General features: G+C 42.7%; 1 protein-coding gene across 1 annotated transcript; it reads right to left on the bottom strand.

Annotated features, from left to right (window-relative positions):
* Window positions 1-34,402: 34,402 nt before the first annotated feature.
* SINHCAF (SIN3-HDAC complex associated factor) lies at window positions 34,403-69,441 on the bottom strand. The gene is made up of 6 exons (XM_036299319.1): window positions 69,265-69,441; window positions 55,459-55,606; window positions 53,483-53,582; window positions 51,651-51,777; window positions 40,396-40,546; window positions 34,403-36,521 (listed from the first exon to the last, which is right to left on the bottom strand). The coding sequence occupies exons 2-6, from the start codon at window positions 55,584-55,586 to the stop codon at window positions 36,362-36,364; spliced, it is 666 nt and encodes a 221-aa protein (XP_036155212.1). The 5' UTR covers window positions 55,587-55,606; window positions 69,265-69,441; the 3' UTR covers window positions 34,403-36,361.
* Window positions 69,442-69,697: the final 256 nt, after the last annotated feature.

Genomic DNA, 69,697 nt, shown 5'->3' with positions numbered 1-69,697 from the left:
GCACATTTCCCATCCTATCGGTGAGCAATCATCCTCAGCCTCTTATCATCTCTCCCCAAAGCATCCACGGCCCCAGCAGCAGCCAGCTCATTCCAAACGTCTTACATGATTAGTGTCTCCCCAAACTCTCAACCACTGAGATGCTGCACCTGCCATGCCTTGCCTGCCATCAGTATACCATCCCGGTTAGCCGCCTGTGGAAGTTTTGTGGGATTTTTTAATATATTTTATTGATTTTTACAGAGAGGAAGGGAGAGGGATAGAGAGTTAGAAACATCGATGAGAGAGAAACATCGATCAGCTGCCTCCTGCACACCTCCTACTGGGGATGTGCCCGCAACCAAGGTATATGCCCTTGACCGGAATCGAACCTGGGACCCTTGAGTCCGCAGGCTGACGCTCTATCCACTGAGCCAAACCGGTTAGGGCTCTGTGGAAGTTTTGACAGCAGCTCTGGCCCGGCCTGCCTGGGGCTACTCGTGTTCCCTACCACCAGCCGCAGGGGCTGCTTCCCATCAGCCAGGACCAGCAACAAAAGCCCATTTTAGCTGTGTCTAAAGTGGGAGAACTTCTGTGCTGAAGACACCCTTCTGGGGCAAGACTTGCTTCAGTGGGGCTTTGGTGCTCACTGAGTCTGCTCCCTGAGTGCATCCCTTATGGATCTGAGGAGTTGCAGTCTGGATGGACCCCCTCTGACCACTGGGTACAGTGGCTCCTGGTTCTAAGGAGGTGCTAGTTCAGCCTCTGCCTGAGGCCACACAGCAGGAGCCACGAAGAGGCTCAGCTGTGAAGCAATGCAAGCCGCTGCGGGGCCTTGGGCCTTCTCTTGGAAGTTCCAGGTCTGCCTGGTTCGGCTGCAGTTAGGTACATTCACATGCAAAAGCCTCTGCGGCAGCCTGGGTGGGGCGGGGTCTCAGGGAGTCAGAGGGCGGAGAAAGCAGCCATGGCCGATTCTCCGCCCGGAGTCGCGCGTCTCAGTGTTCCGGTAACGGCTGCAAGCACCTCTGAGGGAAAGCCGCCCTCAAGTTCGCTCGCTGCCGGATAGACCAGCCTCTCCCCGTATGAGTCCTGGGTCCCCAGAGACTTCCCGGAACCGGAGTTCAGAGCAGTCGGGAGTTTGTGACTCAAAAAGTCAGCCGCGTCCTCAGGTGCTACCCCCTTTCCTCGCGCGCGCGCGCGCGCGCGCGCGCGCGCGCCCGCGCGCCGCCATACCTCTGCACTTCACCTCCGCAGCGCCTCTGGCTCTCAGCGTGCTTTTCTTTCCTTCTAGTTGTGGAATTTACACTCAGCCAGCCTTCCTGTTGTTCTGGATGATGTTTGCTCAGTCCTTTGCAGTAATGTTCAATTGTTGTGTGAGGCGATAATTTCCCGGTGTTTACCTATGCCGCCATCTTAGTTGCTCCTCAAAAGCCCATTTTAGAGATAGGTCCTCGGGCGCCTGCAGGACCCGCTGTCGTCACCCGCGGTCACCAGGAAACAGGCCCTGAGACAGGGAGGTTTCCGTGCAGAGGTTACTTCCGTGCAAGCAAAAGGAGAACCTGTGAGTGGTGAAGGCAGAGACGGGGTGAGAAGACAAGTGCAGGTGCAGGTCTCGGAGGGTGGCTTGGGGAGCTCTGGACCTGGGATGCCCCTCCGAGATACCCCAGGTTGAGCCTTTGTGCCTCAGATGAAGCAGAGCTTGGCTACGCACTGTCCTGGGAAGGGAACACAGCCTTGAGCGAGGTTCTTCCTTTGGTGGAGGACAATTCCGCGGAGCACGCAGCTGAGGCGTCAGCCAACAACTGCCCTGGAGCTAGAGGAATAGGGAGCGCCTCAGTCCTGAGGGGGCCGGCGGCCCACCACAGCGCCCACATGCTCTCAGCTCTGGGCACCTCACTTACTCTGCTGACACTGTTCCCTGACCTGCAACATAAGGGAATAACACCTACCTCCTGGGATACCCAAAAGAGCAAAGGAAAAAACAACACAAACGAGTGTGAGCAGTGTGTGAACTGTGAACAAGGTTATTCATTTCGGCCTGAATTCTGGAGCAACCTCAGCACCATCTTTCTCTTGTGCCCCACACCCACTTCTCAAGGACAGTCAGTACTTTACTTTTCTACCAAAATCTATCTTTAAATTTCATTTTATTGTGTCTCCAAAGTGTTGCAATGATGGTGTTGAGACAGGGCTAATTTGTGTCTGATTTTTTTTTTTAATATATTTTTATTTATTTCAGAGAGGAAGGGAGAGGAAGAGAGAGGTAGAAACATCAGTGATGAGGGAGAATCATTGATTGGCTGCCTCCTGCATGTCCCACACTGGGGACCGAGCTCAAAACCCGGGCAAGTGCCCCGGTTCGTAGGTTGATGCTCAACCACTGAGGCATGCTGGCTGGACTCTTTGAATTGTTTTTAATCATAAATTAATTTCTAAAATAAGCCCAGTAAAAAAATCCATCAGTCTCTAATCAGGGGCTCTGTAAAAAATAAAATTCAAAGGTTTGTGGTTTTAAAATTAAAAATTGTTCTCAAAAATTTGTACCAGGTCAGTTGCAGGCTCTATCCCCAGTGGGGGGCGTGCAGGAAGCAGCTGATAATGATTCTCTCTCATCATTGATCTCTCTCTCTCTCTCTCTCTCTCTCTCTCTGCCTCTCTGAAATCAATAATATATATACGTATAAATTTTTTTACCAGTTCAAAGGAGATTCAGAGGAGAACCAAGATGGTGGCATAGGTTAACGCTGGAGTTTGCTGCCTTGAACAACTACTTCAAAAGTGAAACTAAAAAATGGGACGGACATCACCCAGTACCACAGGAACGCTGGCTGAGTGGAAGTCCTACAACTAGGAGGAAAGAGAAACGCATACGGACACTCAGAGGAGGCGCAGTGCTGAAGTCAAATTCTGAGGTGCGGAGTGCGCGGAGCAGGCTGGCAGCAGACGGCGCGGTTGGTGTTTTCAATTGGGAGGGAGTCGCAGACTCTGAGCTCCAGATACAGGCGAGTCTTTAGGGACCCAGACTCAAACGGGAGAAGCGGGACTGTCTGGCTTCGGTCAGAGCGAGTGCAGCTTTCTCTCCGAGGTTTGCAGCGGGTGCTGGGACTCAGAGAGGCAGAGCCCCTGGGGACAGGACTGAGAGCCGCCATAACTGCTCTCTCCGGCCCACCCTGTTGATCCTGTGCGACCCGCCCCGCCCAAGCCCTGCACAGAGGCATTTGCCGGATAGCCTCAGGCAAACGCCAGATTAGCACCTCCCTAGAGGACAGAAGTTCTCTCACTGCAGACACAGCTGATTCTCATAGCCACTTGGCCTGGAGGTCAAACCCTCCCTGGTATTAGGTACAACAATCAAGGTTTAACTATAAGACTGTGCACAAAGACCACTAGGGGGGTGCACCAAGGAAGCATAACAAAATGCGGAGACAAAGAAACAGGACAAAATTGTCAATGGAAGATATAGAGTTCAGAACCACACTTTTAAGGTCTCTCAAGAACTGTTTAGAAGCCGCCGATAAACTTAATGAGATCTACAAGAAAACTAATGAGACCCTCGATCTTATATTGGGGAACCAACTAGAAATTAAGTATACACGGAATGAAATAACGAATATTATACAGACTCCCGACAGCAGACCAGAGGAGCACAAGAATCAAGTCAATGATTTGAAATGCGAGGAAGCAAAAACACCCAACCGGAAAAGCAAAATGAAAAAAGAATCCAAAAATGCGAGGATAGTGTAAGGAGCCTCTGGGACAGCTTCAAGCGTACCAACATCAGAATTATAGGGGTGCCAGAAGATGAGAGAGAGCAAGATATTGAAAACCTATTTGAAGAAATAATGACAGAAAACTTCCCCCACCTGGTGAAAGAAATGGACTTACAGGTCCAAGAAGTGCGGAGAACCCCAAACAAAAGGAATCCAAAGAGGACCACACCAAGACACATCATAATTAAAATGCCAAGAGCAAAAGATAAAGAGAGAATCTTAAAAACAGCAAGAGAAAGAAACTCAGTTACCTACAAGGGAATACCCATTCGACTGTCAGCTGATTTCTCAACAGAAACTTTTCAGGCCAGAAGGAAGTGGCAAGAAATATTCAAAGTGATGAATACCAAGAACCTACAACCAAGATTACTTTATCCAGCAAAGCTATCATTCAGAATTGAAGGTCAGATAAAGAGCTTCACAGATAAGGAAAAGCTAAAGGAGTTCATCACCACCAAACCAGGATTATATGAAATGCTGAAAGGTATCCTTTAAGAAGAGGAAGAGGAAGAAAAAGGTAAAGATACAAATTATGAACAATAAATATGCATCTATCAACAAGTGAATCTAAGAATCAAGTGAATAAATAATCTGATGAACAGAATGAACTGGTGATTATAATAGAATCAGGGACATAGAAAGGGAATGGACTGACTATTCTTGGGGGGGGGGGGGGGAGGGGTGTGGGAGATGCGGGAAGAGACTGGACAAAAATCGTGCACCTATGGATGAGGACAGTGGGTGGGGAGTGAGGGCGGAGGGTGGGGCGGGAACTGGGAGGAGGGGAGTTATGGGGGGAAAAAAGAGGAACAAATGTAATAATCTGAACAATAAAGATTTAATTAAAAAAAAAAAGGAGATTCAGAAATGAACCATGCAATTTTAAATAATTTTCACTAGAGGGAGCTAGTTACAAATAAATACTTTTACACGGCCTCAGACACTGTGTATACTAATTGTGTCTAAATCTGGTCGATATGAGCATATTTTTTAAACTCAGAAATACTTTCAATAGACAATTAGACAAACAAAACCTAAAGTGAGCTTAAGAATATCTTTCTTACCTCTTTCCAAATATTTTCACATATATACATATATATATTGATTTTTAGAGAGAGAGGAAGGGAAAGGGAAAGAGAAAGAGAAACGTCTATGTGAGAGTGAAATATCAATTGACTGCCTCCTGCATGCCCCCCACCAGGGACGGAACCCACAACTCGAACATGTGCCCTGATTGAGAATCCAACTGGCAACATTTTCATGCACAGGACAACACCCAACCAACTGAGCCACACTGGCCAGGGCTAATCAAATAATATTAAATGCAGACAAAACTTGATGCATGAAGATATTCATCCAGATAATATTAATAATAGTAACACTTTGGAAACACAATATCCAGCTGCCGGGAGCCGGTCCATCCTTGCTGTTTCAAGGGACCTGGCACATATGGCATACTGTTCTTAATATGTTTGCTCACCTTCTTGGCACTGTGTGTTTTAACCAAGGTCTCCTCTCTGAGAAAGGTTGTTTCCCCAGGTAGGGATTTTCCCCTGAAGTTACGGAGGGAATAAAACCCCTCAACTAAGTGCCAGGTGGGTAATTAATCACTTTAACTACGAACAATCATGCTTAAGCTACATAATCTTTACTCCCTGGAATGGAGATAAGAAACACCCTAACCTTTGGAATAGAGATTGATAGGATTGGAATCAACTGGTATAAATACAGATGTAACAAGACAACAGAACACAGAACCTAGACACAGAACCTACACAGAACCTAGAGACAAAAGAACTTCGCTGGAGAGAACATGGCAAAAGATCCTGGACAGAAACTGGCCACAGAACCTGGAGACAGAACCTAGCGAGAGAACCTGGCTGAAGAACCTAGAGACAGAACCTGGCTATAGAACCTGGATAGAACATGGCAAGAGAACCTGACTAGAACCTGGTGACTGAACCTGGCTGGAGAACCTGGCTGGAGAACCTAGCGAGGGAACATGGCTATAGAACCTGGCTAGAGGAACCTGGCTATGATGATCACCTGAACGCTGCCTCTGTGTCATTCCTTCTTCACTGACTCCATCCACACCTATGGGGAACCCCTGGACCTGTTGGGGCTGGACCACAACATCTGGCGCCCAACCTAGACAGAACTTCGCTGGAGATCCTGACCAGAACTTGGCTAGAGATCCTGGCTAGGCTGCTGATCAACTGAATGCTGGCTCTGTGTCATTCCTTCTTCGCTGACTCCGTCTACACCTTTGGGGACCCCTGGACCTGCTGGGGTTGGACCCCAACATCCAGCAATGGAGCTGGTAAAGTATTATGGCATAGCTATACAATGGAATGTCCTTCATTGTGCTCAATTTTTCTGGTCATATGTTCATTAAGTGTTTTATATTATTTTGGAAATGCTTATGCCCTGGTGTTATGTGATAAGTAAAAATTGTTTATAATTATAATATTGAACATTTATAATGCACTAGGAAATGTTCCAAGTGCTTTATAATTATTAACTAACTTAATCCACAAAATAACCCTATAAAGTAGATCACTAATATTACTCCATACTACAGCTAAGGGAACTGAGCTACGGAGATGGGAAGCACATTGCCCAGGTTACCACAATCAGGAAGTGGAGGAGCCAGGATTCAAACCTAGATTATCTGACATTGTTAAACACTATGCCATATGGCCTCTTACATGTTGTATCACAGTATCATGTGAAACATACATAATTTTCATATTTGTGTATATATTTATATGTATGGAAAAGATGAGAATAAAGCACACTAAAATATTAATGATTAGCTACCTCTGGATAATGGGTTATGTATATATGTAGCACATCAGAAATGATCCTCTCCCCTAGCCAGTGTGGCTCAGTTGTTTGGAGCATTGTTCCACGCACCAGAAGGTGACAGGTTCGATACCCAGTCATGGCACACACCCAGATTTCAGGTTCAAGCCCCGATAGGGGCATCTGTGGGAGGAAACTGATCCATGTTTCTCTCTCACATAAATGTTTCTCTCTCCCCCTCTCCCTCCCCTCCCTTCCTCTCTCTTTAAAAAAAGGAAGGAAGGAAGGAAGGAAGGAAGGAAGGAAGGAAGGAAGGAAGGAAGGAAGGAAGGAAGGAAGGAAGGAAGGGAGGGAAGGAAGGGAAGGGAAGGGAAGGGAAGGGAAGGGAAGGGAAGGGAAGGGAAGGGAAGGGAAGGGAAGAAATAAGCCTCTCAAGGAACTATTGGGACATGCTTCAATTCTAGTGGCAAGAAAGAACAACATAAGAACTCATTGATCTTGGAAGAACATTATCAAAATTACTCCCTTTCAGTCTAAACACACTGCAAAATTATTTTGTGGAAGGTAGATTAAACTAGCCTGGTGCATGCATTGTATGCACAGTATAACAAGAATGACAAGAAATATTTTTAGTGTTTTGTTGAGTTTACAAATCTCATTCACATAGTTATTCACTTAATAAGCCAGCATATTTCTGCAATTAGCACCCTTCCCAGCTATTTATATCACTCTTGAGATTTCTGAAAAATGCCCTTTGTTAACTGGAACTGAACACAGACAAATCCTTCCCGGACGTGTGGTTGTACAACATTCACTGAGGAAAGCGACCAACTGTGTGTGTGTGTGTGTGTGTGTGTGTGTGAGTGTGTGTGTGTGTGTGTGTGTGTGAGTGTGTGTGTGTGTGTGTGTGTGTGTGTGTGTGTGTGTGTGTGTGTGTGTGTGAGTGTGTGTGTGTGTGTGTGTGTGTGTGTGTGTGTGTGTGTGTGTGAGTGTGTGTGTGTGTGTGTGTGTGTGAGTGTGTGTGTGTGTGTGTGTGTGAGTGTGTGTGTGTGTGTGTGTGTACAGAATGTGTTTAACAGAACTGAAATGTTTGAGTTGACTCTTTTCTCTCACTGGTAGTTATTTAAACTGGGTTCTTTTCAAGCTTTATTACACAGCCATGACAAAACTGCTGATGGGAAGCAAGCAATCGCAGATTCTGTAAAGGTGCAGTCACCTTCCCAGGTCCACAGGGCCACATTGCAAGGTCCCGTGGTTTGTGCACAGGACAATGAGAACGTTTGTGGATGAATTTGCCTCGCTAAGTATCTTAGCTACTCAGCTGTCCTCCTCAGACCTTCGTTAAAGGATATATATTTTCATTATTTCTTTTTTTTTAAGTTACTTAATGTCATTTTTAAGATGTTTTTATTGATTTTTTTTAAAGAGAGGGGAAAGGAGAGGGATAGAAACATTGATCAGCTGCCTCCTGCACGCCCCCTACTGGGGATCGAGCCTGCAACCCGGGCATGTGCCCTGACAGGGAATCAAACTGGTTCCTGGGTCCATGCTTAACCACTCAGGCACACCAGTGAGCTAAAATACCCAGGATTTAAAAAAAAAAATTATTGTATTTCAGAGAGGAAGGGAGAGGGAGAGATAGAAACATCAATGATGAGAGAGAATCATTGATCGGCTGCCCCCTGCATGCTCCCCACCGGGGATCGAGCCTGCAACCCAGGCATGTGCCCCTGACTGAAATCGAACCTGGGACCCTTCAGTCCGCAGGCCAACGCTCTATCCACCAACCCAAACCAGCTAGGGCTATTTTCATTATTTCTTGCCAAAATTTGCCCTAGCCGGTTTGGCTCAATGGATAGAGCATCAGCCTGGGTTCGATTCCGGTCAAGGGCACGTACCTTGGTTGCAGGCTCCTCCCTGGCCTGGGCCCTGGTCAGGGCTCCTGCAGGAGGCAACCAGTCAACCAGCAGATGTTTCTCTCACATCGATGTTTCTCTCTATCTTTCCTTCTCTCTTCTACTCTCCCTAAAAAAAAAAAAAAAAAAAAAAAAAAAAAAAAAAAAAAAATCAATGGAAAAATATCCTTGGGTGAGGATTAACAAACAAAACAAAACAAAACAAATTTAAAGCAAGCACATTGTATTGCGAAAAAGTAATTTTCCCATGGGGTGGGGGAATGACTACCATCGCAACTATTATATGTCTTCCATTTACTTATTTAAGAAAAGATGAAAAGGCATTGCCAGGTGAGTAGAATGTTTTATTTTGAATCTCAATGACAAAGTAATCTTTTAGAGGGTGCATAATCCAAAAAAAGAAGGAAATATGGGTATTTTTCCAAGGGTTGAAGACATGGCTATGTGCCTAGGGAAAAAGGAAAGAGGCAGTAATTTAAATTGCAGATCTAATGTCTTGAAAACAAAGAGCACAGTTGCGGAGGTGTCTGGTTGATGTAATGGGAAAATTAATAACCCGGGTTTCAAAGGAGTTTTTTGTTTGTTTGTTTTTTATGCTTGAGTTATCCGGATTGCCTGATTTAACTCTAAATCACCATCTTTCCCCTTTATGTTAAAAAGTGGCCAAGGATCATAGTATGATGGAGAAAGCCTCCTGTGACCCAGAATGCTTTGCTGCAACTTTCATCAACGTGTGGAGTCTCTTTCCCCACCTGTTGGACCTGGACTGGCCTTGTGACTTACTTTGGATAACGGGACATGAGCAAATGTGACACAAGCAGAATCACGAAAAGCATTTATGCAGTGGGTCTTCTCTTGCTGCTTTTGGAAGAAAGCTGTTGAATTGGGCTGAGATTTCCCTCCCATTGTGCTCAATCTTTCTGGTCAAAAAATTGGTTAACTAAAATGTTTTCTTAAAGCCCTGGCCGGCATGGCTGTTGGCTGAGCGTCATCCCATGCTCCCAGAGGTCACCAGTTTGATTCCAGTCTGTCAAGGCACATGCCCGGGTTGCAGGCTCAATCCAGTGGGAGGCATGCCGGAGGCAACCGATGAATGCTTCTCTCCCTCTCCCTTCTTCTCTCTCTAAAATCAATAAAAACATTTTAAAAGTTTTTTTTATAGAAGATATTTATATTTATTTGACAAGGAACTATGCAAGGAGATTGGTGAAAGTCATGACAATGAATACATTCCTGTTTATGTCCTGGAGGAAATAAAGTAAGTCAAAAAGAAATAAGGCAACAGCCTTAAATATTTACAAAAAGGTTCCAACTAACAAATAGTTTGTATTGTAACAGTTACTTGCAAGTCAGTTGTCTGAATCTTAGAATATGTATCCATGCACCTTCCAGTGACTGGCACATGGCTGGTGCTCAGGAAATAGTTCTGAAATGAATGAATGATGAATGAATGGATGGATGAATGAATGATGAATGAATGGACGGATGGAAAGTATAGATGGCTATTATATTCCCTGACCTACAGCTAGTAAGAAACTGGATGTGCTTTGTGTTGGTTAGTTTTATATGTCAAATTGGCTAGGCCATAATCTAGGTGAAGGTATTTTTTTAGATATGGTTAACATTTACAATCAATTGGCTTTAAGTAAAGGAGATTATCCTTGAGAATCTGGGTGGACCTTGTCCAATCAGTTGAATGGTTTTAAGAGCAAAACTAAGAGGGCTGAATGGAGGGGGGCAAAATGGAGGGGGCGGGGGAATGGGGGACATCTGTAATACTGTCAACAAATTTTTTTAAAAACAGCAAGAGAGAGAGAGCAAAATGTCACCAATTGGTGAATCAGTATGAAGGGTATATAGAAGTTTATTGCACTATTATTGCAACGTTTTGATGGTGTAAAATTTTTTTCAAAATAAAAAAAAATTTAAGTCAGGAGAAAGGTAAATGAAGTAAAATTGTTCAAAGTCCTCACACAATCCAGGAAGTGAGAAAAGTACTTATTCATATTAAAATTTTAATCAAGGAATCATGTTAAAAGTCTTGGGTGACCTTGGAAAAGAATAGTAAACAAAGCTAAGGGATGGGGGGAGCAATGAAATAATAAAAAATGATTAATCCAAAAGAAAGCAAGAAAAGCTAGAAAAAAAGAACAGAACACATGGGATAAAATAGAAGACGCTAGATTTAAATTAAATGCAAATACATTGGTGATGACATTAATTGTAAACAGATTAACTAAAAGAAAATGATTGTGATACCAAATTTTTGGAATGGAACCCAGATTCTTTGTCCTCCAGAATCGAAGAATGAATCCATGGACAGAAAGTGGTAGAGCAAAGATGGAGATTTATTGAAGAACAAGTACAGATTCCCACGTAGGGAGGGGAAAGAGTCCCACAGAACGGACTCCCATGTAGGGAGGGGGAAGAGTCCCACTGAGTTTCTTTTCCCTTTGGCTTATAAAGGCTGCAGATCCTGTGTCCTGATATCCCCTCTGATTGGTCAATATTCCCCTTCGAATTGGTTACTATAGTGATTCCTAAGGCCCTCCTCCCTCCTAGTCCATCCATTCCTCTGGGCTTCTTTTCCATCTGAATGAAGGGCTTCCTTCTCTTTATTATAGACCTTTCCTGGCTACTTCCAGTTCCCTTGTCTTATGGAAATGCAACTGTTGCTGCTCCCTTGTCTTATGGAGATACAACTGCACCTGGCTTCCTTGTGTTATGGAAATGTACCTTCTCCCAATCTATGGGCCTGTGTTTTTTCCATGGACCCCAATTCTTAAAAAATCCCTAAGCCTGCCTATATCCCCCTAAAATCCCTGCTTCAATTATCAGAGTGGATTAAAAATGATTGTTTTCATAATAAAAGACATTACTTGCCTTTTCACTCTGTTGACATTTGGACTGATGGTGGAAAAGCAATGGTGGGAAAACTGCTGGCACCTTAGACAAGTCCAGTCAGTGGCTCCACACTGTAGAGCAGTTACTGTACTCTACAGCCAGGCACCAGCCCAAAACGTCAGCTGCACTTACCAATGTCCTTGATGAAGCAGTAAAAGCTATTGATTTCACGAATCTAATTCTCAAGTACAGTTCTCTTGTAATACAAAAGGAATCTTAACAGTCTTTCCTCCCATCCTGTTTTCATATACAAATCCTCTTCAGGATTCTAATAAATTGGCTTAAATGCTACAAGAATTAGGGAATGTGTTCCTTAGAATAGAGTTTAATGGGAGAGCATCTATTTCTGATGTCATATTCCTGATGAGCCTCTTAGCCCCCCAGAGAACAGGTGCTCAGTCTGAGCAAAGCAAACGGTGCCCTCTCTGACCATGCTTGCTGCTGAAGCATTCCAGTCCTTAGAAAATGTTTGCTTAACGAAGTTGAAGATGAAGTATGGTAGCAACCATCTCAGGTAGAAACTGTAGTTTAACTCTAACCCTGTTGTTTGGCTTAACAATAGAAAAGTTATTTTGATTTTCTGAATTGTATAAATCATCCCATTCGATTGAATGACTATCCCATTGATTGTTATCTTACTGGTTTTAGAAAGTACATTCTTCTGTACCTGGGAAACAGGACAGCACAACTGTCCCAAGGTCAGAGGGCTCCAGTTAACGTGTCCCTGTTGACTCAGTGTTCCGGAGACCCAAAACAAAAACTGTAATTTAGATAACATGCTTAAGTCTGACCAGATTCCTCATTCCAGACCCGAGGGCTCTATCTAGATAATGTGTTCCTGGCAACTCAGTGGTCTCAAGACCCGAGGGCTCTCGATAATGTGTTCCTGGCAACTCTGTGATAACAGAGACCCAAAACTATAATTAACATGCTGCTTCTGCTTCTGTAAACTGCTTTTTTGCAAACCAGGTTCCTCATTCCAAACCTTGAGATGTAATCAATACCTTTGTGATCTTTGCCTATATAAGTCTGGTTTTGCCACCATCTTATCACTATGAGATTTGGGGAATGGCCCCTCATAGTCCCACATTGCAATAAATGTGACTCTTTAATTCGGCTTCTTGAGGCGTCCTTCTGTGCTTCGTGGGGTACATTACAACAAAGATTTCATGAAAGTTATAAACCCAATAATAGGGAAAGAGCCAGGAGATTACCATGTTGAAGATAATCAAATCCACATATTGTGGATGTGTACGTTTCGTTTAACCTTATAATAAACACATAAACCTGGCTGGTGTGGCTCAGTTGGTTGAGCGTCTTATTCACCTAAAGGTCGCTGGTTCAATTCCCAGCCTGGGTTGCAGGCTCTATCCCCAGTAGGAGGTGTGCAGGAGGCAGTTGATCTATGTTTCTCTCATATCTATGTTTCTCTCTCCCTCTCTCTTTCTTTCTCTCTAAAATCAACAAAAACATTTTTTAAAAATAAACATATAAAAATTAATAAACTACGATGGCTCACTCCACAGTTTACACACACACACACACACACACACACACATTTTAACACATCCCCTATATTTACTTTCAGAAACTATAATATGCACATCACTAATGCTAAGTATTGTGGAAAATAAGACTACATAAACAGTAACTGCCCTCAAGTAGAGCACTGTGCCTTTCCTATAGACCAGGGGTGGGCAAACTTTTTGATTTGAGGGCCACAATGGGTTCTTAAACTGGACCGGAGGGCCAGAACAAAAGCATGGATGGAGTGTTTGTGTGAACTAGTATAAATTCAAAGTAAACATCATTACATAAAAGGGTACGGTCTTTTTTTTTTTTAGTTTTATTCATTTCAAACGGGCCGTAGTTTGCCCACGGCTGCTATAGACTCATGGTCACTTTTACTCTGCCCATCACTGAGAAGTAAACTGACTTTCCTTTTCTGCCCAGAGACCATTGTGGCAAGGAAAAACCAGCATCTTATAGAAAAGAAAAAAAAAACAACCAAAAGCAGCCAAGAATAGAACACCTGATACTCTATTTAGATAGACTTGGTATTAGCCACAAAGACTCGAGGAGTCAAATTGTATCCAATGGTCCTGAGGGTTACATTTTTGGAGAGAATATTTCTGACAAAGTTGCATTTCTTACATTCCAACGAATACCAAGGATGTCCAAGGCAAAAACCTGCCTGACCAGCTTCCCTGGTGAATCTTAGTCATAGAGTGTGCCCCCACCTAAATGGGACATGTCCGGTGTTCACATTCATGGTAAACAAGCGGTGGATATTTGCATTGCTTATTTTGTGTTGCATTTACCAAAAAGCATAAAAGATTACTAAAATCTCTGCTGTCCAGCTGCACCCATCAATATCCAATAGGTGCTTCCAGGTAGGAAAATGATGGGAATCACATCACAGAAGGTATTTTTTAAATGACTTCAAATAAACAGCCAATAAGCTTGGGAATGACAGAAAAAGTCTAGCCAATCTAATCTCTTAAAAAACTATAAAAGCTGCCAGGCCAGTGTGGCTCACTGGTTGAGCATCGACCTATGAACCAGGAGGTCACAGTTTGATCCCCAGTCAGGGAATATGCCCAGCTTGCAGGTTCCATCCCCTGTGGTGGGCGTGCAGGAGGCAGCCTATCCATGATTCTCTCTCATCATTGATGTTTCTATCTCTCTCTCCCTCTCCCTTCCTCTCCGAAATCAATAAAAACGTATTAAAAAAAACAAAATCAGAGGTGGAAGCTAAAAGTGTTAACAGCCAAAGCACTGACTCCTTAGAGCTGAAACAGCAAGTCCGTTTCTTAAAGGGCGATCTTTGTGTTGTGCCTCACGGCTGCCACAGTGAAGAAGGTTTTATTGTGATCCCGTTTTTCATAAAGAAAACCAAAGCACGGAGGTTATGCAAATCTTCCAAAGTCATACAACTAGTCAAGGGCGAATAAATGTCTCCTAGTTTCCTTGTGGCTGATCGCAAACATTATTTTATAATTTACTGGAGTTTTTAGAAATGTTCAACTTCCATCAGTCATTTTAAAATGCTTTAAAAATGTTGTTTCATATTGTTTGTAAGCCGGCTAAATATACAAAAAGTTTTACTTTAAAATCAAAGTGTGGGAGAATATAAAATATTTAGCCTGTTTTCCTTTTCTCCCCAATCAAAAGGCGCTGTTGTTGTTAATGAAATCTCTGGGCTGCAGTCGGAGGTGCGAAGTTTCAGTGTGGAGGGAAGTTTTAAACATCTGAAAACTGGAATTGCAGGAAAGCGCTCGGAGACCCATAATTACAGTAGCATTCCCAGGTGCGGCCATAACAATTTTATTGTCAACCCGCTGGTCTCTTTGACTTCCTTCACTAGGGAGGTGTGACGGGCCCGAGGACATAGTCCAGCAGCAGGCAGTCTATCAGTTATAGGTACCGTTTGCCTAATGACATTTTTTTACATCGATTTCTTTATTACCTGGAGACCCTTCCCTTTCCCCTTCAATGTTCATGTTCTCCTGACTCTGAGGAAAATGCACCTTTGGCCAGCCAGTCAAAGAGGTGCAGGTCTGCAAAACTTCCAGACTCATCCACTGGCCAGTTCTTGCACACAACTTAGTTATGGGAAAGAGAAAAGGGAAGGGAGACCTGGGGAGGCAGATTTTAGAGCTAGAGTTAAAACCAACTTTGCCATGAAGAACACTCCTGTGGCTCTTGACCTTTGTTGTTAACATAACTTAAAAAAAATATAACGTAAGTTTATTGTGGAAAAATCAGAGAACAAGAGGAGGCAAAAAAAAAAACAACAAAAACTGGCCCCAGAACTATCTAAATTTTAGTGTATGCCCTTCCAGTCTCTCACTCTCTAGTGTATTTTGTTTATTAAAGAATGTTTTTATTGATTTTTAGAGAGAAAGGGAAAGAGAGAGAGAAACATCGATGTGAGAATGAAATATCAATCAGCTTCTGAGTGCCCCCTACCAGGGGCTGAACCCACAACCTGGGCATGTGCCCTGACTGGGAATTGAACTGGCCGCCTTTCGGTGCATGGGATGACTGATGCCCAGCCAACTGAGCCATACGGGCCAGGGCTGTTTTTGTTTTTGCTATAGTTTCCCAAATATAGGATCATTCCTTAAATATTATTTTATAATTGGTTTTTCTTTCTTTTTTTTTTTTTTTTAAATATATTTTATTGATTTTTTACAGAGAGGAAGGGAGAGAGATAGAGAGTTAGAAACATCGATGAGAGAGAAACATCGATTAGCTGCCTCCTGCACACCCCCCACTGGGATGTGCCCGCAACCCAGGTACATGCCCTTGACCGGAATCGAACCTGGGACCCTTCAGTCCGCAGGCCGACGCTCTATCCACTGAGCCAAACCGGTTTCGGCTATAATTGGTTTTTCTTTACTCAGTATCATAAACATCTTTTTAGATCAATAAATTAATTTCTACAAATTTGTACATATGGCTCTAGCACAATTCAAAGAGTAACCATCATTGAACACTTACATTTTTTCTTTTTTTTATATTAAAAATAGCAATTGAGCCCTAACCGGTTTGGCTCAGGGGATAGAGCATCAGTCCGCAGACTGAAGGGTCCCAGGTTCGATTCTGGTTAAGGGCATGTACCTTGGTTGCAGGCACATCCTCAGTAGGGGGTGTGCAGGAGGTAACTGATCGATGTTTCTCTCTCATTGATGTTTCTAACTCTCTATCTCTCTCCCTTTCTCTCTGTAAAAAAATCAATAAAATATAAAGAAATAGCAATTGATTGAGCAAACTTTGTAGCTAATTTTTTTGTCAATTTTTGAGAGAAAGTTTACAAAACAAAATTTATCACTTTAAGCATGTTAGAGTGTACAATTCAGAAGTTTTTAGTATTTCCACAAGGTTGTGTAACCATTGCCAGTATCTAATTCCAGAATAGTTCCATCACCCCAAAAAGAAACCCCATATTATTAGAAATCACTCCCAATTTCCTCCTATTGCCAATCCCCGAGAACCACTAATCTTCCTGTCTCTATGAATTTACCTATCCTGGACATTTTACATGAACGAAATTACACTACATGTGTCCTTTTATGTCTGGCTTTTTTCACTTAGCAAAATGTTTTCAAGATTCATCCATGTTGTGGCCTGTATCGGTACTTCATTCCTTTTTTTATGGCTGGAGAATATTCAATTACATAGATATACCACTTTTGCTTATCCATTCATCAACTGAGGACTCTTGGGTTCTTTCTCCTTTCTACTATTTCGAATAGTGATACTAGGAACATTTTTGTTCCCATTTTTGTGTGGGAATGTGTTTTTAATTCTCTTGGGTACAGTGTATACCTGGGAGTGGAATTGCTGGGTTATGTGGTAACGCTTTAACTTTATGAGGAACCACCAAACTGTTTTCACAGTGGTTGCACCATTTTACATTCCCACCAGCAATGTGTAAGGGTTCTAATTTCTCCATCCTCACCAACACTTGTTATTTTCCTTTTAAAAATGATTGTTATAGCTATCCTAGTAGGTGCCAAGTGGTATCTAATTGTGGTTTTGATTTACAATCTCCTAATGACTAATAAAGTTGAAGGTCTTTTCATGTGCTTACTGGTCATTTTTAGATCTTCTTCAAAGAAATGTCTCTTCAAATGCTTCACCCATTTTTAATTGGGCTGTCTGTCTTTTTACAGTCGGTTGTACAAGCTCTTTGTATATTCTGGATCCTATGCCCTTATCAGATATATTTTTGCAAATATTTCTCCCATTCTATATGCAGTGTTTTCACTTTCTCGACAGTGGCCTTTAATTTTTATGAAGTCCAATTTATCTATTATTTTCTTTCATTGCTTGTGCTTTTGGTGTCATATTTAAGAAACTGTTGCTAATCCAAGACCATGAAGATGTACACCTAGGCTTCCTTTTAAGAGTTTTAGCTCTTACATTTAGGTCTTTGATCTACTTTGAGATCATTTTTGTATATGACACTATTTGCTTCCTCCACTGCCTATTAATGGAAAGCCTCCTTTTCCATATAAAGTCCATTTAACAGTATACCTATAACAAAGATTTCTTAAACAGGACATAAAAAAAAACATCACCCATAAAGAAAAAAGGTGATAAATTAGTATGAGTGAGTTCAAGAACATCTTGCCAGGCTGGTGTGGCTCAGTGGTTGAGGTAGACCCATGAACCAGGAGGTCATGGTTAGATTCTCAGTCAGGGCACATGCCTGGATTATAGGCTCGATCCCCAGTAGGGGGTCTGCAGGAGGCAGCTAATCAATGATTCTCTCTCACTGATGTTTCTCTCTCTCTTTCTCCCTCTCCCTTCCTTGCTCTAAAATCAATTTTTTTAAAAAACACATTTAAAATCAAGAACACCTGTGTCAATTAACTTGATTAAGGAATCTTTTCATAATACATATAAGTATTATGTTTATCAAGCCATCACATTGTACACTTTAAATATTTTGTAATTTTATTTGTCAATTATCCTGTATAATAAAGAGCTAATATGCTCATTAGACCAAACAGCAGAACGACCTTTCAAGTGCCCTTCCGGACGAAGCTGGTGCTGCAAGGACCAGCTGGGACAGCCAGGGCTGCGAGGGCCGAGCCCTCTGCATGAATTTCATGCATCGGGCCTCTAGTCTATAATAATAAAAGTGTAATATGCTAATTAGACCGGATGTCCTTCCAGATGTCCTTTCAGATGACCTTCTGGATGAAGCCGGACTGTGAGGGAAGCCTGGGTCCCGGGTGCCTGCTGGCAGCCAGAGGGAAGCATGGGTCCCAGGTGCCAGAGGGAAGCCAGTGCCGGCAGCCAGGGAAGGAAGACCTACTCTTTTTTTTTTTTTTTAATTGTTTTATTGCTTAAAGTATTACAAAGAGTATTATATATGTCTCCTTTTTTTTCTCCCCTTGACCCTCCCCTAGCCTCCCATACCCCCTAGTGTCTTGTGTCCATTGGTTATGCTCATATGCATGCATACAAGTCCTTTGGTTGATCTCTTACCCCCCTCCCCAACCCTCCCTGGCCTTCTCGCTGTAGTTTGACAGTCTGTTCGATGTTGCTCTGCCTCTGTATCTATTTTTGCTCATCAGTTTATAATGGTCTTAATTATCCATAAATGAGTAAGATCATGTGGTATTTTTCTTTCATTGACTGGCTTATTTCACTTAGCATAATGCTCTCCAGTTCTATCCATGCTGTTGCAAATGGTAAGAATTCCTTCTTTTTTACAGCAGCATAGTATTCCATCATGTAGATGTACCACAGTTTTCTAACCCATTCATCTGCTGATGGGCACTTAGGCTGTTTCCAAATCTTAGCTATGGTGAATTGTGCTGCTATGAACATAGGGGTGCATATATCCTTTCTGATTGGTGCTTCTGGTTTCCTGGGATATATTCCTAGAAGTGGGATCACTGGGTGGAAGACCTACTCTTGCACGAATTTTGTGCATCAGGCCTCTAGTGTCAAATAAACCAAGAAAAAACAACATCAATCTCCACCCCAGGTATGTGTTTGAAAGTGTTTGGAATTATATGAAAACTCAGCAGTTCTCAGTTCCTCAAAACCTAGGGTTGACCAAGCCAGACACACCTCCCTACACACCAGCCAAAATTAAAATTAAGAAGATACTATTCAGAAGATACTATTAAGAAATCTAAAAGGCAACCTACAGAGTGGGGAAAAATATTTGCCATTTATACATGTACACACACGCACATCCCTCAAAGGACTCATAGCCAGAATACATATAAAACTCTTACAAATCAGTAAGACAATCTAATTATAATGGAATAATACGCTGCAGTAAAAAAGGAGTTCTTACCATTTGCAACACCATGGATGGAACTAGAGAGCATTATGCTAAGCGAAATAAGCCAGTCAGAGAAAGATAAATATCACATGATCTCACTCATATATGGAATATAATGAACAACATAAACTGATGAAGAAAAACAGATCCAGAGACAGAGAGCATCAATCAGACTGTCAAACCTTAGAAGGAAGGTAGGGGGGGGGGCGGGGGTCAGGGGAAGAGTGTAGAGGGCTGGGAAGGCACATGGGCATTTCTTTAATAAATTGTCAGCTGAATCTAGGGCGGTAGGCAGAGCCACGTCCTGGATACACATTTTGCCAAAAAGACAGAAGTGTTCTCAGCTTGACCTTCACTTTTGCCCAGGTGTCCGGGAGTGTGTTTTATTATGTAAATCCAGCCAAGCACCAGGAATGAATAGGACTCGGTCCCACCCAGAACTGACGTTACTTCCTGGTATCGGGGGTATAAAATAAACACTCGGTTTCGGTGCTTGGTCCCTGTCTCTCCATCAGAAGAGGAGGACAGTGGTCCCACCCGGTCCCAGCTTTTTTCTTCCATCTTCGTGTCTGTCTCTTTCTTTCATATTTCTCAAATTCCCAGCCGCCCCTACTCAAAGAACCGGACCACTCTCTTTCCATTCTGGAGGCATGGAAAAGAGAGACCCCCCCAGAAGAGATCAACCAAAGGACTTGTATGCATGCATATAAGCCTAACCAATGGACACAGACACCGGGGGTGAGGGCATGCGTGGGGGGGGGGGGGGGGGGCAATGGGCAATAAGGACACCTATGTAATACCTTAATCAATAAAGAAAAAATACATAAGAAAATAAAATAAAATGTAAAAAATAAATGAATAAATAAATAAACATGAAAAATTACTCAACCGATCAGTCATCAGGAATATTTGGATGAAAATTAAAATGTGGCCAGAATGGCTAAAATGAAGAGATGCAAAATACCACAAGCTAGCAAGGATGTGGCACAGTTGGACTCTCACTCACTGCTGGTAGAGTACGAAATGATACAGACACTTAGGAAAACCATTTCCCAATAACTCCTGAAACAGAACAAATGCATAGCCTATGATGCAATAAGTCCAGGAGGCAGATACCAAACAGAAATGCATCCATATGATCACCGAAAGACATGTGCTACTATGTTCATCGAAGCTACCCAAATATCTAAGAAAAAGGTATGGTACGTTCACATGATAAAATAACATACAGTAAGGAGAATGGTCTAAAACTACATGCCACAATATAGATGACTCTCACAAACAAGGGTTAGCAAAAAAAAGAAAGAAAAAAAAAAGGGCAGACAGAAAGAAGACATGCTGTACAATTACATATACATAAAGTATGAAGAGGCAAAATTCATCTATATTTTAATAATATTTTAAATTTTATTTATTGATTTATTTTAGAGAGAGAGGAACATTGTTGCTCCAGTTACTTACGATTCATTGGTTGATACTTATACGTGCCCTAACCGAGGACCAAACCCACAATCCACTGGCATATTGGGATGATGCTCTAACCAACTGAGCTACTGGGCCAGGGCGAATCTTTAAAAGTCAGGGGAAGGAACAGAGGGAGCCTTCTGGCAAACTGGTGATGTTCCATTTCTTAAAATGGAAGTTAAATGTGTGCCCAGTTATTAAAATTCACTGAACTGTACATTTATGATCGTGCCTTTCTCTTCATGTATTATACTCGGATAAAAGGTTTGAAAATCGATTGACCCAGGGAAGCTTACATTTTCAATGACTACATTGTTTCTTTTATCTATAAACTAGAGGCCCAGCGCACAATTAAATCGTGCGCGTGTAGAGTCCTAGCCTGTCATCAGGGTCTGTCCGCCGGCCCGCGACGCCTCACACGCTCCGTGGATGCTGCTGGCGCCCCACGAGGCCCCCAGCTCACGCTCTTCTCCCATGCACCGCCTCCCCCCGACACCGGCCCTGTGTACCCCCACCACTCCCCTGTGGCAGGAGCACCTCTGCTCGCCACCTGGGGACCCGCGCCACACTCCCCTCCCCCGCCCTCCCGGCACCTGCCTTGCTGAGCCCTCTTCGCTGCACGGCCCCCGCCCCCCGCCAGCCCCGTGCACCCCCACCAGCCCCCCCCCTCCACCAGTCCCACGCAGGCCCCGCCAGCCCCGCGTGAGCCACGAGTCCTGGCCCACAAGAAGTGCTCCATGCACCTCCTGGTGACCGGTTGTTTGGACGTGACGCCCTTACGGCATTATGACCGCAGGCCTTTTATGATATAGACACTCTTTAAATTAGTTTCTATTTTCTTAGATTTGTACTTACAGAGATTCTTGGTATTGGCATCAAAATTGTTTCTTACTAGTTGGCTTTTCTGGGCCTGTTTTCTCATCTGTAAAATGAGGACAACCTTAGAGTTCATTAAAAACTTTAGTTTTAAAGTAGAGTCATTTTGCCCAGCTGGCATGGCTCAGTGATTGAGCATCTTATGAACCAGGAGGTCACTGTTCAATTCCTGTCGGGACATGTGCCCGGGTTGCAGGCTCAATCCTGAGTATGAGGCGTGCAGGAGGCAGCAGACCAATGATTCTCTCATCATTAATGTTTGTCTCTCTCTCTCCCTCTCCCTTCCTCTCTGAAATCAATAAAAATATATTGAAAACAATAATAATAATAAAGTAGAATAGTTTTAAAAAGCCAATGTCATTTTTAAAGTGCTGAGCACAGAGCCTGGAACAAAAATACTCAGTAAATGTAACCTGGCATCTCCCCCTAAACCAGTGGGACTTGTTCAGAAGCGCTTCCCAGTGCTGACACCGCACCTGCACTCACCCCGCTGAGCACGTCCTACTGTGCGTTCCAAGACTGCAAGGCACCTGAGAGCAGGGGTAGTGTGCAGTCCACCTGGTGTGGAATAAGAATTCAATCTTTATTAAACAGGTGATTGAACAAATAAATAACTCTGCAACATACCGCCATATTATGGAATCATATTCCTTTTCCCTGAAACAAGTGTTCTCGGTTTCTACCACCCACTAGTAATTTTTCCCAAAATGTTCTGACTTGATTGATTCTGCTCCAGGAGAACCTCTTTCTACTATTTCCTCTTAGTCTTCGTCACCTATCCTGTTAGAGCAGTCATGTAGTTTCTTTCTTACAACAGCTAAATCTAAATAACTTAGCCTTCCTTCCTTACAAAGCCCTGCAAGCAATTTTATCTGTCCCCACCCATTTCAGCACACTCAATAGTTTGGTCAGTTTGAGCATTCCTACTTATTTTCTATGGAGTTTCAACATGATTAAGAAAATACGATTTGGGGCTGAGAATCGTGGGCATCCAACTGAATGGGAGAGGAAAGGAAGAACCTAGAAGTCCCCAGGTAACACCAGGGTGTCTTTTCTTTCCCATCAATGCCAAGGCACGCTGAATAACTTGACTCCCGAGGGAGGACAGCCCTTTCTGAAAAGCACACCACTCCACGCGATGAAGGGGAGAGGAAACATGACCCTGTGGGAGAGGAAGCAGCCGCTCGATAAGCATGTAATATAAGACAGTTCTGGCCGCTGTCATCCTCCTTCCCTTCGGACCGAGGAGGAGAGGTCCGGAGGCCCACTTTCTCTAATATTTCACCAAAATGAGCTCCTGAAAACAAACAGCCCCCACTACCAACCCTCCACGGCTCTCCGGTCTCTAGAGCAGCGATCTTCAGGTATTTTTAATGTAAGCTTCTCATTGACATGCTGTACACATACAGAGCAGGACACAACTGAGTATCAAAAATGAGTATCTACACTTAATTTTAAAAAATATATTATACACATATAGCACTATGCTAGTATTATTAAAACGTTAAAAATAAAAGAAAATAGGTCTTAAGAGTTTTCATCACAAGAAAAATATTTTTTGTAACTATGGTGACGAATGGTAACTAGATTTATTGTAGTCATGTTGCAATATATGCAAATATCAAATTATTGCTGTATACCCCAAACTAATATAACATTATGGGAATAGGGGAAAAAAAAGAAGAAAAATAAACAGAAATAGGAGTTTTAATTTTTACTTGCTAATCCTCCATGGACTAGCCTTGCTTACTACTTGGGAAACCACAGCGGCACAGATAGTAGCCACAGGCTACAGTCACAACCAGATCAATCAGGGTCTCTAGGAGAGGGAATGGAGTGGGTGCTTGGTAACTTCTGGCCTCAATTGTATGACATCAATTTAATCTCCAAAAACACAGAGGACAGACGTCCAGGCTGGCCCTAACCTTCAGGACTATGGCCACAGCATCTGTGATATCCAAGAACTGAGTCCCACAGAAGCATGTTTACCCACGATGGCAGTCTTCTGGAGTAAGGGCATTTCAAGGGGTACACCTGTATTTTCTTTCTGTTTTGTGATCATTTAAAATTAACTGTGGAAAGCAGTTAAGGGTTCGCTTTAAGTTTGTATTAAAAACTAAAATTATCTTGGTGAGCCCTAACCGGTTTGGCTCCGTGGATAGAGCATCAGCCTGCGGACTGAAAGGTCCCAGGTTCGATTCCGGTCAAGGGCATGTACCTCGGTTGTGGGCACACCCCCAGTAGTGGGTGTGCAGGAGGCAGCTGATCGATGTTTCTAACTCTCTATCCCTCTCCCTTCCTCTTTGTAAAAAAATCAATAAAATATATTTTTAAAAAATTATCTTGGTGAAAAGGAAATAGAAATGGATTCTCCAAACAATTTATTTATTTATTTATTTATTTATTTTTTAATATATTTTATTGATTTTTTACAGAGAGGAAGGGAGAGTGATAAAGAGTTAGAAACATCGATGAGAGAGAAACATCAATCAGCTGCCTCCTGCACATCTCCCACTGGGGATGTGCCGGCAACCCAGGTACATGCCCTTGACCGGAATTGAACCTGGGACCCCTCGGTCCGCAGGCCGACACTCTATCCACTGAGACAAACTGGTTTCAGCTCTCCAAACATTTTAAATGTTCCTAAGGCTTATACTTAAGTGAAAATAACTATTTAGCTGACTGTGGATAAAGCAATGGATTAACTTCAGTTTCAGCTCCACAACTAACTGGGTAGGTAAACTGAGGGTGCTAACCTGGAGGATCACAGTCTCAGAGTAGCATGTGTGAGTAGCGCCCCCTCGTGGACATTCATATCGTGATATGTATGTGTTAAGGGAAGCGACATAGAAAAGTTGATGTTTATTTAAATAATAGCAAAGGGCTTACTTAGTTCTTCTGACACTTTATATGGCAGCCTCCTCAATAATTCAGTTTACTGGGAACATATGAAATGGTTTTAGTTCAGAAGAAAATGGAAATTATGTTGAACTATAACAGATTTCTTCTTTTTAACAACTGACAGATTGGCATCCCCAGGAGGTTCTCTATACAGCCAGATATTTCTGCTGCATCCTCATCACTGGCTTATTGGGAAAAGAAAATGTTACAGAGACCTGAAATCTGTCTAATGGCGAGTTTAAAAAGCAGAGTCTCATCGCCCCCTGCAATTGTGCGCCCCAGCGGCACAGTCTTAGGCGCCAGCCTCAGTGGAGGACCGGGCAGCATTCCTGCTACAAAGGGACTGGTGCTCCCTTGGAGTTGATCCAGGAGGCTAGGCTGGCCGGGTTTAAACTCTCTGGAGATTGGGGCCTTGAAGCTAAGAGGTATGTTGGGCTATTTCAGCACGCTTTATGAATTGGCTTCACGGTACTGTGACAGCACAGCCCAATTTCACCCTTCAGAGATCAGCCTGAGAGCCTGCGTGGGCCACTCCCTGGATTTCTGCACACTTTTGTGTAGCTTAATTATACCTGGCATGACTTCATGCCCTCTCTCCAAGTTCCCATTCCTGGGATTCATGTGCTGCCAAAGCATAATAATTCTATAGTGAATACATTTTCTCCTTTAAACACTGATGCTTAAGAAAGCTTTAGGGTTGTTTTTTTTCCCCGAGGGGTTATGTATCTGATGTGAACTGTATGAGACCTCTCCTGTGTCCGCCATAACTATAGATAATAAAAAGTTTTCATTCCCACTATGCCAATTAGACCTCAATGCTAGATTAAAAGAACAAATGTAACACAAATGTATCACTGGGGGCACCCAGCACAGGCCAGGTCCTTTATGATACATTTTCTTGTTTTATTCTTACCACAACTCTATTAATTTCCCCCAGTTTACAGGGAAAGAAATGAGCTCAGAGAAAAGGTATCATCAGAGATCATAAAGCCACGAAGTACCAGAGCCAAGATCTGAACTCAAGTCTTCTGACTCAAATTCATTGTTATTTCCTCTATGCCTTGGTGATATTAACAAGCTCACATGCCCAACATAAACCCCTACCCCCCATTCACATCTTTACTTCTGAATGGAAGCCACAGGGAAATCAAGAAAGTGTAAGTCAAATGCAATGAAATGGCAAGAATAAGCACACAACCTTAGTGAGCTAGGATTCTCAAAGGACTTAAGGATTACAGTTCTCAAGTGTCAGGGACTATTTAGACACTTAGTAGGGCCTTGGACATAGGTGCTCAATGAATACTTGAATACAAGGTTATTTTAAAAGTCTCACAATATCACCCCACAGACTATTGATTTACATATACATACATATATATATGTACATATATATATGTGCCGGGAGCCGGTCCATCCTTGCTGTTTCAAGGGACCTGGCATATATGGCATACTGTTCTTAATATGTTTGCTCACCTTCTTGGCACTATGTGTTTTAACCAAGGTCACCTCTCTGAGAAAGGTTGTTTCCCCAGGTAGGGATTTTCCCCTGAAGTTAGGGAGGGAATAAAACCCCTCAACTAAGTGCCAGGCGGGTAATTAATCACTTTAACTACGAACAATCATGCTTAAGCTACATAATCTTTACTCCCTGGAATGGAGATAAGAAACACCCTAACCTTTGGAATAGAGATTGATAGGATTGGAATCAACTGGTATAAATACAGATGTAACAAGACAACAGGACACAGAACCTAGACAGAACCTAGACACAGAACCTACACAGAACCTAGAGACAGAATAACTTCGCTGGAGAGAACATGGCAAAAGATCCTGGACTGAACCTGACTACAGAAATTGGCAAGAGAACCTGACTAGAACTTGGTGACTGAACCTGGCTGGAGAACCTGGACAGAACTTGGCTGGAGAACCTAGCGAGGCAACATGGCTACAGAACCTGGCTGGAGATCCTAACCAGAACCTCGCTGGAGATCCTGACCAGAACTTTGCTAGAGATCCTGGCTAGGCTGCTGATCAACTGAACGCTGTCTCTGTGTCATTCCTTCTTCGCCGACTCTGTCCACACCTTTGGGGACCCCTGGACCTGCTGGGGTTGGACCCCAGCATATATGTACACTAATAAAAGGGTAATATGCAAATTGGTCACAACACCCTCACAGTCATGACCAGATATGCTAATTAGTCATGACCAGTATGCAAATTGACCATCACTCCAACACACAAGATGGCCGCCACAAGATGGCCTTCAGGGGAGGGCAATTGTGGGCGATCAGGCCAGCAGGGGAGGGCAGTTAGGGGTGACCAGGGCTGCAGAGGAGAGCAGTTGGGGGCAACTGGGTCAGCAGGGGAGCAGTTAGGCGTCAATCAGGCTGGCAGGGGAGTGGTTAGGGGGCAATCAGGTAGGCAGGCAGGCTGCAGTCCTGGATTGTGAGAGGGATGTCTGACTGCCCATTTAGGCCTGATCTCACAGGAGAGGATACAGGCTGGGCTGAGGGATAACCCCCCCCCCCCCCCCGCACGAATTTCATGCACCGGGCCTCTAGAATATATATTTATATTCACTCTGGAATAGAAAGATCTAGCAGTCACCATCCCAACGCAGGGACCAATCTTAGCATCACCAAGAGTGGAGCAACTCAACATTGTGAGGCTCTTGATATGATGCAAGAGATGCACCACACAGCCCGTGTTCCATTCTTGCCAAAAAGTGTCATCCATATCTACTAAGAAAACACCCATAAAAAGTCCAGGATATGGAACACTATACAACTGAATCAGGATACTTCAAAATGTTCAATGTCATGGGGAAAAAAGGGAAGGGGGAAACAACTCTTCCAAATTAAGAGGAGAGACATAACCCACAGCATGCATGGACCTAGATTACATCCTGGATGAGAGAAAAGTTTCAAAAGACATTTTCAAACCATGGGGAAAGATGATCATCTATATATATAAAAGGCTAATATGCAAAGTGTCCCCTTGGGAGTTCAACCGGGAGACCGATCACTCACTATGACATGCGCTGACCACCAGGGGGCGGCACAGAATGAAGGAAGGCCCCGGCCGCAGCTGGCAGCCTGGGAAGGAAGGCCCTGGCTGGCAGCCAGAAGGCCCCAATTAGCCCTGATTGCCGGCCAGGCCTACGGACCCTACCCGTGCATGAATTTTGTGCACCGGGCCTCTAGTATTGAATATTACTGAGTTACTGTGGACATTGTGGGTTTATGTAGAATGTCCTTATTTTAAGGAGATGAATGCTTAAGTATTCAGGGAGGAAGTGTCATACTGTCACAACGTTCAGTCAAACAAATTAAACACATCAAGTACATGTTGTAAAATGCTTCAAGTTAGTGACTTAGGGAAAGGTTAGACCAGGGGTCTTCAAACTTTTTAAACAGGGGGCCAGTTCACTGTCCCTCAGACCGTTGGAGGGCCGGACTATACTTAAAAAAAAAAAACTATGAACAAATTCCTATGCACACTGCACATATCTTATTTTGAAGTAAAAAAACAAAACGTGGAACAAATACAATATTTGTATTTGCATGTGGCCCGCGGACCGTAGTTTGAGGACCCCTGGGTTAGACTATTGTACCCTTCCATTTTTTTTTTTCTCCATTTTTTTTTTTTAAATATATTTTTTATTGATTAAGATATTACATATGTGTCCTTGTCCCCACGTTACCCTCTACCCCCCACCCCCCCCCACCCCCGCTCATGCCCTCACCCCCCCCGTTGTCCATGTCCATTGGTTAGGCCTATATGCTTGCATATAAGTCCTTTGGTTGATCTTTCCCCCTTACCCCCACCCTCCCCTACCTTCCCTCCAAGTCCCGACAGTCCAATCAATGCCTCTCCGTCTCTGGATCAGTCCTTGTTCATCAGCTTATGTTGTTCATTATATTCCACAAATGAGTGAGATCCTGTGGTATTTATCCGCTCTCAAGTTCCATCCATGCTGTGGCAAATGGTAAGAGTTCCTTTTTCTTCTTCCTCTTCTTAAAGAATACCTTTCAGCATTTCATATAATGCTGGTTTGGTGGTGATGAACTCCTTTAGCTTTTTCTTATTCGTGAAGCTCTTTATCTGACCTTCTATTCTGAATGATAGCTTTGCTGGATAAAGTAATCTTGGTTGCAGGTTCTTGCTATTCATCACTTTGAATATTTCTTGCCAGTCTCTTCTGGCCTGCATGGTTTCTGTTGAGAAATCAGCTGACAGTCGTATGGGTACTCCCTTGTAGGTAACTGACTGTCTTTCTCTTGCTGCTTTTAAGATTCTCTCTTTATCTTTTGCTCTTGGCATTTTAATTATGATGTGTCTTGGTGTGGTCCTCCTTGGATTCCTTTTGTTTGGGGTTCTCTGCGCTTCCTGGACTTGTAAGTCCATTTCTTTCACCAGGTAGGGGAAGTTTTCTGTCATTATTTCTTCAAAAAGGTTTTCAATATCTTGCCCTCTCTCTCCTTCTGGTACCCCTATAATTCTGATGTTGGTACGCTTGAAGTTGTCCCAGAGGTTCCTTACACTATCTTCATATTTTTGGAATCTCTTTTCTTTTTTCTTTTTCGGTTGGGTATTTTTTGTTTCTTTGTATTTCAAATCTTTGACTTGATTCTTGGGATCCTCTTTTCTGCTGCTGGATCTCTGTAAATTATTCTTTATTTCAGTCAGTGTATGCTTAATTTCTAGTTGGTCCTTTTTCATGTCCTCCATGGTCTCCCTATACTTATTGAGGGATTCATTAAATTTATCGGCGGTTTCCATAAAATTCTTGAAAAACCTTATAACCGTGGCCTTAAACTCTATATCCAATCGTTTGCTTTCCTCCATTTCTGCCATTTGTGACCTGTTTCTTTGTCTCCGCATTTTGGCAGCTTCCCTGTGTTGATAGAGTGGCCCTGTGCGCCAGGTGTCCTGTAGGGCCCAGTAGCTCAGCCTCCCCAGTTACCTGGGGTGGACACTCTTGGTGCACTCTTGGTGCCTTGGTTGTTGTAGAATCACTGGGAGGAATTGACCTCCAGGCCAATTGGCTGTGAGAATCAGCTGTGTCTAAAGTGGGAGAACTTCTGTGCTGAAGACACCCTTCTGGGGCAAGACTTGCTTCAGTGGGGCTTTGGTGCTCACTGAGTCTGCTCCCTGAGTGCATCCCTTATGGATCTGAGGAGTTGCAGTCTGGATGGACCCCCTCTGACCACTGGGTACAGTGGCTCCTGGATCTAAGGAGGTGCTAATTCAGCCTCTGCCTGAGGCCACACAGCAGGAGCCACGAAGAGGCTCAGCTGTGAAGCAATGCAAGCCGCTGCGGGGCCTTGGGCCTTCTCTTGGAAGTTCCAGGTCTGCCTGGTTCGGCTGCAGTTAGGTACATTCACATGCAAAAGCCTCTGCGGCAGCCTGGGTGGGGCGGGGTCTCAGGGAGTCAGAGGGCGGAGAAAGCGGCCATGGCCGATTCTCCGCCCGGAGTCGCGCGTCTCAGTGTTCTGGTAACGGCTGCAAGCACCTCTGAGGGAAAGCCGCCCTCAAGTTCGCTCGCTGCCGGACAGACCAGCTTCTCCCCGTGTGAGACCTGGGTCCCCAGAGACTTCCCGGAACCGGAGTTCAGAGCCGTCGGGAGTTTGTGATTCAAAAAGACAGCCGCGTCCTCAGGCGCCACCCCCTTTCCTCGCGCGCGCGTGAGCCGCCGTACCTCTGCACTTCACCTCTGCAGCTCCTCTGGCTCTCAGCGTGCTTTTCTTTCCTTCTAGTTGTAGAATTTACACTCAGCCAGCTTTCCTGTTGTTCTGGATGATGTTTGCTCAGTCCTTTGGGGTAATTTTCAATTGTTGTGTGAGGCAATAATTTCCCGGTGTTTACCTATGCCGCCATCTTAGTTGCTCCTCCAGTTTCTCCCCCATTTTTTTATATATGTAAAAAAAAAATGTTCAAATATAAAACTTTAAAAATTTTTAAAATGCAACAAGTCCTTAGCATAAATTCAACTCTTCTACGAACATGACATCAGAGAATACAAAATTGTAATCAATCAGTGAGTTAATATTTATTATGCTCCTACTTACATACTAATAACCACTGGGCTAGACTCTGGGAGCGATAGTGGTGAAAAAAGAAATGGTCCTGATTTCATGGAACCTACTCAGCATAAAGTTTTATTTGGGGGAGAAGGGGGCGTGGTGGTTATTCTGAAGCCTTCCCAAGACGCCTAAACTGAAGCCTAAAAAATAATAGGAGTTGCCAAGCCCTAGGGCAGAGCTGGCCAATCTGGAGACAGGAATATTTATCCCTAGTGTTTCCCCCAATATCCCACCCTTCTTATGTAGCCTGACTCCTGGTTCCATTAACCACTCCCCCCTCCCCCCCCCACCTCCATTCTCCAAACCTAATAGCACCTTGTATTACTAGCCCCAGTGTTACACTCTTGGGAACGGCACTCCCGTTGGGTTTCCCTGCACCCTTTGCACAGCCTTGTGAAGTCCCCACATTAAACTTCCCTCCAATTATCCAATCTCAGTAAGGCATCCATTTCTGCCAGCACCCTGCTAGACAAAAAGCCCTGGAGATAGACTTGGGAGACAGCTGCGTGTTGAGATGGTACGTGGGACAGTGCGAAGGGAGATGGTCGGGGAAAAGGGCTGGAGAGGAATCCTCCCTGGGCCACTGGCATCTGAGGTAGGAAACTGCAATGCTATCAGTCAAGAATATTTCAAGAGCCGAAACCGGTTTGGCTCAGTGGATAGAGCGTCGGCCTGCGGACTGAAAGGCTCCCAGGTTCGATTCCGGTCAAGGGCATGTACCTGGGTTGCGGGCACATCCCAGTGGGGGGTGTGCAGGAGGCAGCTAATTGATGTTTCTCTCTCATCGATGTTTCTAACTCTCTATCTCTCTCCCTTCCTCTCTGTAAAAAATCAATAAAATATATTTTAAAAAAAAAAAAGAATATTTCAAGAAAGAAACTGTCAGTGGTACAAGCGCTGCTAAGAGGCTGGGGGAGTAAAATGAGGGATTGGGTGTCCAGGTGAGAAAGCCATCAGCCATCCTTGGAGTGGTAGGGGCAGAATCAACATTGGAAGGGACTGTACTAGTAAAAGTGGTTGGAGGCAAAGAATACACTTGTTACCTTAAAAAAGAAAAGAAAAGAAAAAAAAGACCTAATTGTTCAGGTTCCTATTTTAACTCTACCAGTGACTTGCTACAGAACCTTCAGATTTTTGAGTCTTTAATTTTTTTTTTAAGATTGGTTTTTAATTGATTTTTATAGAGGAAGGGAAGGGGAAAGAGAAACCATATGAAAGCAAAACACTGATTAGCCGCCTCCTGCCCGCTCCCTACCGGGGATTGAGCCTGAAATCTGGGCTTGTGCCCTGACCAGGAATCGAACCGGCAACTCTTTGGTGCCCAGGACGACGTCCAACCAACTGAGCCACACCAGCCAGGGCTTGAGCCCTTAAATTTTGAAAGCATAAACATACAACAACCACTCTTCCTTGCAGTTACAGAAAACCAATAGCTGGACAGTGTTACACTAATGTAAGTTATAGCAGTGTGGAGAATGTAGTTCTAAAACAGTCCATTACGCCCCCTCCCTTTCAGACACGGAGACCACGGGCAGGCTTTGCCAACATCTGTTGTCCCTCTAAACGGAAAGATTAAGCTCTTTTACACCGAAGCCTGCAACTAAGTATGTCCAAGACCCCCCTACGCCACATGCAATACGCAGTTTCTAACCAGGATGCAAGACATTTGAAACCTGAAGCATTCTCTCCAACACAATGCGTAACCAAACTCCACCCCTCGAGAAACTGTTAGAACCCTTAGATCCTGTCCTGTCTGTGAGAACATGAGCCTGTGAAATTATCTATCTTTGATCCAATCTGGCTTTCTCCTCCCTTCCCATTCATGGAACATCACACGGGGATGGTTGCAGGGCACAATGATAGATGTGAAGCGTCAGGAAACTGTCCTAGGGACTCTGAACCGAGCGGCTCCCTGGGGCCTTCCCCTCCTCACTGCAGAGCTAGCACTCAGTCTGGCTACCTCCACTTACTTTTAGACTAAGCCCCCTGGAGACTATTTCCTCCACAGTCTATAATGGGTACTTTCAACATCAAAATTAAGAAACAAAATTTGATTAACTGACTTAGAGTCAAGGCCAACCTCTGGGCAAGGGTAAAGCTTGCCTCTCATTGTCAGCGTTCGGAAGAGACCCAGGTAACCACCCCCAAGGGCAGGTAAGACGGCACCCACCACAGCTACCGCGGGGACAGGGTTCAGTTTGGAACAAGAGCTTTGGGAAAGCGGACTTTATTTCAGTTGCATGACCTCCTTGCACTCCACTCACCTGCAAACAGGCTTTGTTTTGTTTTACTTTGCAAGGTTATTTAAACAATGTTTAAACTTGCCTGCCCATAGTAGGTGTTTGATCATAGGGGTGTTCTTTTTACTTGCTACACAAAGCACTTATATTTCAAGTAATTCAGTTTAAAAAAATGAGGTGCTCTACGGTGTTCCTTGTGACGCCCACATCCCCTCTCGGCGTTCATGCATAGTTCCCTCCACTTGAGTGTGGTCTGTACCCCAGAAGACGGTCTCCCTAGCAGACTAGCTCTGGGGACCTGCTAGCTCCATCCAGAAAATGGCCATGTTGGGAGATGGCAGGTGTCAAGTGAGTGTGGAAGTGGACGATTCCCAAGTCACCTAATCGGAGTGCAACCCAGCTGACACCTTGTTGCAGCCTTGTGAGACCCCAAGAAAAGGATCCAGCTACACTGTGCCTGGACAGAAACTGAGATCAATGTCCTTCAAACCACTGAACGTGTGGTAATTTATTACACAGCAGTAGATAATATAGGTAAGTCATCTTCCCACCACCCTAGGTTAACTTAGTAACTTCATAGTAACTAGATCCATAGCCGGCAAAACCACCTGACTATCCTAAAGCAAATTTAAACCCTGACTGGAGAATAAAAAGTTTGGCCCATAGGATCTACTTTTCCCAGGTCATAGACGATGTTTTCACAACTTTGATATGGGATGCACCCATTTGGATCCCTCAGAATTCAGTGACTCAAATAGCTAATAAGGGCCAGGGCCAGGAACTAGAGAACCCAATGCCAACATCCACCTTTCCCTGTATCCAATTTTATAATTTCTCTCGTCTCAACGATGCCTCCCACTATGTCCTTAGACAATAAAGTCACATCAAAAACATTAGGACAGTGGAGGGAAGTGCAATATCACACAGCAATAAAAAAGGGTTAAATCTTGCCATATGCGCCCTGGCTGGTTTGGCTCAGTGGATAGAGCTTCGGCCTGCAGACTGAAGGGTCCCGGGTTCGATTCCTCTCAAGGGCACATGCCTGGTAGTGGGCTTGATCGCCGGTAGGGGGAGTGTAGGAGGCAGCTGATCAGTGATTATCTCTCATCTTTAATGTTTCTCTCTTTCTCTCTCCCTTCCTCTCTGAAATCAATAAAAATATATATTTTTTAAAAATCTTGCCATATGCAACAACATGAATGGACCTAGAGGGTATTATGCTAAGTGAGGCAAGTCAGAGAAAAGACAAACACCATATGGTTTTACTCACATGTGTAATTTAAAATAAATCAACCAAACACACAAACAAAGCAACAATTAAGTTTAAGTTATAGACGTGTGGATAATGTAAGTTCTAAAACCTGGGCATGTGCTCTGACCAGGATTCTAACTGGCAACCCTCAGAAATAGAGACCACAAGGATGGCTACCAGAGGGGAGAAAGTGGGGAGATGGGTGGAAAAGGTGAGGGTAATATAGTCAATAATATTGTGTCAAGTTTGCAGTAACAGATGATTATTAGAATTAATGGGGTGATCACACTGTAAGGTATAAAAACGTCAAATCACCAGACTGTCTACTTGGAACTAACATAACTAATGTATTATTGCATACCAACTATAGAAACAAAGCCACAAAACAGCCTCTTTTATTTTCTAATAAGACTAAATTTATTCAATAACCTAGTAAAAGTTTTGAGTATAAGTATTCAACAGTATAAAAAGTACAAAACAGATTTGTAGATTTCTAATATATTAATACAAAGTGCATGACTACATACAGTACATCCTACAGGCAAAGAGAGGTGGAAGGGAAAAAGAAGACTGTGGTTGACTGTGGTCTAGTAATAAATAAATAAATACAGAAGTAGAGATGATCCATATTATAGTATATTCTACCACCGACACTGTAGCCAAAATGTACAAAATAAAAAAATAAAAAAAAGGACCATTTCCAAGTAACTCGGGAGGAAGAGGAGAATGGCTGAGACTCACGCAGGTCACCTTCGCGGCTGTGGGGGCGCCGCCCCAAACCACCGTGTTGTCTATACAGACGGTGGCTTGTAGTTTCTTCCAAAGGAATATAAAATTTTAAGTTTAGAATAAGAACTATAAAACTACAGGGTGCCCATAAAAAGTAGCTCACTCCTTATTGTTATTCATACTATCCAATTTTTAAAATCAGGCTTTAAAAATAAGCACCGAGTCATTTTATTATAAAGATAAGGTCGGAAAATGATCCTCCCTCGTTCTGAAAAAGTGTGAACCGGTAATATTCTTCCTGAATTGATAGAAAAGAGGCAATGAGAGTACTTGGGTTTGAGTTCAAGGAACAGGCTTTTCATAAAAATTTTAGAACCGAAGGGCCCCACGTTCAGGATTTATCATCTAAAATCTCAATGTTCAGAAAACCTGACTACAAAAAGCCAAACCCACTCAGCATTAACACACCTCTTTTCTTTTACTAGCATTTTACTTTAATATAGTGGTGGGGGGAGACGCTAAAACCCTCATACATTAAAACAAGTTGAACAAACACTCTACACAGATAAAACCTTCACAAAGGTCAACTGAAGTAATCCAGAGCTAAAACTGAATTGTGTAGATTTTCAATGAAGTCACCGGTAAGCAACACGAGCCAAAGTCAATTATTTACACACTCGGCGAGCCCTCTGAGAAGCGTGCCCCCAGAAGCATCAACCTTTGTTATTTTTATGCTATCCTGAAAGCCTGCACATTTTTCAGATATCTGAACATGTTTCATAGAGTGTGTTCTCTCCCATGTGGTAAAATAAAGCTTTGGTACTATCTATATTAAGATTGCTTATCCTGAAGACTTGCTTGACATTTCCCCAAGAGGAGCTTCGATTCTGCTTTAGAAGTTTCATATAAATTAAAATCTTCATCAAATAGCAATATGAAGGAGGTGACACAGGATACAACATATACAGTCCAGTTACCTCTTTGTATATTTAGAAATGACTCCTTCAAGGTATTTGTACCAGAGAGCTTATTCTGTCCTGCTTAATATTCAGTAGTACAGGTTTGAATCCTCAGAACCTTGGCAAGACCTTAATATTTTAAAATTATTAACAACTACCTCGAGGGGCAAGTCCAGGTTACTGGTTTATGACAAATTCATGATCATGAAGGAAAACAAGTGTAGTCAGCCATCTTTAAAAATGCCCCAACCACTGCTTCTCAATATAGAAAGACTAAAAACTACGTACGTTTATCATACAACAAATCCCATCTCTGTCCCCTGAAGTCCCCCTAATTTCATTCATGAGAAGGGGATTTAAAAGAAAAAGACTTAAAGAGCACTTTACAGCAGCATTCAGCTTTCCTATGAAATACTCAGCATCTTAAATATTATGTACATGTCTGTTTTTCCTTTTAGTAAGCTAGACACTGGCTTCAGAGTTGGTGGAACTTGTGGAAGTGGAGGAAAAAATAACCCATTCGGAACTATTCTAGAAATTGTCTTTTGGCAGAATAGCAGGTATCCAAGTGAAAAACAGGAAGGTCATTTTGTTGCTGTGTTTTGGGTTTTTTTTCCCCCTAAAATTTCAATCATTTCCTGTTCCCCTTTTACATACACCTCAGTCACCACTCCTGGGTGGAGATGGGCAGAGGCTCTGGGCTGGGCTCCTCCGGCTTCTCTGCAGCCGCCTTCTTGTTGCTGCAGCAAGGCTTGAAGAGGTGAGTGTCAATGAGGACTTCCCCAAAGCGGCCTTTATAGATAATCCCACAACATATTTTCTGTCTAAAAGAAAAATGGAGAGAACGAAATATATTAAAATAAGGCAGAAGAACAGGGATACAAAAAAAGAAACACACCAACTCATCATAATAGCTAGTACAACATGATCCGAAGAGTCTACTTCCACATTCCAAAAAAGGGCTCCCAAAGCCTGGCCAGTGTGGTTCAATGGTTGAGTGTTGACCTATGAACCAGGAGGTCGGGGTTTGATTCCCCCCCGTCAGGACTCATGCCTGGGGGATCCATCCCCAGCGTAGGGCATGCAGGAAGAAGCCAATCAATGATTTTCTCTCATCATTTATGTTTCTCTCCCTCCCCCTTCCTCTCTGAAATCAATAAAAAATACATTAAAAAGGTGAGGGACCTCCTAGAGAAACCCCACTGGCTAGGTAATGGGAATTACCCAGGTCCCATACATCCCACACTGGAATCTTACCCGATATTAAGGGGAAAGAAGGCATTCTGGGAGACAGCAGTCAGTTTCAAAGGCTGCTCCCAAACTTGTAAACTGTTTCCTCCAAAAATCACCAACTCTTGAAGAAAAATAGCCACCATAACCAGGCTGACACAGCTGGTAGTTCTATATTTAAATATTTAGTAGATATAAAATATATACGTAACAGCACTCAAAAAATGACAACACATAACACCCACACCTCACATACTGTAATGAAAAAAAATTATCACTTCCTGTGAAGTCCCCCAGTTTGCCTGTCTCTAATCTCTTCCCACCCTACCTCATTCTTTCCTCATTTTAGGTTTAGCACTCCTTTGTTCTTTTTATACTTCCTGGTTTTACTGCGTTTGCATCTTTAAACATATTGCTTAGTTATCTCATTCAGACATATGCATATTTTATGTGTATAAAATATAATTATCTCATATATAAAATCAGATATATACAGGGTGGGACAAGTAGGTTTACAGTTGTTATGGAAGATAATACAATAATGCATCCTCACAACTGTAAACCTACTTTTGCCACACCCTGTATATAAAATTAGATCACACTGATTTTATGCATAGTATTTATAGAATATAGAAATATGGTATCACATGGTATGCCGTAATTTATTTTGCTCAGCATTAACTGAGGTTCATACATAGTTAGGTAAAGCTTTATTTCATTTTAACTTAGTACAGTATTCCACCATGTGAATATACCACACTTTATCCATTCTCCTTTTTGTTATTACAAACATGTTGTACATTCTCAGTGCATATATCTAAAGGTTTTTTTCTAGGTGATGTTGTCAGGATATAAGAATGGGAATATGCTCAATTTTGCTCGAAAATGTCAATGTGGTTTCCTTCGATTCCTATTTTGCTAAGTTTTATTTTAAGGAATGTTCAAATTTATCAAAGACCTTCAACCTATCACTAAGATGATACGCATTTTTTTCCTGCTCATTTAGAAACTGTTGGTGTGGCAAATTATATTAGTTGACTTTCTAATGTTTAAAACAATCTTATATCTCTAGGATAATCTAATCTGATCAGGATATACTGTTTTGATGTCAAAGTTATGTTAGCTTCATAGAATGCTTGGGGCCTATGCCCTCTTTTATCTGTAATCTGGAAAAGCCAGTTGCAAGATCACTATCATTCGTTCCTGATGTGTTTGGGAGAACTTGCGTATCTGGGCATGGGATTGTTTGAGGGAAAACTTGTAACCACCGAGTCAATTTCCTTATTATGAGCTAGTTTTCCTTGAGACAGTTTTGGTAAGCTGTCTTTTTCTACTAATGTATATACTTCACATAAATGATCAAATTTATTGGCATGTAGTTGTTAATGTCTTTTTGGCTTTTAAATTTCTTCTTTAGCTAAGCTAAATCTCCCTTTTCTTAGCTAAAATACGTATGTGTAACACTGTCTCTTTTTCTTGATCTGCATTATCTCTAGTAATTTTTTTGGTCAGGTCATTTTCAGCAACCAGTTCTTAGCCTTATTGATCCTATCCACTGCATACTGGTTTTCTACTCCATTTATTTCTACTTGTTATCTTTAGGATTCCCTTGCTTTTATTTTTTCTTATATTGGGTTTCATTAACCTTTAAATTGGATATATATCACTTCATTTGCTTTTAGTCTTTCATTTATAAAAAGCATTAGGAGGATAACTTTTCTTTTCTTTTTACCTTCTTTTATTTTTAATATATTTTTACTGATTTCAGAGAGGAAGGGAGAGGGAAAGATAGAAACATCAATGATGAGAGAGAATCATTGATCGGCTGCCTCCTGCATGCCTCCTATAGGGGAGTAAGCCCGCAACCCGGGCATGTGCCCTTGACCAGAATCAAATCTGGGACCCTTCAGTCTGCAGGCCACTGAGCCAAACCAAACCAGCTAGGGCACTCTTTTACCTCTTTAATGTCATACCACCTGTTTTGATTTGTAGTATTTTTCATTTATTTTTTAGTTATGAAGATTTTCTATTTTATAATATACTTTCTTCTTTTTTAAAAAAAAAAATGTATTTCATTGATTTTTTACAGAGAGGAAGGGAGAGGGATAGAGAGTTAGAAACATCGATGAGAGAGAAACATTGATCAGCTGCCTCCTGCACACCCCCTACTGGGGATGTGTCCGCAACCAAGGTACATGCCCTTGACCGGAATCGAACCTGGGACCCTTCAGTCCACAGGCCGATGCTCTGTCCACTGAACCAAACCGGCCAGGGCTCCATTGGTTTTTTTACGAGTGGAAAGGATGGGGGTCGGGGAGAGAAAGAGAGAGAAACATGGTGTGACAGACACATTAATTGGTTGCCTCCCCCACACACCCAGACTCGGGGGAGAGGGGCTGGGATCAGAAATGCTGGGGAATCGAATCCATGACCCTCTGATGCAAAGGCTGCTGCTTTAAACACTGAGCCATGCTGGCCAGGGCTGTTCCACTATTTATGCATTCACTGGTTGCTTCTTGTATGTGCCCTGACCAGGAATCGAACCTGCCTTGGTATACCAGGACAATGCTCTAACCAACTGACCTGCCCAGCCATATTTGCTACTGTCTTTAATTTTCCTTCTCAATATTTCAATATAGGGTCTCTTTATTCTGCCTGCTCTGCTGCAGAATGTTCATTATTGAGGGTCAACTTGGCAGCCACTCTCAATTTTTTGCTAGTCAAAAAGTCTTATGCCCTTATTTAAAAAAGATATTTTTGCTACATGTATACAATTCTAGTTTGAGAGTCATTAACTCTTGGGCCACTGAAGAAAACAACGTATTGTATTCCGGCTTCCTTCATTCATGTGGAGAGTTCAGCTTTGTTTGTTGTTCCTTTGAAAGTAATATCTGTTTTCTCTCTGCCTAAAGGTCTGTTTTGTCTTTCATGTTCTATAGTTTCACTATGATGTGTCTATGGATAAATTTTCTTTACTCATAAGACAATTGGTTATTTGCTTTTAATTTGTTAGTCTTCCTAAATCTGTGAACTAGAAAATCCTTAACCACTTTTCTCTTTGAATATTTTTCTCTTTTCTAACCTATCATCTTCCTGACTTAGGAGTCCCACATTTACTTAGTATTGACCTGTTTATTCCTTATTAACTTGGCCACTTTTCAATGCCATTTTTAAAAAATTTAAAAATATGTATTTCAAGCCCTTTTACTTTTTTCAGTGAATGAGTTGGTCAGAATGAATACCTAAGTCTACTCCATTACAGGGAAAATTCAGGTTCCCTAACATGATTTTCATTTTAAGTCATTTGAAATAGGAAAAAATACAAAATCCCAACCCTCAGCTCAATTCTTGCTTAATCCACCTCCAAGCATGTGTGCTAACAGCCATTTAATTGCTAAGGAAGGAGGGACCTGTTGCCTGTAATTAAGAAGGCTTGTTGGTCAGAGAGGTATTTTCTATCGCATTTACCTTTTCCAGTACGTGAGATCTAAAAAGGAAAAAACTGGCGTTCTGCTGGAGCCCGAAGCCACCTCTGTATCTGAGCCCTCATCTGACTGGTTACTGTAACAAGGAGACTGAGCTGGGGAGGCACTTGAGGTGGTGCTGTGAGCATCAGAATCTGCAATGAAGAGAAAACAATTATTTCATTATATGCGATTGCAACTAAACCTCGGCATAAAACACTGTGAATGAGTTAGTAAAAATAAATAAATAAATAAATAAATAAATAAATAAATAAATAAATAAATCATTTTCTATTCACTACTGATACTTGAAGATATTTCTACTAACTAAAGTGTTTCTAAAACAATATGAGAACTTAAGTTTCCTGGAAGGTAAGAGTAGACATACTTTGCCCTGTTCCTCCGGTTTTAATAAGCACAACTAAAAGCCGTGAACGTTACCTAAAAAATGAACCTAAAGACCCTGGAAGTTGTCAACAGCTAGAAAAGCTTGAGACCCAAGGAAGGTCATGGTAGTGAGTTCCCTAGTTTTTATGGGCTTTCTTGTTGCCTCATAAATAGCCAACCCAGAAATACCTATGGATGCAGACAATTTTTTTTTTAAAGCCAACAAAAGCCTGCTCTCGCTATAGACCAGGAAAGGGAAAGCCTAGCAAGGCAGGAAACTTTTGTTAGACAATAGTTGCTCTACTCCTGGCACACCACAGAAAAAAACGGGCCCAACCCCACCCACCTCGGCCAAGGCCAAGCGGGGAGCCTAGGTTTCCATCCTCACGAGACTGTTCTGAGGCAGCCCAACATGTCCGCCAGCGTGTGTCAGGGGAAGCCTATTGAAGAGTCAGGACTTTCACTATGGCCCACTGGAAATAGGGTCCCCCCACCATGTGGGAGCCTCAGTCCCCCACCACCTGGCAGCCATGGGGAGCTCCCACTTCAGATGTCAATGGACGAGGAGTGGAGAACTTGTAACATCACCAGGCAGGAACAAGGTGGTGTCCCTCCCCCACATCCCCTGCTGGAGGAGTATTTAAAAAAAAAAAAAAAAAAAAAAAAGCCAGTTAAAACAGAAGGTTGTAAATAAGATCCAATCTCAAAACATAATTCTTAAATTCCATGTTTCTATCAAAAATCATATCATATCCAGTACCTGGAAGATCTCACACTGAATGAAAAGGCAAGCAGATGTTAACACCAAAATGACAGAGATGACAAAATTATCTGATGAAAATTTTAAAGTAAACCATGACAAAAATGCTTCAATAAACCATTAGGAACATGCTTGAAACAAATGAAAACAGAGCCTAGGCAAATACCAGGTCTCAGTTTTTAAAAGATGACACTATAAAGAAAAACCAAGTGGAACTGAAATGTGAACTGAAAAAAATACAATAAATGAAATAAAAAGCTAATTGGATAGGCTCAACAGCAGAATGTAGAGAGGACAGAGAAAACAACCAGTGAACTGGAAGAACAAACAACAGAAATTACCCAACCTGAACAACACAGAGAAAACAAACGAACAGAGCTTTAGAGACCTGTGGGACTCTAACAAAAAACCAACATTAATGTCAGTGTGGTCCTGGAAGGAAGGAGAAAGAGGGCGGAGGTGAAAAAATACTCAAAGAAATATAATGGCTGAAAACTTGTCAAACTTGGCAACAGACATAAACCTATAGGTTCAAGAAGTTGAGCACACCCTAAACAGGATATACCCAAAGAAATCAAAGCCAAGACACATAATTAGCCTTCTGAAAACTAAAGACACAGAAAAATGACGTTACAATAGACCCTGATTTAATAAGTAATAAAGGCAATTCATCAGATACAAACTAAATATGATTTAGTATTTTTGCCCTCAGAAGACTGCATATAAATTTCTGAAGTGGAAAGCAAATTGATAGTCACTGTGCTATAAGGATTATGCTGCTATTCCACAGCAGAGCAATGTCATAAATAGGGTTGAGCCTACCACACATCTTGCCTTTAGTTAAAGACTATCCCCCTCAAACGTGGGGGAGGGTGGGTGGGTGGGAGGTAATCAACCAAAGACCTTTTATGCATATTTGTACACATGCATATATGTATACAGTGGGGTGGTGAGGGCCTGGGGCAGGGTCGGGGGAGAAAGGGTTGAGGGGAGAAAAAAAGGGGACATATGTAATACTTTCAACAATAAAGATTTTATTAATAAATAAAGACTATTCCCACCCACAGGTGGGTAGAGCAATCCTTCAATTCAAAGAACCAAGCAAATATTTACTAAGTACAGACAGTCCTCGGGTTACATCGGACTCCACATACATCGTTTTGTGGTTATGTCACCATCCCCCATTTATTTATTTTAAAAAAAGTTCTGTCATTTCGATGTATGTACATATGTGCTTTATGTTTTTTATTATTTATTTACCACAAGTAAAGGTCAGGAATCTTTCTTTTAAACTTTTTTTACTGTTTCACTTAATTACCGCTGTGTATGTGCTCCATGTGAGTGACATAGGTGCTTATGTAGGTGGGTTCCGACTTACGGCGAAAAATCGCGTTACGTCGCGCTTTAGGAACGGATCTCCAACGTAACCCGGGGACCTACTGTATCTACTAGCCATCCAACCCTGTGTCATATCCTGCACGGAAAGAAATAGACTAAAAAAAACGTTTTTGAATAGAGCTCATAAGTGGTTTGTATTAACAAAAGTTTACATAAAATTAGGTAACTAAAATAAAGAAAGCACCATCAGTGTTCTAATATGCTGATTCATTTCTAATATATGAATAGTTTAACTTCATAAAAATAATTCTCACCTTGCCTGGCCAGTGTGGCTCAGTGGCTGAGCATCGACCTATGAATCAAGAGGTTACAATTCGATTCCCAGTCAAGGCACATGCCCAGATTGCAGGCTCAATCCCCAGTGTGGGGCGTGCAGGAAGCAGCCGATCAACATCTATACTAATAAAAGCCTAGGTGGCCCTTGTGCACAACGTCGCCACAAGATGGCCACACACACAGCTTGGGGGTCCTGTGGCCCGTGGCTCTGCGTGGCACGGAGGAGGCGGGTAGTGGCAGGGGAGGGTAGTTGGGGGTGATCGGGCTGGCAGGGGAGCAGTTAGGTAGGGGGTGATCAGGCTGGCAGGCAGAAGCGGTTAGGGGCAATCAGGCAGGTAGGCGAGCGGTTAGGAGCAAGAGGTCCCAGATTGTGAAAGGGTGCAGGCCAGGCTGAGGGACACCCCCCCCTGCCTCCATGCATGAATTTCATACACTGGGCCACTAATCCTATATAATAAAAGAGAAACATGGTAATTAGCGTACGACCGCTACCCTTCCCATTGGCTAATCAGGGCAACATGCAAATTAACTGCCAGCCAAGATGGCGGCCGGCAGCCTGGCAGCTGGAAGCAAACATGAGGCTTGCTTGCTTCAGTGACGGAGGACTCCAACGTTCCCCGCCTGCCGCTGCCAGCCTCTGAGCTGCAACTCTAAGCAACTATGTTACAAATATAGAAGCTAAACAAAACCCCAGAAACCTGCTTTAGTCCGCCGGGCTTCAGCCAGCAGGATCGCAACATTGTTTCAAATACAGAAGGTAAACAAAGGCCAGAAACCTGCTTTCAGCAGCGGAGGCCTAAGAGCGGGAGCCAAGCCTGAGAGCTAAAGCTGGCCCAGAATTTAAAAAAAAAAAAAAAGAAAAAAAGGAGCATTTGGGAGCTTCAGTCACCCGCCAGCCTGAAAACAGCCCTCAGCCCCTCACCCAGACTGGCCAGGCACCCCAGTGGGGACCCCCACCCTGAAGGGTGTGTGACCAGCTGCAAACAGCCATCATCCCCTCACCCAGGCTGGCCAGGCACCCCAGTGGGGACCCCCACCCTGATCCAGGACACCCTTCAGGGCAAACCAGCCGGCCCCCACCCATGCACCAGGCCTCTACCCTATATAGTAAAAGGGTAATATGCCTACCAACACCGGGATCAGCAGAGCCTCGAGGCCTCCCGGCACCGGGATCAGCATGACAGGGGGCAGCGCCCAAACCCCCTGATCGCCCTGCGGCTCTGTGTGTGACAGGGTGCGGCGCCCCAACCCCCTGATCGGCCCTGCTCTGTGTGTGACGGGGTAGAGCCATAACTTCCCCATCGGCCCTGCCCTGAGTGTGAGAGTGGTGGCGTCCCAACCCCCTGATTGGCCCTGCTCTGTGGGTGATAGAGGGCGGCGCCCCAACCCCCTGATCCGCCCTGCTGTGTGTGTGACAGGGGACGGTGCCCCAACTCCCCTACTGGCCCTACTCTGTGAGTGACAGGGGGGAGCTCCTCAACCACCTGATGGGCCCTGCTCTGTGTGTAACAGGGTACGGAGCCCCAACCCCCCTGATGGGCCCTGCTCTGTGCGTGACAGGGGTGGCGCCACAACCTCCCCATCGACCCTGCCTTGAGTGTGACAGGGGGCGGTGCCCCAACCCCCAATCGGCCCTACCCTGAGCGTGACTGAGGGTGGCATCGCAACCTCCCAATCCGCCCTGCTCTGTGCATGACAGGGGGCGGCGTCCCAACTCCCTAATCGGCCCTGCTCTGAGCCCGACCAGGGGCTGCACCTAGGGATTGGGCCTGCCCTCTGCCACTTGGGAGCAGGCCTAAGCCAGCAGGTCGTTATCTCCTGAGGGGGTCCCAGACTGTGAGAGGGCACAGGCCAGGTTGAGGGACCCCCCTTTCCCCCCGAGTGCACAAATTTTTGTGCACCAGGCCTCTAGTATTTAAATAAAAACACAAAAAAGAAAACTCACTATATTAGGAAGTGCTCAATATCTATGAACCGTTTGAAAGTGCAGTTATTTGACCATTTCCAACCTATAAGAATGACAATTTCATATGGTTTAATCTAATACTTGTGATACTAGGATACAACTTAATTATATACAAACACATTTTGTAAGAAAAACTCTCTTCTAGAATGTAGGTCTAGAAATTCTTCAAAGAACTGCAATTTAAACAAAATTTTTAAACAGGGTTTGGAAAGGCACAAAAGAGTAATTGGATAGCATGGCATGGCGTGGGTAGGTGCAATGAGCAAAACTGTGGAAGCAGAACATACTGCGCACATGGAGGCATCTACTCAGTACAAACATTCTTCTGAAATAGAACCTTCAAGGACTTGCTAGGGATTTTCAACTTTATTCTGTAGCAATCAGAAATCATTGCAGATTTTAGAAAGAAGGATGACAAAAAATAGCTAACATTTATAGAGGAATTTGTTGCATTTTTAAAAATCCTTTTCTCTAATTAGGAAATTGTGGTTACGTCAATGTTAAGTGACACCGGGGTCACATATTTGTAGGTGTCAAGAACTAGAACGCAGATCCAGAGTTTCCAGCTTCAGGTCCAAAGCCTTTGGAAAGAATGCCTCAGGAAGAGGAATGCAGGTCAGGTACAGGCAGGATGCTCAGAAGCAAATACATAACCTGAGGCAAGGAAACCATTCAGAGGGTGATGTATAAAAATTCAAATATGTCACAACTGTTTGGTACGTTGCATACAGGTGCTAGCAATTCACAATGCACCTGGGAAACCCAGTGTAAGTCTGAACCTCCAAAACCCACACATCTTTCCTTTTCAAAGGGACTTACTTTTCAGTTTCCAGCCCCAATCTAAAATTAACTGTGCATATTCTCTAAGTAAGGCAAACGTTAGTCACATGTCACTTTCCCTATAATTAAACAAAGGAGCTAGGAATATATGTATGAGTATAATCAATTCCTCTAACCACTGTCAAGTGGTATAATAAAATTACTATTTCCCAAATGTTTATTAAAACATCTACTGACGGCGGGAGTAGTTTATAGAAGGGGTCAATGAGGGTTGGGGGGGAGAGACATCTTTAATACTTTCAACAATAAAGATTTAAAAAATAAAAGTGGAGAGATTTCAAACAAACAAACAAAAACATCTAGTGAGAATGAAGGGTAGAGTTAGTCATTTTTTTCTCCTTGGAGATAGCTGGTGAAGAAGGGAATATATATAATTAAAACATACATACTTAATGTTAGCAAAATATTTTACTAGAAAGGTACTAAAATATTTTAGCCAAAGATTAAATACAGAGTAGGCAAAATTAGGTCTACAGTTGTTCTTATGGAAAATAAAAAAAATACAATATTAAACTGTAAAAATATCCAAGGTCCCAAAAAGCAGTCATTTGTGTGATTAATTTGGTACGTCCAAAGCCCTCATCAATGAAAATCTCATATACAGTAATTGAATTAACGTGAATTTTGAATATCTGGACCATTGCTTACATGTTAGTATTTCTTGCATTTTTAACCCTACATGGAGAACAAGCTGGGAAGTGAGGTGTTCAGGAAATCGTATGTGGCAGAGGTGGTGGGAAGAAGACAGTTGAGCTTTTTCCCACTGAGAAACTGCATTTTCCATCTTCCCAGGCAAAACAAATGGGTATTCTCCTCATACCATTTCAACGGTACCTTAGGAAAGTCTTGTCATTTAACAAATATGTCATACACTTAAGATTAATAGGAAAGGTTTCATAAAATAGTGTGACTAAAGGAAATGACTATGCCAAACCCAGCAAATTGTTGAAAATGTTAAATGCCAGCATGTTCTAATTGGGACTCATAACTCTTATTTCCTACTGGCTTAGAGTATTTGATGTAAAGAATGGAGTGCAATGATAATGATATATTCCCACTTGGTCATATAGGACCAGCTTCATACTCAATATATTCACTAATGACTCAAACATCTGGCTATTAACATGCCCTGATTCCCCCCTCCCCCTTTTTTTGGTTAACTGCCATGGATCAAATGCTTCTTCTACACAACTGATTCATTTATTTTAAAGGCTGCCTTTTAATTTTAGGCTTTTCTTGCTCACTGCCATCATCTATGTATGTAGTCAGTAGAAAACAAAATGTGACCATACTTTTTGGTGGAAAGACTTCACCTTAAAAGTGAGAATTTTGAGCCCTAACTGGTTTGGCTCAGTGGATAGAGTGTTGGCCTGTGGACTGAAGGGTCCCAGGTTCGATTTCAGTCAAGGGCATGTACCTTGGTTGTGGGCACATCCCCAGTAGGGGGTGTGCAGGAAGCAGCTGGTCAATGTTTCTCTCTCATCAATATTTCTAACTCTCTATCCCTCTCCCTTCCTCTCTGTAAAAAATCAATAAAATATGTTTTTAAAAAAGTGAACATTTTGAAAGCTGAAAGAAATAGCTTGGAATAATGCCACCAAAGGCTGAGTGGAAATTGCCCCTTTCAAAGGTGCCATTTTTATGAGATAAGAATTTAGGCTGAAACCGGTTTGGCTCAGTGGATAGAGCGTCAGCCTGCGGACTGAAGGGTCCCGGGTTCGATTCCGGTCAAGGGCATGTACCAGGGTTGTGGGCACATTCCCGGTGGGAGATGTGCAGGAGGCAGCTGATCGATGTTTCTCTCTCATCGATGTTTCTAACTCTCTATCTCTCTCCCTTCCTCTCTGTAAAAAATCAATAAAATATATTTTTTTAAAAAAAGAATTTAGTGTTTAATAGTTCATCTGGAAAGAATAATTCTATATAATAAAGAGGTAATATGCAAGTTGACCGTCACACCCTCACACAAGATGGCCAGCAAGGGAGAGCAGTTGGGTGACCAGGCCGGGAGGGGAGGGAAGTTAGGGGCAACCAGGCTGGCAGGGGAGGGAAGTTGGGGGCGACTTGGGCCTTCAAGGCAGGGCAGTTGGAGGCAACCGGGCTGGCAGGGGAGCAGTTAGGCATCAATCAGGCTGGCAGAGGAGTGGTTAGGGCAGGGATGGGCAATCTTTTTGACTTGAGGGCCACAATGGGTTCTTAAACTGGACCGGAGGGCCGGAACAAAAGCATGGATGGAGTGTTTGTGTGAACTAATATAAATTCAAAGTAAACATCATTACATAAAAGGGTACGGTCTTTTTTTTTTTAGTTTTATTCATTTCAAATGGGCCGGATCCAGCCCGCGGGCCATAGTTTGCCCACGGCTGGTTAGGGGGTGATCAGGCTGGCAGGCAGAAGTGGTTAGGGGCAATCAGGCAGACAGGCAGGTGAGCAGTTGGGAGCCAGCAGTCCCGGATTGTTGAGAGAGGGGGATCGGGCCTAAACTGGCAGTCAGACATCCCCGAGAGGGTGCAGGCTGGGCCGAGGGACAACCCCTTCACACCCATGCATGAATTTCATGCACTGGGCTTCTAGTGTGTTGTATAATTTGAAATAAAGGTGTATAGTAGCCTTATGAAGAAGAGCATTATTACTGATACAAATCATTGTGAATGGGTGAAATTGTTAAATGGATAACATTGATAAAGTTTTCATGCACAGGCAAAATGTATTCACCAGGTTTCTAGGTAGCAGTCTGCTTTTACTTTGTAATTTGTAGTCCTCAAAAGACTTTAAAAAAAAATAAAGTCCAAAGAAATAAAAATAAAGTCCATCCTCATACTTAGGTTATATAGGTCTTCTTTATTTTTTTCTAAATTTTTCCATGTTAATGTCCAGTGGTAACATATACATACATATGTTATATATTGAGGCATCTACTACGTAAGCAAGAAATAATTGCTCTTTTCGTCCTAGCTCCCAAACTGTGAACCTACACAGAATTCTAATGTAGCAGAAACTAAATGAACATTTCTAGAACCAAATCATTGCATGTTACTGCCATTCAAAGAGTACCCTGTTCTGTTATATACTGTTTTTAGTGAAAGAATATATAGTCTTCCAGAACTACATTATGATCTTTGTCTAATCATAGTTTTTTTCTTCATAATGACAAGGTAGTGTTTACTTACCACAATATTATTATAAATGGATAAGTCACCTGTGACAGTATAAAGAAAGGAAATGCTTTCTGAAAAGACTGGAGATGCTCATTTAGAATTTTAAGTGGTAATTTTGGAATTCATTTGCCAATGCCAACCTATGGTCTCAAATATAAAATTCTTTAAATTGATTTTTAGAGAGAGAGGAAGGGAGAGGGAGAAACATCAATATGAGAGCAGAATACTCTGTATAGGCCCCCCACCAGAAGGGATCATCAAGCAGCATCCTGGGCATGTGCCCTGACCAGGAATCAAACCAGCAACCCTTCAGTGCACAGGACAACTCCCAACCAACTGAGCCACACCGGCCAGGGCTGTGTAATTCTTAATATAGATGTTAAAATTGTATTTGTATGATTGGATAAATGTTTATTTCCCTAAGTTGGTGCCAGTTTCAAAGGATAAGTCTCTTAGATATCATAATTAAATTTGTGTTTACAGCTGATCATAAGTTTCTTAATCTTAATTATTCTGGAGTATTGACCTAGAGACATTTATTATGCTGTTCTTATGAAAACTCCAACAGGACATTTTGACAGAGCATAATGATGGTGATGACAGGAAATGCATGTGACTAAAAGATTTACTTCTATTTCAGTGTTTTTCAAAGCTCATTGTCACCCTTCCCTAGGAAGCCTCTTCAGACTTCTCTAATAGCACCCCAACATATTTTATTATAGATTGGAAAAAGAAAATACAAAATTAATAAATACTAATACAAGAATAAACTGTCTCGCATCTCACATCTGTAAACCTAATTTTGCCCAACTCTGTAAACCATCAGAATAACTAAGGACTGGTAACACCTACTTACCCAAGAGCACAAAGTTAGCAGCAGATCTGGAAAGACTTTGGAGTTCTGAGATATTGGTTATAGTGCCCCAGACCAGACAGCAGGATGGTATAGAAAGAGCTCGAGGCTTTAAGTTTAGACAAACAGGAGGTCAAATTCATCTCCACCACTTACTAAGTGACCTCGGTCAAGGTTAACCCTTTGAGTGCCAACCAATATCCTAGGAACTATGCTAAAATTGCCAAGGCATTTTTGCTGATTTTACAGCAGTTTAGGAAAAAAATTATGAATTGCAAGTAAATGAAGTTACATATTCAAAAACTTAAGGAAACCTTTACTACATTGACATATTTAGCAATATCATCATCACTAATAAAAGCAGACTTAGATCTGGACGCCATTTCGAAGCTTTGATAGCGCTCCCGGCACTTTTGGCGAAAGACAGGAGGAGCGCGATCGCGCTCCCCTGCACTCTAGGGGTTAAATCACCACTCCAGGGCTAATCCCTATCACAGAAATCATGGTGATAACTATGTATGAGAAGTGCTGGGTAGATATACCAAAGTGCTCATGAGATGACAGCTATCCTTCCTTTCTCAGTCTACCTAGATCAGTAGATTTAACTGTTTTTCCATTGTTTCAAAACAAGCATTGATTGATAACATTTTGCCTATAGATTTTTTTTTTTAATCCTGAAAACTCTAATACTGACCCACAACCCATATCTATGATTCTGAAAAAGCTTTGAAAATGGAAAGTGTATTCCTAATCCATGTGGTCACTATATCTGGCTTGACCTGAACTATAATTAAGGAGCCAAACCTGACTAACCTATGTATAGCACAGTTTATTGATTCCAGTTACATGAACACTGTGTGCATATCTATTCCATCTATGTGAATACCGTTTCACTGCAGAAACACAAATGTGTCTGATTTAACAGCACTGCCTCAGATCTTCCCCCATGCGGGGAGATGATACAAATGTCACATAATAGCATTATATGCCCTGCATTTCCTTTGCAAAATCTTAAATCTAAATTCCGGCAAACAGAAGTACCACTACAGGTGCCCTACATGCAACAACGACTTCCTATACGAGTTTATGAACTGGGTGTTAATTGGTCATTCCTTTGCCCTTCCATCACTCTACACAACACACACACACACACTCCTAAATTCCAAAGTACTGAGGCTGAGCTCACTGCATTAGGTGAGTTATGATTGCTACGGTTACTGTCCAGGGCTTTGGTCTCAGATCACCCACTAATTATTTATGTTCCCTTCTACACATATTCAGGCCTCAATATCCTTATGCATAAAATATCAGGTAAACAAGCTTGAAAAATGTATCTTCTAGAAAATTAAGATGTCAGTAAAGAGAGCAAAGTGGCCTCAGCACAACATGAAGAAGTGGCTGGTTTGTGGAAGAATTTTCATGACATCAAAATCAAGGACAGTGTTCCAAGATTCCATAGAGATGATATCTCTACCAAGTCAACAATCCCCCTTCAAACACTCTTTTTTTTAAAAAGCAATAAAAGTAAAAAAAATGATCTATATACAGCATATGCCACCTCTGGGCAAAATAAAAACAAAACAACTATTCTTGAGTACTTGTGTCTCAGTTTCAAACTTACTATGACGTTTAAATTCCTTCTGTAGTTTGCTGATCTGGTTGCTTTTTATCCTGTTTCCAGATAGAGTTTTCACTTTCTTTGGTTTCAGTGTAGTCTTCAGGCTGGGTCCTGCCCTTGCATCTACCACCTGGAAGAAAATACTGAATATTTAATACCATTTTAAAAATGACACCTCTGTATTCCTTTGGTTCAGACAAATGCCTATTTGAAGGAGCCCAATTTCAGAACCACAGTTTTCTATTAGAGTGTTTGAGAGTCCGTGTGAACCTTTTTTTAATCATTACATGAAATTTAAAAATAGTTTACCTCTAACCATTATGCTGTACACCTGAAATTAATATAATATTGAATGAAAACTGTCATTGAAAAATAACATTTTAAAAAATAAACAAAAATTACAGCACATCAAGGAAAAGTAAAGAATAGTTTATATAGTGGGGGTTTGTTTGTTTGCTTTTTAAGTAGGTAACAGTAGGAGTCTGCTGGACAAAGACATTAAGTAGATTTATATATGGTGAGAATGGCCCATGGAGGTTAAGAAAAATCAAATCTAACAACTATCATTTCTATAGGATGTTTTGTAGTTTATAAAAAGCTTTCATATACTTTTGATTTTTACCTTCACCACAAAGCAGTAAGGGGGATATTTTTGTTACTCCAATTTTAGAGTGAAGGAAAACAAGAGAAATTAAATTATTTACTTCGCTTTATTTCACTAGGCTAGTGAAAAGGGCAGGGTGAGTGGGAGGGGGACAAGACTCAAATCAAGGTGTTCAGACCTATGTTGTAAACTCTTTTCACTACCCACCCTTAACCCCTGAGGTCAGTTAAATGACGGCAATGGCATGTTCTCCCCCATCTAGCATGGACACGGGTTCAGCTCGTATGGTCCCATTTCTCATGCACTCACTCATATTTACTAGTTGCAGATTTCTACCCTTATGATGAAAGGTTGCCATCACCTTCGAAATCAAAATTTGGATCTCCTCCAGATGAGGCATTAAAGAAAAACTCCTTTTTTTAGTAAGTTAACAGACCCTCAGAAACCTACCATCATAATGTAAGTCACCAAAGGATAGTGTAAAGCAAGTATAGGGAAAAAAGTAAAGAATAAATGACTGCCCACTTAAAAACAAGTAAGTTGTATAAATGTCATAAATCTTCTGAAAGCTAGCAAACAGAAGAATTAACTAAGACTCAGTGCTGTTCTGGTCAAATATATCTTATGAAAAATTCTAGTGAAATTATAAAGTGAAAGGTCAGAAGAACACACATTTATACACCAGTTTGATCTCAACTAGATTTAAACATAGAGGGTAACAACAGCTTTCATCTAATTGAATGATTACTATGTTATACTTTGTCTCATTCAGTTCTCACAACCGCTCTGAGACAGCTATTATCTATCTTTATGCTCTACAAATAAATGTAACTTGCACAAAATTCACAGCTAGGAGGTGATAAATCCAGGCCTGATTAAAAACCTACAGGCTCATTAGTACCAACAGGAGTTAGGATAAATGTCATCCTGAGAGGTGAAAAAAAGGCTCATCTGATTAACTCTAGGAATTTCTGGGTTAAACCTAAAAATATGAGAAATGTACATTGTGAATTTCTGGGGGTAGTGGATACAGCCTTAGGGAAATGCCACACCAAGCTATTTTGCTTCCAAACAGACAAAATGTAAAGCAATTTTATCTAAGTGGCAAATGTTTTTCTTTATTCTTTTCATATTTTTCCATCCCAGGAACATTATTATTTCCTACATGGGGGAAACTAATGTTACTTTAAATATAACAGGTATAATTGAGAAAGATGACAGATGCACTAACGTGATTCCAGTTTTTTTTGGATCCTGCTGGCAATTTCTTCCATCTTTTCACAAGCAGGACACAGGCATTACAGATGTCTCCTGAACGTGTCTCATGCAACCTGATAAGAAAACAACCAAGCCTTTATTGGTCTCCTTTACATTAAAAAATTCAAGCAAGTACATTCCTTTTAGAAAAAAAGTTCATAGATGCTATTTCTAATCACCCGGGATGATCCAATTCCATTGTTTCTGTAGTATATTTAGGAAATATAATTAACTTCCAGATCCAATGAACCAAATTTTTATACGTTGCAAAATAATGTTTTAAAATTTAATAATAGTAAACTTTAGACCTAGAAGAGATCCTGGTCACCAGAGTTTTAAACAATACTGTCCAATTAATCTTTCTTGAAATAAGCATAGATGCTTCATAAGCAACAAAATGCCATCTTTTAAAATAACATGTGATGGCCCTAGCCGGGTGGCTCAGTTGGTTGAAGCGTTGTCCCATTCACCAGAAGGTTGCGGGCTGAATTCCAGTCAGGGTATGTGCCTAGGTTTCGGTTCACATGTGGGTTGGGGCGAGTGCAGAAAGCAACCAATAGATGTTTCTCTCTCAACCTCTCTCTCTCTCAAAATCAATAAAAAACATGTCCTTGGGTAAGAATTAAAGGAAGGAAAAAAAGTAATAATAATAAAGGGGAAAAAATGTGTGATGGTATTCTAGTTTCACAACAAACAAAACCAGAGGCACTGTAATTTTTAAAAAGTTATTATGTACAATGGACACAAGACACTGGGGGGTAGGGGAGGCTGGGGGAAGGTCAAGAGGGAAAAAAAGACAAATGTACTACTCTTTGTAATATTTTAAGCAATAAAACAAATTTCTTAGACAAAAAAAAAGTTTCTATGTCTACATAAGGGAAAAAAAATCTATGAAACTAGTCACCAAGTTGTTACATCTCTGAGGAACTTTCATTTATTACATTTATCCTGAATTAAATACATCAGAAAAATACTGATAATATTTATTATGTACACAATTAGAAATGAAGACATTAGGAGGAAAATGTAATTTAAAAAGGCAAGGTCAATGAACTCTTTTTGACAACCCTGAAAATAAATACAAAGTCTAGGATTAATAATAAATAATCAACAAATGTTTTGATAAGAAAAACAAAGTGGTGAAAATAATTTCTAACATGGGAACTAGTTCAACATTATGTATTTTATTTTATCCAAGGGTTTGTTGGAAAGTAAATTCTACTTCATTAAGCAGTGAATTATTGTCAAAAGATACCGAAGAAAATTTATATAAAATAAATGCTAACATACCCTGAAAGGTTTCAGGGCAGAACATTAAGTCTTATTACTATCCTCAGCAGGTTAGGTTAAAATATATTCCTATAATTTAGAAAAACAATATACATGACAGAAAACTACTGGAGGATAGCAATTATAAGAGAAAATACGGGTAATTTTTAAAATCTCTTTATACATACTGAAATTAATGAACAAAGGGTTTGTTTAGTTACAACTTTGAAGTTGGTTCCAATTAATTCAGTAGATCCTCATAATCTGAAAAAAGGTAGGCTGTCAGTATGTTAGATTGCCTTTAAGAGCAAGCGCCTTAAAACAGCCTAGATTAGAACATCCGTGATTTTTTTTTTTTTAAATATATTTTATTGATTTTTTACAGAGAGGAAGGGAGAGAGATAGTTAGAAACATCGATGAGCAAGAAACATCGATCAGCTGCCTCCTGCACATCTCCCACTGGGGATGTGCCCGCAACCCAGGTACATGCCCTTGACCGGAATCGAACCTGGGACCTTTCAGTCTGCAGGCCGACACTCTATCCACTGAGCCAAACCGGTTTCGGCACATACGTGATTTTAAATATTAGCCACATTGCTCCAATCGCCTTGCTGGGAAATATTTCCATATGCTGTGACCTATTTCACGCTAAGAATGGTACAAACATCCGATGATCTTACCCAAAACAGCTCTGGAAATCCTTCTCATAGCGCTTACTGTCCGTGAATCGAGAACTGGAGGACTTAGCTCTGCAAATACAGCAGCCTTCTATACTTCGGTACATCTTTGGCTTGTGAAAACCAAACATCTTTTCTTCTAGGCAATAGTCTGTAAAGCCAAGGGAATTGACACAGCTTGGTTGAGGGCTGTTAACAAGAAACCACTAAAGGAGAGAGAGCTCTCTGCTCCACCCCACCCCCAGCAACTTGGTATTACACAGCCAAGCCAGAAAGCGGGGCTCTGGGGAAGACCTCTAGCATCTTCCTCCATTCTTGGCACTAGCATGACAAGGGTATAAAACACACAGAACAGCTCAGCTATTTAACAAGGCTTCTACCATCTCCTCCTACCTTCCTGGCAAACACTCATTCTAAAAATAGAGGATGGGAGGCATTTTTTAAAAAAATCAAGTTTTAAGTAGAATATACACACCTCTGTCCGCAATCCTATAAAAACGATGGAATCATACGCAAGGAAGGGTGTGCCTTAACATTTAAGCTAAGGCATCGCCCTTTATTTTGCATCTCTGCATTCGTGTGATTCCCCTCTGGGGAAGTTTGAGCATTTACCATGACCACTAATTATTTGATCCTAAGCATACAAGTAACGCATCAACACACACAACTTCTGCCCTACGGGAGAGGAGAGGGGATTTCTTCTATGATAAATGGGAAGTCCTAAACAGGCAAGTGGGCCCTGAATTGAAACTACAGAAAGGAGGATGTAAAATTCACAAAAATCCAGGGTTGGACTATAAGAGCAATAATTTCATATATCATGAAGATGAATTAAGAATAAGCTCACTGGTCTGCCTCTCAGTTGTTACAGAGGTTTTTCAAGCTTTTACCAGGCTCTGTGCCTGAGCACAGTAACAGTGGGACTGGGCAGGTGTTCAAGAAATGTAGAGTCATATAAATTGTGATTCCGATGATCAAAAAAATCTTAACATCAAGCAAGGAAGGAAGAAATAGCTCTAGGGCTAGATACAGCAAAAATGTAGCCTACAATAGTAAATGTGCACCTTAGAAGTAATTTAAAATATCCAAACCAAGGGCCAGCTTTACCAGAACATCTGGACGAAAAGAGGTGATGAAAAGGCAATGAATATAGGAACTAAACCCCAATGGACAAGTCCAGAGGGTGTGGGTGTGTGTAAGAGACCAATTACAAATTATCACAAAAGCATCATATAAAATAAAGTATCAATAAGAGAGATTATTAATACCAATTAGATTTGTGCCCATAGTTTTGAGACTTATAACCACAGAACACCATCCTCCTTTTAAAGTTCTTTTAAAAATGAATGTGTAAAACAAAAAATTCAGTATTTGTCTTTGAATAATCTCTTGCCTGACCCCATTTCCATTCCAATCCTGGTAACTATACCAGAGCAAATATTTATGGAAGTGATTCAGAGAAATAACCAAATATCCAGGCATTTTGTTTGTGTGTGCATGAAATTGAGGGGTTCTGAAATACAGACAGAGGCTAAGAAAATATTTTATTAGCAATTCATTAGCTCAACACTGGAGCTTTCCTTTTAAGCAGAGACTACTGTTCATCAGAAGTTCTTTAATGTTTTTGTTGGTGAGGGACACAGGGATGGAAGGGAGATGGGATGGGGCAGAAGGCCCCTGAGTCATTTCAGTAAATCTAAACAGTTACTTCAATTTAAGAATTGTTAAAACAAGAAAACAAAATATTCTTAGCTGATTAAGTAAATAGTTGTTAAATGAAATACTTTGGAATTTTTTTTTTTTTTAAGAGGAAAAAAATGAGGAAGGTTCTCTATACAAAGCAGGAAAAAGGTATAGTGAGGCCTGTGAAATAAGGCAGATATTTTTCTTCAAACTAACAACCAGGCTTCATGATAAATGAAAAGAAAATGCCCTCCTGAGGAAAACTATTGCTTTGGGAAAAAAAACAATGTCAAATGACACAGGATCATAGAAATGTTTTTTAAAAAAGTGCTAAGAAAGTGTAAGTTAATGCTTCAACTTGCATATTCCTGTTTTGCAGCAAAAATGAAAACACAACTCTCTGATCCTCACACCAACCTGTGGGCTCTCAAAGTCCCCTAACCCTCCATTACCACCAAGAAGGTCAAAAGTCCACAGTTCCTCTTATGGTTGCCAGCTCCATCAATAGCCCTAGGAAACTTCAGCCTCCCTTCTCAGCAAGGACAAAGGAAGTCCAGCAGAAAGGCCAGTTCATTCCATTAACACACAGACCAAATCCTACTACAAAAGACAGATTCCTATCTCTATCCTCACAATCCCGTCCTCCCACAAATAAACATGCCATCAAAACTGTACAGCATTCAGATCATCTCCAATGTATGAACTACCTTCACCGAGGCTGGATCTGACCAAGAAGCCAGTCATCAGGCTGACACGCTGCTGAGGAATGCAATGGCTCTAGCCTTCTAGGCTGAGGAAACACTGAGGTTTCCTTTTCATCATCTGCCTCGGTGAATCGGTGTGTTCGTTTCCACTGATTCCTTTTGTCAGGGGGATCTCCACAAGACGTGCCCAACGGTTCCCCCCTGCAAGATATTTCATTCTTCAGTTTGAAAAGTCTTTTTAAGACATCCGGGAACATAAAATAGCTTGATGTCTTCTGATTGGTAAACCTTTATGCAGCTCTGTGACCTTAGGTTTTTACTGACAAAATTTCTTCTGTCTAAACATCTGAGGGGAATCTAAATCTTAGGGTTCACCCTCTTCTAGGAAGTGCTAAATTCAGTAAAAGTGCCAGACACATGTCCTAATACAACAGACAAGTAGTGCAAGAACCTTTTAAAGGATGATTATTTAATAAACCCATTACAACTTTTCTGAGCTTATTTTAGTACTTGAGAGGCACCTGGGAATCTGCAGCGAATACACAGGGGTTTCACTTCGGGCTTTGTTTACAGCAACCCCACTAAGTAATGGTTGGCTTTAACCACTGTGAGCGTTAGGGAGCCCAGAGATTAAATGAAAAATTTTTCACAAAATCTATAGATGCACTAAAGCTTTTTTAAAAATTAAAAACAAAACAAAAAAAAACCTTCTACCTAATCTGTGGAAGGAAACCAAGCACACAAAATGGCTCTGAAACCAAGTTACTTTGTGTGTGTCTGTGTATGTATGCACACACCCGACAGATATAGATAGCTAGATAGCTAGATAGCTAGATAGCTAGATAGATAGAAAGAAGGTGGGTGTGGTACAACTTGATTATAAATTTAGGATGTCTGTTATTTCAAAAAACCCATAGTTCTTTAGAATACTTCTTTCCGAGTCCTGCATTTATGTAATATTAAATGATTCCTCCAGAACAATCTATTTTATTCGTTCAAATGGCACTGTCAGCTACTAAACTTACTCATGACTTTTGCATCTTTCTCACAGCATCACGTCACTCAGCCCTATGTTTTACCAGTAATAGAAGAAAGCTAACACCATCTGCTTCCTAATTGATGAACAGTTACACATGAGAGTGGACCCATAAAATCTCACCCTTATGTGTGTGCTTAGGCAAAGCAGAAGAAAATTAAGCTTTGAGATAAAGCTCAAAATAAGGAAAGACTTAAAAATGCTGATTAAAAACTCATTTGTCTTCTAAAATTCAGATAGTGGCGATGGGTACAAAATTCTGTGAACATACTAAAAGCCACTGAACTGTATGTACTCTTTTAGAGTAAATTTTATGTTATGGTATGTGAATTATTTCTCAATAAGCTTGTGTTTAAAAATAAAAATAGACCGGACTAGGAATTCTTCTGTCTTTATTCATCTTTGTAACCTCAGCATCTAGAATAGTGCCAGTCAGTAGATAACTCGATTAACGTTTTTGAAAAGCTGTCATTTGTATAATGTTCATGTTTTTTGAAAAACTTTCATTGACTTTTTTTTTTTTTTGGCTACTGTCATCTAAAGAGCCACAGAATTTTACAATACTATAACAGTTAAAGACAAATCAGCCACACTAAAATTGCTATTCTGTCCAATTTAGTTCAATCTCCCAAAGTTAAAAAGATTACATTTAATAGCTAAGTCGGAAAACACCTTATATTGACAAAAGTGAATTTTTAAAACGTAGCAATTAATTTGAAACATGTTTTGATTGATTCGTTGAGATTTCTTCCACTTTAAAGCTGTAATTTCATAAACATTTAATGATCAACTTAATGAAACTATGGGGAATGTAACCTTAGTGTTGAGACAGGAAAAGGTGTGGTGACTACAAAGATACAAAAGAGACAATTTGAAACAAATCTAATGAGATTATGAAGCCAAAGATCAGGGTCAATGTCGTATTTTACATTTAATGCAACACACATAAGGTGAGTTTACTGAGTGGAATATAACATAAATGGGAAAGAAAAGGAATCTTCACAGCAATAGCCAATACTGAAGGGATATTATTCAAGGAAAAGTCTTGTGATAAATAACTCTAAGCTCAAAGATGATCTCTTATAAATGTTCAGCCCTTAAAAAGAATGCAGTACACATCTACAACACGTGCAGGGAGGGAACTAGCCAAGATATTTTGTCCTGTGCAATAAGCAAGTTGAACCATAGTTATAAAGTATAATCCCATGGCGTGTTTTTTTTTTAAATGAGATCTCAAACTTTAAAAACCTGACATTTAAAAATGGATTTTTAAAAACTGGTAGCTAGTGGTTGCCTCTGAGGGGTGTAAGAATGAAGGAAGTTTACTTTCACTTTACTCCCTTTCTATATTGCTTTTTTTTTTTAATACTGCTTTTTTAAAATTCAAGAGTATCATGCCCCAAACCCTTAAGTTGCCATCACACCTTGACTTAACTAAAGAGGAACCTAAAAAGGCTTAAACCAACTTCCTCAAAGACCCACAGATGAAGAGATACACATTAGCAAGTATATTGGGCAGGAGAGAATACAGAATAGACTAGTAAGACCAGAATAGACAGAGCAGAATGGGAAGGAAACTGCTGAGAAGAGACAAGCAAAAGATTTGTCAAGTGGGAAGGAAGCTGCGGTGAACAAAAAGACAAAAGGAACCAAGCAACCAAAGACAACTTAGAAGTGAAGGAGGCTCATTTCTTTAGGGTTGAACTTTAAATGACAGGATGATGGGAAAGGAAGAGAAATAAACATGAAAAAAACACCGATCAAAAGCTATGAGCAACCTTGAACTGCTGTAATTGACAATGCTGCCCTTGACATCATTTTAGTCAATGGTATGCTATCCTTAATCACATATAAGTACAAGATCCAATCAACACCAACAGTGTAACTGGAGCAACACTGCACAAAGGGTCAAACAGGACTGCCGCGTGGTGTGTTCTCAGGCTGCTAGGCCACTTGGTTGCGGTATTCAACAAGGAGGCATGTTTCGTCAGAGCTTAAGGAAAGCCAAGGGGCAATCAAACACTATTGTTCCCTCTTACCTGCGCCTAGATACCAACCCACATAACAGCATCAGTGGTTCTCAATTTATTTATTCTCTTTTCAGGGACAAATTTAAGTTTCCCTGGAGGCAAACTTAGACAGGGTGGTGAACCCCACTTGTTACCAAAAGCCTCTCCAAACATGTACCCAGTCCTTGAAAAATTATGTGGTAAAGTATGTATAACTGTGGCTGCCTATGGAACCCACACTTTGCAGAAGAGTCCAGAACTCATCCTACAGGAAAGGGGCTCAAACTCAGAAATAAGTCTTCAGCTGAAACAGCATAGGTTTCAAAACTTTCCTTTTTAAAGAACAGTTTATTGTTTTGTTTTGGTTTTTTTTTTTGGGGGGGGGGGGTTAGAGAGAGGAAGGAAGAAGAAAGAAATATGGATGGGCTGCATCCTGCCCACCCCTCAATGGGACGGAGCCCTGACTAGGAATCAAATCAGTAACCTCTCAGTGCACGGAACCACAGTGCCCAACCAACTGAGGCACACTGGCCAGGGCTAGATATAATTTTTTTTTTTTTTTAATTACAAATCCACCCTGGCCGGTGTGGCTCAGTTGGTTGGAGTGTGGTCTCATACACCTAAAGGTGGTGGTTTGATAACTGGGTCTGGGCGCATGTGGGAGACAATCAATGGATGTTTCTCACATCAATGTTTCTCTCTCACATCAATGTTCCTCTCTCTCTATCTATCTCCTTCCCTCTCTAAAATTTTTATTTCTTAAATCACAAATCCAAGTCTGTGAGTTTTAGATAGTATATATATAAAAAATACTACATCCTCCCATTTTGGTAGTGCAAAGAAATACTGGGCCTCCCAGTTCTAGATTAAAAGCAATTCCAGTGGATAAGAAAATTGTAATGGTTGAAGAGGTGGTATTTATTTGCTCTTTAAAATATATATATATATATATATATATATATATATATATATATATATATATATATATTTTATTGAAGGGAAAGGAGAGATGGAAACATCAATGATGAGAATCACTGATCGGCTGCCTCCTGCATGCCCCCCAACTCAGGCATGTGCCCTTGACCGGATTCGAGCCCAAGACCCTTCAGTCCACAGGCCAACGCTCCATGCACTGGGTCAAACCAACAAGGATACTTTTTTTTTTAATTCTTCACCAGAGGATGTTTTTATTGAGAGAAACATGGACTGGCTGCCTCCCATATATGTCCCAACTGGGGACTGAACCCACAACCTCTAGGTATGTGCTCTGACTGGAATCGAACCCAAAACCTTTTGGGGAATGGGAAGACGCTCCAACCGAGCCACCTGAGCAGGGCAGTATTTATTTGCTTTTAAGGGGTCACTTAGGAAATGTAACTACAGTATTGTGAATCTGGTGAAAAGAGCACTGTAATTAGTGAATCTGGAATCTATTTCTGCTTTTATCTTTACAACTGAATAGAAAGTCACTTCTAATATTTTATTTGTCCCTTTTGTAATACTAAGGTGAAATCTCACTTCTACTTTCCAGGGATGCTGTGAAGCAAGAGCATGAAAATATCAGTCTATGTATACCACTTATTTCCTTAAATTAGAGACTTGCACATTATAGAAATATAAACTCTATCTGTCCCAGGACATGCACAACAAATTAAACTGAAGGTAGAACATGATTTCTGAAGGCTTTCTTTTAAAGCCAAGGTCTATGGGAAAAGAGGAACTCAGCCTTTTCAGGGAGAGTTAAGGTCATGAAACTGAACCACACTCCTTCCTGTGAAGCTGTGCTCCCATTAAGACTGACAAAAATGTTAAGAAAGGGGGTATGGTAGCACACATCTGGTCTAACCTCAAGAAAGTTCCTTAAGCTCTCTGACCATTCCATTTCTCTTCATAAAATAAGGATAAATCCCTACTCTTTTGAATAATATTTGTAACAAAGCACCAACACAAGGACTGGAGATCCTAACCTTTAAATGCCCTAAATTGATTACCTAATCTTGTCTTCCAGGCGTGCTCTTCCTGTATTCACCTGTCTCAGCATCCATGCTGTCACACAAAAACTATGAACTCTTATATTACAACTGGACTCTCCCTTAGCATCCTGGTCATGGCCCCCACCATATCCACTATGGATGAAGTCCTTACAGATTCTGCTTCTTCACTTCTCTAGTTTCATGTCCCTCCCACCCCTGCCTGTTTGTCCCCCATCATGGTGCTTGAACTCCTGTCAGAGCCTCATAACTAATTTCCCTGCATTCTTCAAACAGGTGGTATCTTACTCAAGTTCAAATATTAATCATCTCTTCCAAGGTACTAACACTGGCTTCAAGATAATATCTAAAATCCTTGGCAAGAAATTCAAAGCTTTGCAGGAGCTGGTCCTGCCTTCCAGCTGCTCCCAATTTGGAATTCTGATATTCCAGGAGTGTCAAACCAACTTTACTAACTGGCCACACATCTCAGGCTGTTTCTTCTGTTTGAGATGGTTTCTCCTCCATCCCCTTAACCTGGGAAATTCTTTATTTATTTGGGGGGGGAGGGGTGTCTTTAAGAATTATTTCTTTTTATAAAACCTCTCCATTCCTTATTAGAATACCTAACACGCAGGATTTCACATATTTATTTACTGTATTATCTCCTCTACTCAGTGGTAAACTGTTGTAGGGCAGGAACTAAGTCTTATATTACAACCAGGTGCTGACTTATACACACCACACAGAAACAGGTGAAACTTCCTAACTGCCCTTCAAGTGGTGGAGCCAAAATGGATCTGAACAATGTATTTAAAGGCATGAATAAGGAAATGTGTCTACAATAAAGATGTGTATTAAGGGTGATGTTCTTTTCAGCTGTACACTTGAAACCTGTATTTTAAGAACCAATGTCAACCCAATAAATTCAATTAAAATTTAAAAACATGTGTATTTAAAAACTGATGTCTTTCTTAAAAATATACTTTTATTTATTTTAGAGAGTAAGGAAGAGGGAGGGAGAGAGAGAGATAAAAACATCAATGATGAGTCATTGATCGGCTGCCTCTTGCATGCTTCCTACTGGGATCAAGCCCACAACCCAGGCATGTGCCCTGACCAGGAATCAAACTGTGACCTCCTGGTTCATAGGTCGATGCTCAAGCACTGAGCAGCAGCGGCTGGACTAAAAACTTATGTTTTGAATGGAGTCATTTTTAAAACGTTGTAAGAAAAAATTGTTTTTGAGGCTTACAGACTTCCAGGAAATGTAAACCAAATCAATTACTTTAATTACAGAAGATTAGCAGTAAACAATTCAATGCTTTCCTAACAATTGGTAGAAAAAATATTTCTTGCTTATTTCAAGTAAGTATATGGGGAGGAAGAGGAGGCTAGGAGAATAATGTGGGAGAAATGAATCTCAAAATGAGAGCTATTTAAACTCAGCATACATTAGCATCAACCAAATTAAAATAACATTAAGCCAAATCAAACTTATAATAGGTGGAAACAACTAAATACAAGCTGGCAATCAGTTGTTTTAGTTCAATGGAAACTTTGGTCTTGAATATATAACAGTACATGTGCCTGTGACTTCTGTATTTTTAGTGCAAAAAGGAAACCTCCCTCCCTTGAAAACAAACTCCCTTCTTTTGAACGAGGTGCACTTCCAGATTATTTCCATAATACAGAAAACCTTAGTTGCTGATTCAATTAGAGGAGAAACTGGAGAATCAAAGAAAATATTTTCAATTTATAACCCCGAGTCAAAACTAAGTGTGGGAATTCCCGGACACTCTTGTGAACAAGAGAAAGCAGGAAGAAGTAAAATGGCATTTTCTAGATTTCCACAGGACTTTTTGATGTAAAATGGTTGAATCAGAACTGCATAGGGAACCAGGAGCTGAAGTGAAGGTAGTGTCTTCCCAGAACCAGTTCCTGAAGGTGGGGGGCAGGGGACTCATTGTTTCCACTCATCATTTACTGAGTTATTTCCTCAGTTTTGTCTTCTGTAAAATGTCTACTTCCCAAAGTTGAGAGAATAACAGCCAATATTTACCAAGCACCTTCCTTGCTTAATGATTTACAACCCTGTGAACCCCATCATTGCTAACTTTGCAGATGAGATAACTAGACCACAATGGGACTTATTTAGGAGGACCCAGGCTTTGGAATTTAGGCATGTTAACCCCTGAGACTTCTGAACAACTAACCTAGTGCCTCCACAAATGTGCTCCCTTCCTTCTCAACCAATTATATTCCTAGCTTCTCTAAAGAAAAAAGGAAATGCCCTATTTTTAAAGCAACCTACCGTGTGCCTGGCATGGTAAATTAATGTCCTCATAACAGTTTAGAAAGTTGGTTTATATTTCAAATAAGAGTAAGCTTTCCCCACTGAAAAATTTATTTTACATAGAAAATCATTCTCAAATGGCTTTCCTGACATAAATCTTCCTGAGTTTGAGCCCCATGAGCCAGGTTTTCCCAGGGCCTGACTCCCACTTTGGGGAAAAAGTGACTATCCAGGGTCCAGACCTACAGAATTGAGAATACTGAGCAACAGCAGCCTGAGGTTCTAGAATAAACCACCAATTAAACTTTTTATTTCCAACCTCCTGCAAAAGTAACGAAAAAAGGGAAGGCAGCAGAGACCTTGTCTGTGTGTCTTTCCACTCAGCTCATTCACCTTGATAAACCAAATCTCTGTTGCACATATCCCTGATATTGAAAATATCTGCAATTTAATAGTTTTATTAAGGTCTATACATTGCATTTGAAATGTCCCAGGATATTGAAATCCTCGCCGGAACTTGACTATAAAATACTAATTAAGAAAAAACAAGCAAAGAATCTCAGTGTATTTGCAAAGTACTTCTTGTGCATTTTAAGCACATGACCCCAGAAATAACTGCCCAAAGGAAGCCATCAAGTTATTAAATCCAAAGCTTTTCATTTTCTTGACATGCTCTTTGTATTCACTTCAGAAGTTTACTGTTACTGATACTGTTTTCCTTTGGGTATCTGCAATTTGGTGAACCAAAACTTGGGAGAAATGTGATTGTTTAATAACAAAACAATGAAAAGCAGAAACTGGATTTCAATTTGTTCAGGTGTGGGGGCGTGGCCTCTGAGGATATTCTTTTCCGGTGATGATTACTTTTGGATTCTAACCCTTGCACGCCATCTAAATGCAGGCGTAATCAGCAAAGAAGCAACAGATACGGTGGCTGCTTATTGGATGTCTAGACTGCAGGCAAACCCCAAATACCAAAGAAGCATCCATGTGTCAAACCAGCATAATTTTTGAGCTATGCCTGGGGTCACATACCAAAAAAAAAGGGAAAGAAAAAAGTTAGCTTGAAAAGAAAATCTAAGAGGGGTAACCAGAAGGTCAACCACAATTCCCAGGAACGGGGAAGAGGCCAGCAGGGACAGCTCGGCTAGCCACAGTCATTCCCAGCAGCTTCCTCCCCAGCCCCCACACCAAATCTCCAAGGCCCAACTCCCTGTGCGCAGGCTTCTTCAAGGTCATCCCAAGATAACACAGCGAACAATCGCCAGACGTAGAGCCAAGCATACCTTTAGGACCAAGAATTATCCTCCTTCCCCAAATCACTATATAAATACTTCAGATGCCACCAGGCTTTCTCCAAGTCCACCAGAAACGAACTCCCATACTTTAATTATTTAGACTGAGCAATTAATAAACGTGCTCGGTTTTGCAACATAAATTATTAAAAGGCTTTTCAAGTCTGGCGAACTCCAGCTCAAAAACAGGTGCTTACTAACAAGGTCAAATCCTTTTTCTTTTCTTTTTTTTTAACTATTCAAAGAAAAAGGGGAGAAAGTGTTATTACAAGATGAGGAGTTGGAGGGGATAGGATCGCGGAGGTAAAACTGTCTCCCCACGGGGACCATGCTTGGCTAAGCAGTAATTCTTAGCCTAGCAATCGGACGTTGGAGGAAGAAAATAAAAACAAAGAAACCTAGGGTCATAGTTACCAGGGCAAACTCTGCAGCGCCCTGCCACCCAAAGAAACCACCACCGCCATCCCAACCCAAACAAACCTCGCCCTCCCGGCTCCCCCTCCCACCCGCACACACAAAAGAAAACAGCAGCGCGCACCCGGAGCCCGGAAACTTCCCCACGGTGGCTTTTTTGCGTGTCGTCGGGGCTGGGTCCCCTGAACGTGCGAGCCGAGGCTCAGCTGCTGGGAATGGGGGTGCTGGCCGCACTCGCCTGTTTCCCAGAAAGCAGCAAATTGCCTCCCATGGCAATCGGGTCCCCCCACGGCCCTCGTGTGTCCCCAAGCTGCCCCCCCCCTCCCCGCCTTGGGCACGCGGTGACCACCAAGCAAGAGGCACCGAGGCAGCAAACAGAAAAGCTCCCCACTGGGTCTGTTAGTAAATAAAACAACGCGGGTCGGTTAGAAAGTTGCAGGGGAGAGCTGCTGGCAGGGGAGAGCTGCTGGCAGGGGCGAGGGCAGCCCGAGGGGCACGGCGTCCCTCCGCCCTCACCTGCGCCGGAACAACGGGCCCCTCGCCGCCGGCGCCCGCCCGCCCAGCCCGGCGCCTCCCGCAGGCCGCGCCTCCCTCCCGCACGCCGAGCTGCTGGGGCTTGTTCCTCCTCATGGCTTTGCCCTGACGTAATTCAAACATGGCAACAGTTCGACTTCAAAGGCGAAGCCCCAGACCTCCCAGACGCAGGCTCCGGGCCGCGGGTAACGGGCCGAGAACTCGGGGCCACGCTCTCCCGGCCCCTTGGCCGTGGCCGCACCGGGCGCCGGGACCCCGAGATGCCGCCTCCCTCGCCCGCCCGGAGCGCGGAAGCCCGCCGCCTCCCCGCGCACCCGCATGGCATCCACCCGAGCCGCGCCGCCAAAGTTTCCCCGCGAGGGGCAGGGAGACAAAAGCCCCTCCCGAAAGTCGCCCGAACTTCAGGGGGCCCGGCCGGCGCGGCCCTCCGCCCGCAGCCGCCCCGAGCGCCGGCGGGGCCCGCAGGGGCACATGCAGCTCTTTGTTTTCTGTCCAGCCCGGCGCTGCCTACGTGCAGCCTCGGGATGTCGGATGGTGTCCCTGGGGCGACACCCTCGGCGATCACCCCGGGAAGGCTCGGGACCCCGCGCGTCCGGAGCCCCGTCCTCCCGACCTCCCCCCTCGGCTGCAGGCCCGTGTCACCCAAGTTTTGCCCCGTCCTGGATGAGAAACGCCCGGGCGACCCGCCCCGCACCGGCCGCGAGTTGGCGACTTTTCACTCTGCTTTTTAAACTGGCAGGACGCCATCATCCGCAAATCACATGGTCCAGCCGGGCTGCCGGACGCGACAGCGCCCGCATCTCCCTGCTGCCCTGGAGCCGGACACTCCGACGAAAACCAGGTCGCAGCTCCGAGCACGTGGTCTGTCATGTTCGGCACAAAAAAGCAGTGTCCCGCGGAGTTCTCCCGCCCCGTGGGCGCCGGCAACGCGGCTGCCTCCATCCCCAGGTCCAGGGGCTCGGACTGGCCATCTTAAGCGTGTGCACACGCCGGCCCTGGAGAGCCCTGGCCGCGGCGCCCACCGCGACGCTACAGGTGACTACACGGCCAACTCCACTCGGGGCTCCCCAGGCACCGCGGGCGGCAGCGCCGCTGGGGCGCGGTCCGGAGGCGGCGAGGCGGGGGGAGCCCGGGCTGCGGGCGGGCGGCCGCGTGCTGCTCTCATTGTCGCATCCGTCTCCCTCCGGAGTTGGGCCAACAACGCCCCGCCGCGTGCACTTGGCCACCCCGGCACCGACCCAGAGGCCGCTTTAAACCCCCCTCCTGCCCGCCAGCTCGCGAGTGCACACGGCAACTTAAGTTTCTCCGCGAAGGGCGTTTAGGGTCCACCTTTCTCGCCCCACGCGCTGGGGGCTGCTGCCATGAACGGAGCCACGAGGTGCAGCCGCGGAGCCCGACCACTCCCGGGCGCGCGCCGGCCCGGGCGCCCCTCCGATATTGCCAGCGAGTCGTTTTCCTCTCGGGCCTTCCAGCCACGGGGCTGCTCGGCGCCCGAGAACGCGGCGGCTGACAAAAAGTCATTGTCACCTTTACCGCGGATGCCCCAACTCCAGCGACTCCGCGCTCGTTCCCAGGCTCCGCTCACTTCCCCCACCCCGAGACTTTCGGTTTGCCTTCGGTCCCCTCCCCAATGAAAAGGGACACACTAACCGCGCGCATACAAAAGGATCGGGGGTCTGGGGAATCACGAAAACAGCGCTCCCCGCAATGCCATCTCCAAGACAAAACTTCCTGTGCGTTTGTGTGTGTGTGTGTGGAAGGGCTGGGGGAGGTGGGGGCGATGAAATGAGAGAGGAAAAAAAAGAAGCCACTCTGAAATCAAAGCCTAGGGAGAGTTTTGCACCGGAGTAATGGTTAGAGTCACTCACCTTCCCAAAACAGCCGTTCCACGCGCAGTAACGTTCCCGAGGCGCGGAGTGCACGCCAGGCCAGCCCCCCCGCCGCTCGCTCCCTCCTCCTCAACTGCCTTGTCTAGAAAGATTGTCTCCTGCAGTTCTGCAGTTGCTACCGCTGGCCGAGAAGGTGTAGATTCCGCTTTCCCTCTGCGCACGCGCGGCTCCCGGGACAAAATTCTCCTGAATCGAGCTCATTTGCATACGGGCGCGCGCGCGTCGAGGGCGGTGAGGCGAGGAGGCCCGGCGGCCGCGCGCGCTCCCGGCGCCTCTATTGTCCTTTTAAGGGGAGAAGCGCCGCGGCGCGGGAAACGCGGCGGCCGGAGGCACCCAGGGGCGGGGACTGCTTACTACGGATGACGTCACGTAAACAAACGCCTCCTGGATGGAGGCGGCGGCGAAGGGGGCG

The sequence above is a fragment of the Myotis myotis genome, unplaced genomic scaffold, assembly GCF_014108235.1.
Source record: "Myotis myotis isolate mMyoMyo1 unplaced genomic scaffold, mMyoMyo1.p scaffold_m19_p_3, whole genome shotgun sequence".
Classification (NCBI taxonomy): domain Eukaryota; kingdom Metazoa; phylum Chordata; class Mammalia; order Chiroptera; family Vespertilionidae; genus Myotis; species Myotis myotis.
The sequence above is the reverse complement of the archived record's forward strand: the minus strand, read 5'-3'. Positions and strand labels throughout refer to the sequence as shown.

Excerpts from the sequence above, each read along its gene's own strand:
- SINHCAF (XM_036299319.1), bottom strand. The coding sequence starts at position 55,586 with ATGTTTGGTTTTCACAAGCCAAAGATGTACCGAAGTATAGAAGGCTGC. Across the intron at positions 53,583-55,458 it reads GATTTCCAGAGCTGTTTTGG|GTTGCATGAGACACGTTCAG; the intron begins GTAAGATCATCG and ends TTTTCTTATCAG. Across the intron at positions 36,522-40,395 it reads GATCTCACGTACTGGAAAAG|ACAGAAAATATGTTGTGGGA; the intron begins GTAAATGCGATA and ends TTTTTCTTTTAG.